At 32.0% G+C, this 72,089-nt stretch overlaps 3 protein-coding genes across 3 annotated transcripts; 2 read left to right on the top strand and 1 right to left on the bottom strand.

The window, feature by feature from the left end:
* The first annotated feature begins 23,870 nt into the window (after window positions 1-23,870).
* On the top strand, window positions 23,871-28,097 carry LOC112294313 (glucomannan 4-beta-mannosyltransferase 9). The gene is made up of 6 exons (XM_024544607.2): window positions 23,871-24,738; window positions 24,848-24,946; window positions 25,087-25,339; window positions 26,517-27,078; window positions 27,215-27,442; window positions 27,585-28,097. Exons 1-6 carry the CDS (start codon window positions 24,433-24,435, stop codon window positions 27,751-27,753), a joined length of 1,617 nt encoding a protein of 538 aa, XP_024400375.1. The 5' UTR covers window positions 23,871-24,432; the 3' UTR covers window positions 27,754-28,097.
* Window positions 28,098-37,301: 9,204 nt separating this feature from the next.
* Window positions 37,302-41,131, top strand: LOC112294312 (glucomannan 4-beta-mannosyltransferase 9). Its single transcript, XM_024544606.2, has 6 exons — window positions 37,302-38,169; window positions 38,279-38,377; window positions 38,518-38,770; window positions 39,699-40,260; window positions 40,397-40,624; window positions 40,767-41,131. Exons 1-6 carry the CDS (start codon window positions 37,864-37,866, stop codon window positions 40,933-40,935), a joined length of 1,617 nt encoding a protein of 538 aa, XP_024400374.1. The 5' UTR covers window positions 37,302-37,863; the 3' UTR covers window positions 40,936-41,131.
* Window positions 41,132-55,846: 14,715 nt separating this feature from the next.
* On the bottom strand, window positions 55,847-56,778 carry LOC112294208 (uncharacterized). Its single transcript, XM_024544458.3, has 2 exons — window positions 56,565-56,778; window positions 55,847-56,323 (listed from the first exon to the last, which is right to left on the bottom strand). Exons 1-2 carry the CDS (start codon window positions 56,689-56,691, stop codon window positions 56,133-56,135), a joined length of 318 nt encoding a protein of 105 aa, XP_024400226.1. The 5' UTR covers window positions 56,692-56,778; the 3' UTR covers window positions 55,847-56,132.
* Between the last annotated feature and the right edge of the window lie 15,311 nt (window positions 56,779-72,089).

Below are 72,089 nucleotides of genomic sequence, written 5' to 3'. Positions count from 1 at the left end.
GTAGGTTGAAAACTTGGCTAGCAAGGAGACCACATGTCAATAAGTTGACCACTTGTAGTACAATTTGGACATATGGCATACACCTAGGTAACTTGCCTTGCAAATTAGACATGTATCCTAGAAGTTGGATGCATATTAGAGGTCTTATAGCATGTTGCTATATATTTCTTAGTTAAGTAGTATATATAGAGGCAAGAGTGAGGCTTTTCTCATTCTTGTCAGCTTCTTTCTTGCTTTTGAGTCTAGTTTCAAGAGTCTTCTATTTTTTAGTCTTTGGCAATAGCCATTCTAGTTCTTCTGTAAATATACATTTTTTTCTATTTTATTATTTTTCTTTTGATACAAATTCGATGACTTTATGCATCTTCTTTCAGTTTGTGTCCTTGACAATATCTCATCTAACAAATTAGTAAATAAAGGCTTTTGAGTCGAATCCACTAATTATTGATTCTCTATTTTTTTAATGTCACAAATATATACAAATCACAAATAAAAATAAAAGGTAGAATACAATCTTCTCTGGACCTTGTTTCTTCTATAGCAAAGATTTACTATTCTTTATCTTAGTTTTGATTGATGTTGTTGATGAAAAGCCTCCATCGTCTTTGTTGCATTTGTAAGATTCTTTATTAGCTCCTATGTGCATTTATTAATATCATATCTATGCCAATAGATAAGATATTTTAATTTATTTTGGTATTGCTTTGACTTTAAAACTTCATCTACTTCAAACTCTTTATTATTGTCCACTTCAAAAGGAGGAGGTAGAGCTTATCTTCTTCTTGGTATATTCACGGTCTTGTATTATTCAATAAGAGATAAGTGAAAGATATGATGAATCTTTATTAACTCTAAAAGATGTAATCAATAAGCAACTGAATTGATTTATCTACAAATAGTAAAAAGTCTAAGCCTATGGTAATCCAACTTATCACAAGGACAAGTAGTCTTGATATTATAATAAATTAAGTATACTTTGTCACCTACATTGAATTGTGGTTGTTCTTTTCAATAAGTATCCATACTAATCTTTTGTTATTCTTGAGCTTTTTTTAATTACATCTTCATTATTACATATAGCTTTGACAAATAATTTTCTAATCCTTCTATCTTAAGATTATCAACTTTTAAAAAGTCAAAAGTATCAAGTTTTGGATGGTAACCATAATTGGCAAAGAAAGATTTTTGTTGCATAAAGAATGCATTACATTATAATAAGCCAACTCTGCCAATGGCAAGAGAGTTGTTCAATTGTCTTCTTGATAATTGATGGTATATCTTAAGTATTGCTCCAAAACTTGATTTATATACTTTATTTATCCATTAGTTTGAGAATGAAAGGCCAAAGAAAGCTTTATATCCATCTATAGAATTTTTAAAAAAAATCTCTCAATTTTTGATAGAAATTGAGTCCTCTTATCAAATATAATATCTTTCGATAATCCATGATATCGATAAATATAGTCAACAAAAAGCTTGATAGTTTTTTTTACTTATAATAGATTTTATACATAATATAAAATATGTGATTTTGGTAAAATGATCTACTATTACAAATATAGAATCACATGATCCTGAGATTAGAAGATCCATAATAAAATCTATAGAAATAGAAGACCATAATTGATTTGGAATAGGTAATGGCTGAAGAAGTCCATAAGGTGGATGCAGAGGAGTTTTTGACCTTGAATAAATGTCATATGGTTGAACAAAGTCTTTTACAACCTTCCACATTTATGGACACCAAATGTTTTTGGATATTATCTCTAAAGACTTATTGTATTCAAAATGTCCTATTGCTGAAAAGTCATGATGTGCTTGAAGAACATGTAAACATGCTTCTTTTTTTGGTATATATAGGCATCCTTTGAAATAAAATAGGTTGTTCTTAAACTTGAACTTAAAAGTATTACAACACTTAGAAGAATTATTCTTGATTGAATTTGTTTGAAAAAAGCTAAATCAATAGTCAATGTATCACGAATATACTCATAATTACATATACAAATAGGTAGAAGTAAGTAAAAGTAGTTAAAAGTAAATTAATTCTATAGTATTTGATATGAAAGCTTCCTAGAAGCTTCATAGATGCTGCTTTGACTTCATAGGTGTCTTTAATTGACTTTTTGGATTAGAAACGTGGTCAATAAGTTGGCCATGTGCCACACATGTTGTTAGCTTGAAGTTCAAGCTAACTATGTGGCCCACATGTAGAAAAACTTGCCTTGTAAGTCAAGACATGTATCCTACAAAGTCAACACATATTGGAGGTCCTATAGAACGTCGCCATGTAGCCCTTAGTTAGATAGTATATATAGAGACAAGAGTGAAGCCTTCTTCACTCTTGTCAACTCCTTTCTTGCTTCTAGTCTAGTTTTAAGGATCTGTAGTTTTCTTGTCTTTTGGCAATAGTCATTCTAGTTTTTCTTTCAATATACATACTTATTTATTTATATTTTATTATCTTTTTTTGAGTGAAGATTCACTTGTTTGAATTGCCTTTTCATTGAGTTCTTGTCCTTGATAAGTTCACAAGAATACACCTATAATATCAGAGCTTTGTCTAATCTTGATTAAGAGTGGATTATCCCTTTTTTTTGATAAGATATAAGCATATTAGAAGTTGCAGATTACCCTCTTCTAAACTGATATTGTCGTTAGTATTTTCTTTGTTCTCAAGTCCTCTCTTCTATTTGTCTGGAGTAATATTAGACATCTTCTCTTTTTTAAGTGTTATTATGGCAGAACTTGTTGAAATCAAGAGTGCAATGGTACAAATGCAAGAGCAATTGAAGGAATTAATGCTTGCGATGCATCAACTCAACTTACCACCATAAAGAGCAACAAGATTGGTAAGAAGTGAAGATATAAAAATGGTTGGAGCTGCTTCATCATCTACACCAAATCATGTCCTTTCTCTTATGGTCGAATGCCCTTCCAATGTAAGAGAACTAAGAATTATCTTATTCAAGAAGTTTGATGGCACCATATCCAAATTTTGAGGATTTATCAATCAAGTATAACTTGTGATTGAACTTCAACTCCAAAGCTATTCAACTCCACGATCACAAGTAAGATTCATTGGTACGCTTCTTTCAGGTTTAGCACTATCATGATTTTCATCTTTTCTTGAACGATAAGATCCAATATTAGATAATCTAGAGGCTTTTCTGGTGGAGTTTCGATCCACGTATCGAGAACATGATGCAATTCGTGTTGCAACCAATAAGATCCATATTTTATGACAAGGCAATCGATCAGTAACGTTGTATGCTTTACAATTTTGACAACTTGTAATTGATATCAAGTGGGATGATATTGCACTTATTAGCCAATTTTTCTACGGATTACAATATGAGGTAAAAAAATTAATGCTGAACTTACCTGATCCTCAAACATTGAGTCAAGCAATTGACTTTGCTGTGAAGTGCGACAATCACCTTTTTGAATTTCGATCTGAGAACCGTACAAGTGGACCTCAACGTTACAATAATTCAATGGCAACACCAACACCTCTTTAACACATACATTCAGAAGTAGAAGATATGCAAATTGATGCAGTACGTTTCAAACCTCTTATTGAGCAAGAAAAGACTTGTCATCGTCAAAAAGGATTATGTTTATATTGTAGAGAACCAAAACACACTGCTCAATATTGTCCAAAGAAATGACGCAACCACAAAATGAGGAGTATGGCTGTCAAAGAAGATAATATGTCGAAAAACGAGTTTGTCTAGCTACAATAGGGACCTTGCGGCTAGAACCTTGCACAACATCTAGTAAAGGTCCTATCCTCTCTTCAAAGTCCTCTCCTTGTTTTATATTAAATATTATTTTAGGACCTAAATATTACAAAGCCTCTACCTTGTTAGATTTAGGAGCCTCAGCATGTTTCTTTGATGAAGAATTTATTAAAAGACATAGCATATCTTCAGTAAAAAAACTAAACCTGTTCATGTAGAAATCATAGATGGTCGTCCATTGTCTTTTGGAGATATTACTCATAAAACCCTTCCTACAGAAGTAATAATCAATGGTCATAATAGCTTTGTAGTATTTAATATCATTAGATCTCCCTCTAATCCAGTCATTTTAGGTTTATCGTGGTTAGAAAAATACAACCCTCAAATAGATTGGATTTCTTGAACTTTCACTTTTTCTAAAAGTATAACTAATAGTGTAGTTAATCAAGTAGAGAGTCATAAGTCTAGTTCAATTAAACCTGTGTTTATAGGTGCAAAAGCTTTTTTACATGCTGCTATAAAGGATCACCATATATTATTTATGCCATTTTTGTTTCTACTGGTGCAAAGACTTCAAGTGGTATTCCAAGCCAATATGAAGAATTTCAAGATGTATTTGAAAAAAAGAATGTAGATACACTCCTGGAACATCGTCCCTATGATTGCTCAATTGACCTTCAAGAAGGAACACAACTGCCATTCGGACGAATCTACAGTTTATCACAAAATGAGTTGACTGAACTCAAAGAGTATATTGAAGAAAATCTAGCCAAGAATTTCATAGGCCATTTTAAATCTCCGACAGGAGCTCCAATTCTATTTGTGAAGAAAAAAGATGGATCATTGCGGATGTCGTTGATTATCGAGGATCCAACAAGATTACCATAAAGAACAGATATCCACTACCTTTAATATCTAGACTTCTTGATCAACCGAATCAAGCTAAGATCTATACAAAAATAGATCTCTATGGAGCATACAATCTAGTATGTATCAAAGATGGAGATGAATGAAAGATTACGTTTTGAACTAGGTATGGCTATTTTGAATACAACATCATGCCTTTTGGACTTACAAATACACCAGTAGCTTTTCAACATCTAATGAATGATATTTTTTGAGAGTTTTTGGACGATTTTGTGGTCTATTATCTCGACGACATCTTGATCTATTTTAAGAATTCAAAAGAACATGAACTTCATGTTCGTCATGTATTACAAAAATCAAGAGATGTAGGATTCTATGCCAAGATAGAAAAGTGTATATTCCACACTACTCAAGTCAATTTCTTAGGTTATATCATTTCAAATGATGGACTTATGATGGATCCTAAGAAAGTTCAAACTATTATTGTTTGGAAGTTTTCAAAAATGATAAAAAATATCTAATGCTTTTTAGGTTTTGCCAATTACTATTGGATCTTCATCAAAGACTTCTCTCGAGTTGCAACTCCACTTACACGTTTGACTTGTAAAGACAAACTCCAATGGAATCAAGAAGCGGAAGTTACTTTTGAATCTTTGAAGACAACATTTGTTTCTGTACCAATCTTGCATCATGTTGATTTTTCCAAAGTATTCTTTATGGAAATAGATGCATCGGATTTTGCTCTGGGTGCGGTTTTATCACAAATGGGAACAGATGACAAACTTCATCCAATAGTCTTTCATTCAAGAAAATTCTCAGCAACACAAATAAATTATGAGATCCATAACAAAGAACTTCTTGCAATTGTGGATTCTTTTTAAGAATGGCATCATTATCTAGAAGGCATTTCCAATCCAGTCACCGTGTATATGGATTACAAAAACCTCAAATTTTTCATGTTAGCATGAGTATTAAATTATCATCAAGCTCGTTAGAGCATATCTTTATCAAGATTCGAATTCATCATCACTTATTGGCTAAAAAATTAACAAGGTTTGTCCGATGCCTTGTCCAAAAGTTCTTATCTTGCACCAAAAAGAAAGAGATGTAGCTTTTGAGCAATAAAAAATGGTTCTCTTGAAGCCGAAGTAATTTCATCTTTGAGCAATAAAATCAACATTAACTGTTGATTTAACTTTTCTCAAGCAAGTCCAGTTAAGTATGTCTTTAGACCCTCTTGTTCATGATATCAAGAATAATTCTTCTAAATCTAATCATCCCTCTAAATTCGAGTTCAAGAACAACCTACTCTATTTTGAAGGACGTCTATATGTTCCAGAAGGAGAAGCACGTTTACGTGCTTTTCAAGCTCGTCATGACTTCCCTGCAGTAGGACATTTTGGATATAATAAGACTTTGGAGGTGATATCTAGGGATTTTTGGTAGCCTCAAATGTGAAAGGCAGTCAAAGATTTTGTACAATCATGTGATGTTTGTTCAAGATCAAAAACTCCTCGTCATCGACCTTTTGGACTTCTTCATCCATTACCCATTCCAGAACAACCATGGTCTTCTGTTTCTATAGACTTCATCACGGATCTTCTAATCTCAGGTTCTTATGACTCTATATTCGTGATAGTAGATCATTTTATCAAGATGGCACATTTTGTACTATGTACAAAATCTATTACAGGTGAAGAAACAGCTAAGCTCTTTCTTGACAATATCTATCGCTATCATGGAATATCCAAGGATATTATATCAGATAGGAGAACTCAATTTGTATCAAGATTTTGGCAAACTCTTTTCAAGATTCTAAAAGTCGATATAAAACTATCTTTGGTATTCCATCCTCAAACTGATGGACAAACGGAGCATGTTAATCAAGTTTTGGAGCATTATTTAAGATATACCATCAACTACCAACAAGATGATTGGACAACTTTTTTGCCATTGGCAGAGTTTGCTTATAATAATACAATACATTCTTCTAAAAAACAAACACCTTTCTTTGCTAATTATGGTTATCATCCATTACTTGATACTTTTGACTTTTCAAAAGTTGATAATCCTGTTGCGAAAGATTTGGCGATTCATTTGTCAAAGCTACATACAATGATGAAGGCGCAGTTAAAAGAGGCTCAAGAACAATAAAAGATCAATGCGGATGTCTATCAAAAGGAACAACCACCATTCCACTTGGATAATAAGGTATAGCTATTTCATTGCAATATCAAGACCACTCGTCCTTGTGACAAGTTGGACTATCGAACGCTTGGACCATTTTCTATTTTTACACAAATCAATCCAGTTGTATATCGTTTACATCTACCGAAGTCAATGAAAATCCATCTAGTATTCCACGTGTCTCTTTTTGAACCATATAAGACAGTGGACATATCAAGAAGATGACAAGCTCTACCTCCTCTTATAAAAGTGGACAATAATGAAAAATTTGAAATAAAAGAAGGCTTAGATTCAAGGCGACATCGAAATAAATTAGAATATCTTGTCCATTGGCATGGATATGATATTAGTGAACACACATGGGAGCCAGTAAAAAATCTTACAAATGCAGCAAAGGTGGTGGAGGCTTTTCATTGACGACATCCATCAAAATCAAGATGAAAACCTTCTTTATAAAAGAAATAACATCTAGGCAAGATAACATTCTACTTTCAATCTTTGTTTGTAGCTTCTTTGTAGTTGTGACGCTCAGGAGATGGAGAACCAACAACCAACGGATTTGACTCAAGAGCCTTTATTTGTTCACCTGCCAGACGAGATATTACGATTGTCACAATCTTCAAGACGACGTAATCGAGATGAAGATCTTTAAGAACAACATATTCTCCCTCAAATAGATAGTGAGATACAACACGTTTGGTATCACGACTTAGGAAGGGACTCCAGATGTTTGGTGATTTTGCTAGAGGTATGAACAACTCCTGATGGTGTTCCAAATATTCTATTCGAAGGAAGTTATGAAGGCCTCAACAATGATCAAATAACTGAGTGGTCTTCTCATCTTGATATAGGACACTACCGATGGTTGAGAGGCCTTATCAATCATCTTCAAAGAGAACAAAGATCAGAGTATGTGGCGAATACAATTTGTCGCATCATAGATTTTTTCAACATATGATGACCGCTCCTTGTGGAACTCGTGCTTAGAAGGAGGAGGGTAATGTCACAGACATACTCATAATTACATATATAAATAGGTAGAAGTAAGTAAAAGTAGGTAAAAATAAATTAATTCTATAGTATTTGATATAAAAACTTCCTAGAAGCTTCATAGATGTTTCTTTGACTTCATAGGTGTCTTTAATTGATTTTTTGGATTAGAAATGTGGTCAACAAGTTGGCCATGTACCACACATGTTGTTAGCTTGAAGACCAAGCTAATTATATAGCCTATACATAGAAAAACTTGCCTTGTAAGTCAAGGCATGTATCCTATAAAGTCAACACATATTGGAGGTCGTATAGAACGTTGCCACGTAGCCTTTAGTTAGATAGTATATATAGAGACAAGAATGAAGCCTTCTTCACTCTTGTCAACTCCTTTCTTGCTTCTAGTCTAGTTTCAAGGGTCTCTAATTTTCTTGTCTTTTGGCAATAGCCATTCCAGTTTTTCTTTCAATATACATACTTGTTTATTTATATTTTTTTACCTTTCTTTGAGTGAAGGCTCACTTGTCTGAATTACTTTTTCATCGAGTTCTTGTCCTTGACACTAGTCTAGTTTCAAGGGTCTCTTGTTTTCTTGTCTTTTGACAAGAGCCATTCCAATTTCTCTTTCAATATACATACTTGTTTATTTATATTTTGTTATCTTTCTTTGAGTGAAGGCTCACTTGTCTGAATTGCCTTTTCATCAAGTTCTTATCCTTGACACAATGTTGATTTCATTGTTCAAAGATGAAATTATTTTGACTTCAATAAAATTATCTTTTATTGATCAAAAGGTGCATCTCTTTCTTTAAGTACAAGATAAGAATATTTAAAAAAAGCATCAAACAAACTTTGTAGTTTTCCTAGCCGATAAGTAATATTAAACTCAAATCTTAATAAAGACATATTCTAACAAGCTTAGTGACGATTCAAAACATGAGCTGGTATAAAATACTTGAAGTTCTTATAATCTGTATATGCAATGATTGGACTAGAAGCGCCTTCTACACAATGATGCCATTCTTAAAAAGAATCCATAATTCCAAAAAGTTCTTTGTCATAGATCTCATAGTTAATCTTAGTTGCTGAAAATTTCTTGGAATGAAAAGCTATTGGGTGAAGTTTATCATTTATTTCTACTTGTAATAATATGGCTTCCAAAATAAAGTCTAATGCATCTATTTCAATAAAAAAAATACCTTAGAGAAGTCAACACAATACAAGATTAATGCAAAAACAAAGGTTGTCTTTAAAGATTCTACTTCTTGATTCCATTGAAATTTGTCTTTTCAAGTTAAACGTGTAAATAGAGCTACAATTGAAGAATAGTATTTTATGAAGATTCGATAGTAGTTGGAAAATTTCAAAAAATATTAGATATTTTGGACCATTTTTGGAATCTTCAAATTCATAATAATTTAAACTTTCTTAAAATCTATCAAAAGTCCATCATTTGAAATGATGTAACTTAAGAAATCAACTTGAGTAGTATAGAATACACACTTTTTATATTGGTATAGAATTCTACATCTCTTAATTTTTGTAACCCATGACGAACATGAAGTTCATGTTCTTTTGTATTCTCAGAATAGATTAATATGTTTTCTAGATAAGAGACAACAAAATCATCCAAAAACTCTCAAAAAATATCATTCATAAGATATTGAAAAGCTATTCGAACATTTGTAAGTCCAAAAGGCATGACATTATATTCAAAATGTCCACATTTGGTTCAAAAAGTAGACTTTCATTCATCTCCTTGTTTGATGCTTATCAGATTATATGTTCTTTATAGATCTATTTTTATATAGATCTTAGCTTGATTCAACTAATCAAAAAGTTTAGACATTAAAGATAGTAGATACCTTTTTTTGATGGTGATTTTATTGAGTCTCCAATAATCAACACACATCCGATGTCATAATACGTGAAGTCTTGCTTGAGAATGCTCCAAGCACCTGGCTGTGAAAGGTAAAATGGAAATTGCAACAACAAAATTCTAACTATAATAGAATATTAATTAAATTCTAATTAGACCATAATATTGCTAAGCAAGCTTTAATCAAATTCAAAAAAATCTCAAAGAAATTTCAAAGAAATAATAAGAAAGCTTAAAAAAATATTAAAATTATTATAAAATATATTTCAAATACATCTCAATTCAATCTTAGTTTAATCCTAGTTAAAATCCTATTGAAATTCATTCAAAATTTAGGCCAAAACTAATTAAATCTTAAACCTTAAATAAATCTTAATAAAATCCTAAATCCTAAATCAAAATTCCTAAATCCTAAATCAAATCTTCAATCCTAAACCTTAAATCCCTAAATCCTAACTAAATCCTAAATGAAACCTTAACCAAACTCTAAATCCTAAACCAAATCTTAAACAAATCCTAAACCAAAATCCAACCAAACCTTAAACCAAATCCTAAATCCTAAATGAAATTCTAAATCTTAATCCAAACCCTAAATCAAATCCTAAGCCTTAATCCAAAGCCTAAAACCTAAACCAAATCCTAATCAAATCCTAACCAAACTCTAAATCCTAAACTAAATTCTAACCAAATCCTAAATAAATCCTAAATCAAATCTTTAATCCTAAATCAAATCCTAAACCTTAAATAAAATCCTAAATTTAAAACCAAATCTTAAACAAACTCAAAAATCAAACCCTAATCAAACTCTAAACCCTAAACCAAACCCTAAATAAACCCTAAACAAATCCTAAACCAAAACCCAACCAAACTCTAAACCAAAACTCAACCAAACTCTAAACCAAAACCCAACCAAACTCTAAACCAAAATCCAACCAAATCTTAAATCAAATCTTAAACCCTAAATCAAATCCTAAATCCTAAATCAAATCCTAAACCCTAAACAAAATCCTAATCAAATCCTAAATGAAACCTTAACCAAACTCTAAACCCTAAACCAAACTCTAAATCTTAAACCAAACTCTAACCAAATCCTAAATAAATTCTAAACCAAATCTTTAATCCTAAATCGAATCCTAAACCTTAAATCAAATCCTAAATCCTAAACCAAATTATAACCAAGTTCAAAAATCAAACCCTAACCAAACTCTAAACCCTAAACCAAATCCTAATCAAACCCTAATAATTTCTATAACAAATTTAAACCTCAATAACTAATGAATGAACCGTTGATCTTAACTAAAATTTTTCATGCTTCTTCAAAACTAAGTTGAAAATAAGCACAAAAAATTTAAAAAGTATCAAAATTATCAAATAGACAATAACCTCAAAAATGTGCTTAGGTATTGGTCGGCCTCCTTCTCCAACCTTGATGCTAATCTCTCAGAGCCAATATTTCTCTTTTTTACCATTCGATTGATCTCAAAATTCTCATATCCATAGAAAAACAAGTCTTATATGCTTTCACACAAATTTTATTCCAATCTAGCTAGTAGATTGCAAGAAATCTTAAAAATCCTTACTAGAACTAAAGTTCTACTTTCTGAGATCTTAACCTACTTAAACCTCAATAACTCTCAATTCCACCATTAGATTGAGCTAAGATTTATAATACATATTAAGCACAGCTATAACCATTAACTTACAAAATTTTACTAGTAAATCTATTACAAAACTCTTGAAATCACTAAAAACATCAATCCTATTTTATTTCATAAATCTCAAGTCATCCAAAAACAATCTTGACTTTGTAAAGCTCTTACAAAGTTATAATAACTCCAAATCGCCCAAAAATAATGCTTATAGAAACCTTATCTAGTCTGCTATCAAACTCTATTCTCCGATTTATAAAAGAATCCCAAAGTCGTCGTCGAGACTCAGTTTTGTGCCTCAAGGTCTAATTTCAACCCTGGTTCATAACCGGGCCTCTCTGCTTATCAATATCTAGTTTTTTTAGGTAAATTTTGCTATAAATTACTCTTTACTTCTTTTTTAAGATGTTATATTATTTATTTTTCCAATCTATTTTTTTTTGCCTTATTTATGGCCGTACAAAGTAAGTAGAAGTCACTTTTCTAAAAATGTAGCATTACTACTAAAAGATTTACTACCTCCCTATCTTTTATCCATATTTTTCTACTTTATCTTTTAACTTAGTTCTTCTATAATAAAATCCATATTATCATCTTTCACCATATAGTTGTATTACAACATGATACCGCAATGATCCATCTTTTTTCTTCACGAATAGAATTGAGGCTCCTATTGGAGATTTAAAATGGCATATGAAGTTCTTTGTTAGATTTTCTTCAAAATACTTCTTAAGTTCAACTTATGCATTTTGTGATAAATTGTAGATTGTTCCAAATGGTAGTTGTGCTCTTTTTTGAAGGTCAATTGACTTGTCATAGGGACGATGTTCTAGAAGATTATCTACATTCTTTTTTTCAAATACATCTTGAAATTCTTGATATTGGTTTAAAATTCCACTTGAAGTCTTTATACCATTAGAAACAGGTGTGGCATAAATGACACAAGGTGACCTTTCTTTTGCAACATGCAAGAAAGCTCTTGCCCCTTCAAATATAGGTTTAATTGTATTAGACTTGTAATTTTTTACTTGATTAATTATACTCTTAGTTATATTTTTTAAAAATTAGAGAGTACAAGAAATCCAATCTACTTGAGGGTTGTATTTTTCTAACTACAATAAGCCTAAAATGATTGAATTAGAAGAAGATTTAATGATATTAAATACCACAAAGCTATTATGACTATTAGTTATTACTTCTATATGAAGGATTTTGTAAGTAACATGTCTAGAAGATAATAAACAATCATCTATGGCTTTTATATGACTAAATTTAGTTTTCTTTATTAGAAATATATTAAGTCTTTTAGCAAATTCTTCATCTAAAAAACATGTTGAGGGTCCTAAATCTAACAAGACAAAAGCTTTGTAATGTATAGGTCTTAAAATAATGTTTAATGTAAAACAAGGAGAAGATTTTGAGGAGAAAATAGGACATTTATTAGGTATTGTATAAGGTTCTAGCCACACAATCCCTATTGTAACTAAACAAACTCGTTTTTTTATATATAGTCTTCTTTGACATTAATACTCCTCATTTTATAACTGTGTTGTTTTTTTGGATAATGTTGAGCATTGTACTTAGATTCTCCATAATACAAGCAAAATCCTTCTTGATGACAATGAGTCTTTTCTTGCTCAATAAGACATTTAAAACATACTGCATCAATTTGCATATCCTCTATTTTTGAATGTATGTGTTGAGGAGGCGTTGATATTGCCATTGAATTATAGTAATATTAAGCCTACTTTTTCCACTCTCAAATTGAAATTCAAAAAGTTGATTGTCACACTTCACAGCAAAGTCAATTGCTTGATTCAATATTTGGAATCAAGTAAGTTGAAAATCAATTTCTTTACTTCATATTATAATCCATAAAAAAATTGGCTAATAAGTGCAAGATCATTCCACTTCATATCAATTGCAAGTTGTTGAAATTATGAAACATATAATGTTTTGAATTGATTACCTTATCGTAAAATATGGATTTTATTGGTTAAAATATAAATTGCATCATGTTCTCCATACATGGATCAAAACTCTGCTAAAAAAGTTTCTAAATTATCAAATATTAGATCTTGTTGTTTAAAAAAAGTTGAAAACTAAAAATAATACTGAACTTGAAAAAAGTATACTAATGAATCTAAATTGTGATTTTAGAGTTGAATAGCTTTGGAATCGAAGTTCAATTACAAATTATACTTCATTGATAAATCCTCAAAACTTAGATCTTGTGCCTTCAAACTTCTCATGCATAGCAACTCATAATTTTTTAGTATCGGAAGGATGTTCTGCTATAGGAAAAGGGACACAATTAGGTGCACATGTTGAAGTAGCTCCAATCATATCTATATCTTGACTTCCTACCGTTCTCATTGCTTCTTGTGGTGGTAAATTGATTTGATGCATTGCATGCATTAATTCTTTCAATTGCTTTTATATTTGTGTTATTATACTCTTCATTTCAACAAGCTCTATTATAAAAATACTTAGAAAATAAATGTCTAATATTTTTCAAGATAAATAGAAGAGAGGACTTGAGAACAAAGAAGATTATAAGAATAATATTAATTTAAAAGAGGATAGTTTGTAATTTCTACTACGCTTATGTTTTATCAAGAAAAAAGGATAATCTACTCTAAATGAAGAGAAGCCAAAGCTCTAATATTGTAAGTATATTCTTGTCAATCTATTAAGAATATGAATTAGAAGAAGATGCATAAACATAAAAAGTCTCTATTAAAATAAAAGTAATAAAATAGCAATAAAGTAATATGTATATTAAAAAAAAATTAGAATGGCTATTGCCAAAAGATAAGAAAATTAGAGACTCTTAAATCTAGATTAGAAGTAAGAAAAGAATTGACAAGAGTGAAGAAGGCTTCATTGTTGCCTCTATATATACTATCTAATTAGGAGTTATATGAGGATATTCTATATAATCTCTAATATAAATTGACTTTAAAAGACACATGCCTTACCTTACAAGGCAAGTTTTCTACGTGTAGGCCACATACTTAACTTGTTCTTCAAGCTAGTACATGTGTAGCATATGGCCAACTTGTTGACTATGTTTCAAATCTAAAAAATCAATTATAGACATCTATAAAGTCAAAGCAGCATCTATGAAGCTTCTAAAAAGCTTCTATAGAAGATATTATAGAACTAACTTACTTTTACCTACTTTTATTTAATCATATAGGTAATTATTGGTTTACATGTGTATGTATGTGACAATAATAAAGAGATAGTCAAAGAGAGCTCAAAGATAACAAAAGATCAATATAGATGCCTATCACAAGAAACAACCATAATTCAATGTAGGTGATAAGATATGGTTATTTCATCACAATATTAAGATTACTTGTTCTTATGATAAGTTAGACTATTGTAAGTTTGGACCTTTTTTTATTTGTGATTAGATTTTAGAATTCACTTATTTGCAAATAAAAAACAAAATAAATTTGTTTACAAATAAGTATAAGAATTTAAATTATCTTTCTATAGAAATGGATAATAAGTAAGAGTTTGAGGTAGAAGAAATTTTAGATTGAAGGCAATGTTGAAATAACTTAGAATATCTTATTCATTAGTACAGATATGATATTAGCGAATACATATGGAAGCAAACCAAGAATATTATAAATACAACAAAGAAAGCTGAATCTTTTTATCAATAATATCTATTAAAATAATAATAAATAAAAATAATATATATGATAGATGATGACTGCTATCATATTATGTATATTCTTCTTTAAAAATGTACTAGGCAATTAGTTGTGGAATATAAATAAAAATGAAATAATAATTCTATCAAGTCTAATAGAGCATTAAGTAAACTTCAAGTAAGTAATCTGTAATAAATCTAATCAAACTTTAACCTATCAAAATAAATTTAAAAGAAGTCACAAAAGAAATACAAAGAATTTTAAAATAATATTAAGAATAAAAATCTTAATATAATCTTCATTGAAATCCTAATTGAATCTTAATCAAATCTTATGTCAAATTATAATAAAATCCTAATGAATTCCTAAATCTTAGACAAATCCTAAAAAAGTTCTAAATCAAATTTTAAGCAAATCCTAATTGTAACCAAATCCTAGACCAAATCCTAAATCAAATGCTAATCAAATCCTAGATCTTAAACAAACTCTTAATAAATCCTATAACAAAATAGAATCTCAATAACTAATATTCAAATCATTAATAGCAATTCAAAATTTATATATTTCTTAATGTCTTAGTAAGAAATAAGTACAAAAAAGATAAAACCAATTATACTTACCAATTGAAAGAAGTATAAGAAAATCCAATCAAGTATTAAGTGGCTTCCTACTCCAATCAAAATGCTCAACTTTTAGTACCAATATCTCCTTCTTGAACCATTGAATTGCTTTCAAATTTCATCTAAAATATTAGAAATCAAATCTAGTATGTATATATATATATAAAAAATTACTTCAATCTAATCAACAAATTACTGAAGATCTTAGAAATACTCACTAATCCTCAAACTTCAATTTTTGAAACCTCAGCTCATAAAAACCTTCATATACTTCAATCTAAACACTCAATTAACTTCAAAATTTTCATACTCATTTACAACTAGTACATCAAAATAGTACCCAAAATTCACTAATACTCACACCACAAAATTCAAGAAATTCTCAAATTTGTAAACATATTTTTATTTCTAAAATCCTATTCCTACCAAAAACATCGTTAATTTTGAAAATCCTTCAAAATCTCAATATTAATTCAAATGATATAAAACCAATGCTTAAAAATGTTTTCTTAAGTCTACTCTCAAACTTGACTTTGTGATCTACAAAAGAACCTTAAAGTCACCATAGGTATGCAATTTTGTATCTCAAGGTCTGATTTTAACTTAGGTTGATAATTGGTCCTCTTTGGGTATCAATTCTTGGATTCTTGAGATAAAATTTGATAATAAATACTCTCAATTTATTCCTATATATTTTTATATTATTTAATTTTTCAATATACTTTGTTTTGCCTTATTATTGGCCCTACAAAGTAAGTAGAAGCCTATTTTGTAAAAAGGCATAATTAGCACTCTTTAATTTTACTATATTTTTTATTATTATTGATATTTTTAGGATAATTTTCTATAATATTTTAAAATGAGATCTTCTTTAATGTTTTTTTATTTTCTCTTTTATTCATTAACCATGTTATATTATAATATCGCTCGTTATAAAATTCATCTCTAGAAAGATAGTAATATCATTGATATATGTATTTATTCAAATAATTATCTATATGATTAAGTATAAGTAAATAAAAGTAGATTAATTTCATATTATCTTCTAAAGAAGCTTTTTAGAAGCTCTATAGATATAATTTTGACTTTACACATATTTGAAGTTGATTAATAGGTTAGAAACTTGGTCAATAAGTTAACCATGTGTTATATATGTTGATAGCTTGTGGAATAAGCTAATTATGTGGCACACATGTAAATAACTTACCTTGAAAATTAAGATATATATCTTGAAAAGATAATATGTATTGGAGATTATATAGAATATTGATATATAGCTCCTAATTACATAGTATATATGGAGGCAAGAGTAAAGTCTTTTTCACTCTTGTTAATGCATTTTTAGTCCTTAGTCTTATTTTAAGAATTTTTAGTCTTCTTTTCTTTGATAATAGCCATTCTAATTCAATATATTATCATCTTTGAGTGATTTTCTAGTCTTTTCAAGTAACAGAAGAGTATATTGAGATTTTTTTTTTAAAAAAAATTATGATCTTAATATCCTCTATTTTGATGATTTAATCATCTTAACCAATATCTTAAAGATGATAGATGAATTGAAGGTAAAGTCAAAAAATGAATATGAGATGATTGATTTGAGAGAGCTTCACTATTAATTAAGCATGGAGTTTATAAAAAATTGTGCTAAGAAGATAATTATAATGAGTCAAGATTAGTACATTATAAAGATACTAAAATGATTCAATATAAAAAATATAAGCCTATTAGAACACTTTTGGAAGCCAATTTGAGGATGATGAAGCTCATTAATAAGTAGTTTATTAAAGTTGAATGTGAAATATAAGGAATTCTATATAATACAATAGTGGACTCATTTAAATATGTAATGGTTGGCATAAAGGTGGATCTTACATTTGTAATAAGTGTTGTGAGCTAATACATATCAAAGGTTGGATTAATCTATTGAACAACCATCAAAAGAATTATGAGATACTTAAAAGGTACTTTGTACTTTAAGTTGTATTTTGGAGGTAATAATATTACTTTAAATAGTTATTATGATGTGGATTAGACTATAGATGCAAATGATAGAAGATTAATAATAAAGTATGTATTTTTTGTTGGAGTAGGAGCTATTATATGGAATTTCAAGAAACAACCAATAATTACAAGGTTTATAATTAAGACAGAATACATTACAGCAAGTCATGGTGCAATAGAAGCAATATGGTTAAGACAAGTTTTGAAGGACATTAGACTAGTACAATTGGAAGTAACTCCAATGAAATGTGATAATTAAGGATGTCTTGTATTTCTAAAGAATCTAAAGCATGATTTAAGGACTAAGCACATTGACATTCAACATCTCTTTATAAGAGAAAAGATTGAAATTGAAGTAACTAATATGAAATATTATACATTAAAAGACATGCTTGCTCATTTATTCATAAAAGCATTAGTGAAAAATAGACATTATATATTAATAAAAATATCAGAATGAAAAGTCTTTGACCAATAGTAAAGTGAAAGTATTAAAATAAATAAATAAATAAATAAAAATTAAATTATTTTATTTAAGATATTATCTTAAATAAGTTACTAATGGTCAAAGATTTGATTCTTCATTTGAAGAAAGATATCATACGAAGGAAGGACAAAGTCAAGGATAATATATTAAGGATAGGAAGATAAAGAATAAACTAAAAAATATCCAAAGATTAGATAAGAGTATAAAATATATATTATAGGATATCTTTTAGGTAGATGAAATAATAAAGAATCTTAAGAGCATAAAAAATATGCTAATAATATATTCTTATAGTTAATAAGATGCCAAATAATATACTAATATATCCATGGATGGATATAAAAGTCAATAGATGGAAATTGTCATTAAAGGCAACAACCACTACCTATAAGTAATGGATGTTGGAAGTGAGAGTTATCTTATTTTATACTCTCTTTGTAAGAAATCTTACTGATGCTATGAATTGTGAACCTCAAAGTTATCTTTTTTCAATACGAATAATATATATACACATAAAAAATTTAATTACCATAATTAAAATTTTAAATTCCATCTATTTTATATATATATATATATATGTAAAGAAAATCTAGCTTTTAAGTAGTACAGAGACACTTCTAAGGCACAACTACTTGCATAGATAAATTAAAAAAACCACAAAAATCAAAAAGATAAATAAAAGATCAATTTTATCAATAAGATTAGTTCATCCATGAATAGAGGTAATAGTATCCATAAGTGGAATGACAATGGAACCTCATATATATATATATATATATATAGATTAGAGATATTTAGAGCTAAAATTCAACCTTACTTCCATTCATCAGATCTAGCACTTTACTAAGTTTTTTTCCCATTTAAATAGACTTTGTCTTGATCTAATAAGATATTCATGCTTTTCAATCTTTGTAATTGCAAAAAATTAAGTAGTAGATGCAGTAGAAGAAGGAGGATGTTAAAGGCCAAAGATAAAACCACAAAAAAAAAATGCCTAATTTTGTAATTTGAAAGAAAAGTTATTGTGTTTTTAAAAAGAATACAAGTTTTTTGTGTACCTAATTCAAGGAAGGCCATTAATTACATGACTATTATGTTTCTTCTTTGTCTTCAAAAACAAGGCTTTATTTTCTTCCACTCATGTAATCTATTTTGCTTGAACACTTTATTGTGCAACAATTTAGACTTAATAGAAAAGTTAGACCAACACAAGCTTCATGGCAAAGCCTAACTCCAAGCTCTTTTATTTAACCACCCATGAATTAAGCCAGCTTAAGTTTTCCATACATCAAGTAATTTAAATAATAATAATAGAGAGAGAAAGTGGGTTGCTCTGGAAACTGTTTCAAGTCCCAATATAAAATGTGCATAAAATGAATAATTTTTTAGCTGAATACACGTGGAATATGCATGATTTAATGAAATACAAGGGCTCTTCAAATGGGAAAAGAGAATGGAAAAGAGAGGCTGGGTTCACAAAATGGTTTGAACAAGGATAAAAAGACAGAAATGGAAAGTGTCCATCAAATAAAACCCAGCAATATTGTAAACAATAGTACTATTTAGCCAAGAAATTATGTAGAAAACTGTGGGCTGAGTGAGTTCCCTTAACATTAAAGCCCCTGGACTATCCTTTTAGGAAATGAAATGAGAGGGGAGAAAAATGATTGACATTTCAAAAAAGTATTCCATTCCATGTTTTTGTAGGTATTGCAAAGATTAGGTCATATTTTGTAACAGAAAATAGAATTGACATTTTATTAAAAAGATATCAAGTAATCAAAATATTAATAATAGAGTGTGATCAATATTAAGTTTGTCTTCTTTTAGGGAATACCTGCCATGTAAACAAAACTCGCACAAAAATGAAGAAAAAAAAAAAAAAAAAAAAAAAAAAAAACTTTGTATTGAAATTCAGCAACTCTTTCAAAATTGAATTTAAAAGAATTGAAATTATGAAGTTAACCTTCCCTTCCAAACAAGTAGGAGTCTAGAGAAATTCACAAGCTATTTGTGAACCAGAGACAAAAAATATTGTAGTATCTCGAGCTATTATACTTTGCCATCTATGCTTATTTCGAAGAGGGAGAGAATCACTTTCCACTCTATTTTATGAAATACACTATTGCTTGGCCACAAGCACAAACAATCATCAATCTCTATCTCTCCATCCATGGACCAGATTCCACATGTCCCAGTGATAAACACAGAGCAAGAGTGTGCAGGTCAATAAGGCCAGCCTTGGTTGGATCAACAGTCCATTTGTTACTAATATGTCTCAACTTATACATGTTTCTATTGAAAATACCATTGGCATTCATAGGTGAATTAAGATTTAATACTATTCTAGATCATCCTCCAATAATACTTCCAGCCAAACGCAACCTCTACACATGGTGAAGAAAAATGAATGCAGCCATGAAGACCCTCAAACCCAAGCCTTAGACTTGGGTTTTGACTGCCCAGCCTCCTCTTACTATATGGAGTCTCCACACAGCATTGCCCTCACTTAGTAAACAAGAAAAATAGACCTTAAGTTGCAAGCACTTGACCATGATCTTAGTATTGTTTTTGAAGCAAGTGTTAGACTTTTTCTCATCTAGAAATTCTAGAAGGAAGTTGTTTGCTTCTAAGTATTCCAAATTGTAATCTATATTGCATATATTAAATCTCTTACAACATTAAACATGCAATGTGTTCCACATATTTAAGTGTCAAGCACTCATTGTATTTCATATATTTGTGTTTTTAAGATATGATTGTTGTCTAAATAAAAATTGTCATATACAATAGATTAAGTACCAAAAATCATCATGAAATATGTAATAATGAAATATGTAATAAGGACCAAATAAGAATGCACAAGCAACACTTTTTCAAGAAAAGATAAAAAAATAATCTGAAGTCAACTTAGTCAAGCTATCTCTCACACCACAAAGGAAGAATCCAAGAGTACAAGTGCATAGCCTAAACTTTACTCAATTGCTAAATTACCATAGCGAAGCAAAATTTTATACCCATGAGCTCTATCTTCCAAAAACACTCACAAGAGTAGATTTTAAAATGTTGTGTTGATGGATACTTTGTGCCATAGCTCATAATACTTGCCATGGATAAATCACTCATGCCATAGGTTGGAATCCAACTAAATTGTAACACATTATTTGTGTTACAAGAGGTTATGGCCTTAGCTCCTATTTTTAGGTGGCTCTTAAGTATATAGATTATCATTTTGAAATGACATTTGAAAAACTAAAAATTACATATGTACATATTTACTTTGAAGTCTCAAAGTCTTTATTGTCCTTTTATTTTTTTAGTGTGTGTGTGTTTTTTTTTTTTTTTTTTTTTTTTTTGTAAAATCATTGCTTATTATTAGGCCTTTATAATTTTTTGAGATTATAGGTGATATTTTACTTATTCACCTTAGATGCTATTCTAACTTATGACTTTTGTTTTGAGACTAAAAGTTATCTTTTCTTAAATAAATTTCTATCTTTTTAAAACATCTAAATAACTAATAATAGAGAAAAATAATTAAAATTATTAATCATTTCTTTAAAATATTATAGGTCTTATTTTTAACTTTGATTTTTTTGATTTTTTCTTACCAACATCCACCTTTTGGTTGTCTAACCTTCTATTTTGTTTTCAACATTCAGATGCTGTAGACCCTCTTCACTCATTATAAAAACTCTAGTTGTTATTTTTTTAATATTATTTTATCTTTTTTACTTATTTAATCAAATAATAATTGATAAATAAATAAATTCGTTTTATTAACAACCACCTTTTAAAGTGCTAAGTGGCATTCATTATAACTCTAGTTCTTTTTTTTTGCATTACATGCTAAAACATTATGTAAAATAATAAGTCTTTTTTATTTAATATATTTTAAAGTATTTTATAGAGAGAAATTTACTAATCAAAGAAAACTATTGTGATAAAATTTATCATATTTTTATCTTTGTTTGAATAAATCATGTTTTCATGTTAAACCTATTAACCATAACAATAATTATATTTTATTTCTTATTTTTATAAATTGACAATCTAATTATAAAACATTAGAATTTATACTCACGTATTACTTTTAATATAAGAAAAGTTATAAAAATCTTAAGTTAGATTAATTGGTATGTATTTTTACTTGTAATTTTTTTTAAAAAAAAACCTTCAGTATTCCTTAAGAAGACTTAGATGCCATCATAACAAATCACCACATACTCATAAATCTTTGGTAAAATGCTTTGTTAATAAAAATAGTAGAGATAGCTAGCACATTAAAGAAAAAAAAAAAAAAAAAAAAAAAAAAAAAATCCATCATTAAAAACTTTTAAAACATGTCATGTTTTTAACACCTCCTACTGCTATTTTTTTTTTTTTTTTTTTTTTTTTTGGTAATATATAGAATTAAGAAATTTGGGTAAAATATTTTCTTCTACTCTATTGATCCAAGAAGTCACCTATTCTAACTATTATATAATTGATCTTGATGGCAATTTTGTTCAATTCTCAATATTTGATTTAAATTTTAACTTTTATATTTTTTTAATTAACAATTAGTATGTAGGCTTTGAAGAAATATTTCCTTGGTTCTACACATCTTTTATATGGTAATTTATATTTTATTTATTTTTATTTTCCTTTTGCAACTCTACTAACTCTTTTTGATTTAAGTAATGGGGGATGTTGATTGAAGCTTTATGCTAAATATTATAATGCCTTAGATTTATTATACCTTTTCAATGAAGTCTTTGATATGGTAGAATTTCTTTTAGAAATTTTATTTTGTTAAATTATTATCAAAAACTTCTATGTATTCTAATGCATATTTTTAAAAAATAGTATAATTTATGCATAATGCCTTGATTTTGTACACTTATTCTGTTTATACAAAAAAAATAATATCTATATCACAAATGCAAAGAAAAAACTAATTTCTTTTCATTTTTGACTTTTGTCTAACTAATTGAATTTTAGACTTGATTAATGTAATTAAGTAGGGAATTGCAATGCCTTAGATTTATTATACCTTTCCACCACTAAAGCTTCTACTTTATTTAATGCTATAGTATCTTTGAAAAATATTAACACCAAAACTCGTGCACCATGCTCAAAATCCACTCGCAGGGTCGTGTGCTGTTCCAATGGTCCTGAAGCAGACCGAGTCTCACCCGCTTGGTTGTCAAAGCCCACTTCACAGTTTGACGGAACCAGGGCAGTGCTCGTCCAACGGGACTGGCTGCACCCAACACCGACCCCGCGTCTTGACACAGAGGCACACCACGGAACTGGAATTGGAACTGGAACTGGAACTGGAACCAACAGCCCGTGAGACTCGCAGCAGCAGCAGCACCTCCGCAGAATATCAAAGTGGAGACACGAAGGAAGGCCCAGCGTGGACGTGGCGGGCCCCACCACCATGGGAGGCAGCATCGTTTCCAGTTGCTTCAACCAAAGCCCTCCCTCGCCTCAGCACCCACAGACACGACCTGTCCATGCTCCAATCCCGGGCAGACCGCGACGGCCGGTGTGCAGCGCCCCGGTGGACGGGCAGAACGGGGGGCAGGCATGAATGATTGGAACAAGAGGGAGGGAGGCCGAGAGAGGTCGTAAACCTGGGCAGTTAGCAGCGCTGAAGCGCGTTTGACCGCGGCGCCCACGCAATCCCCCCCCTTGTCCCATCGTCGCTCGCTTTGGCTTTGGCTTTGGTTCCCTGGGAAGTCGGAAGCGCCTCCAAATAATGCAGCACCACCACAGCAGCAGCAGCAGCAGGCCAGGCCGAGCCAGGCATGCCGCATTATGAGTGGGTCCGGGTCGTGCCCGTCGCCGCTCCGTCCATCGATCGTCCCCACCCTCGCTGCTGCTTTGCAAGGCTTGCATGAATGATACAAGCGTATAATTATATGAGGCCCGGCCCCACCACGCATTGACCCCTGGGCGCTGCTTATTACCTCGTCTATCAGTGCCGTGGAGCATCGCTCATTGTGGTCGACGAGCGTGTCGAGGGCGAGGGACGGGCAGCTGCGAGGTGTGCGCTGCACGGTGCGAAGTGCTGAGAGGTCTCGAGTGCGCGAGTGTGCGAGGTGGCGGTGGAGGTTGAGGTGGGGTGGGCAGTCCGGGGTGAGAAGAGAAGGTAGAGGGATTCGCAGGACATGCGGATTGGTCACATGAAGCGGAGGAGATGACGAGTGGGCTGAGCTAGGCTGAGGGTCATCGGCAGGCGTGCATTGGCATCGCGGATGGTGATGAGTCGCAGCTAGGCCGAGGCGGTGAGATTGGGGACGGTGCGGGTGGGGGTGTGGGTGCGGCGAGAGCGAGCGGTGTGAGTCGCGATGGCGGAGAGCGGGAGCACGGGGGGATTGCCGATGTTGGTGGATCAGCTGGTGAAGATATGGCTGGAGGTTCGGGGGCCGGTGGTGGCTCCGGTGCTGCAATTCGCGATCAACGTGTGCCTGGTGATGGTGACGATGCTGTTCGTCGAGCGGATATTCATGTGCGGGGTGATGGTATTCGTGAAGCTGTTGAGGCGGACTCCGGAGACGCAGTTCAAGTTCGAGGCGATCCAGGATGATTTGGAGTTCGGGAATTCGTCGTACCCGATGGTTCTGGTGCAGATCCCGATGTTCAACGAGCGAGAGGTAGGGAATGCGGGATGCAGGATGCTGTGTGGGATGTGACTTTTGGGGAGGGTGGTGGTGGTGATGGTGGAGGAGGAGCTGACAATGGTGAGATGGTGGTGCGTGACAGGTGTACCAACTGTCGATACAGGCGGCGTGCGGGCTGTCGTGGCCGCAGGACCGGATGATCATTCAAGTGCTGGACGACTCGACGGATCAGACTACCAGGGTAGAGGAACTTGTGCTAGAGCTGAGTGTATTTGGTGGGGTGGTAGGAGGGTGGGTGAAGGTGAAAGTGGGGAGGGATTGTTTGCAGTGCGTGAAGGCACGGGAGGGTTTTCTGAGTGTATGTGTGTGTGTGTGGTCCAGGAGCTGGTGCAAGTAGAAGTGCAGCGGTGGGCGAGCAAGGGGATCAACATAAAGTACGAGACACGACCGAACCGGAAGGGATATAAGGCGGGGGCATTACGTCAGGGGATGAGGCATCCGTATGTGCAGACTTGCGACTACGTGGCGATCTTCGACGCGGACTTCCAGCCGGAGCCGGAGTTTTTGCAGCGCACAGTGCCGTTTCTGGTGCACAATTCGAATCTGGCACTTGTACAAGCTCGATGGAAATTTGGTAACCTGCCGAACTTGTTATGTCTTTGATTGTTGTATTATTCGTGTAGCAACTTCCCTTGTTATTTTAGTCATATTGTTTTTGTGAGCTCTGGTTTTATTTTGCTTTTGTGGTTTGTGGGAATGAATTTCGCTTGGTCTTGTTGGAAATGTTACAGCGCGTTAAAGTTAATCTGGTTTATAGATGTCCGTATTCTGATTTGTATATGTAGACCTGGCTAAATTCACTATAACATTAGTGGGGCGTGGGTATCGTGACCTAAGTCTCACTATGCAACCGACATGTTTGTAGTAATAGCCAATTCTGTCACGTCAAATGATTCGCAGTCCAGGGATTAGTTCGTTATTTTGTTGAACGTAGGTGTTGTACTGTTTGACGTTGGCATTTGACTTTCTATCTGAGCTTTCGTAGGAATATCGCAGTTCATTCATTTATGAGGGACTTCTATTGGTGGTAATTTGGTTTCTTCTGGATTTGCCATTCGCAGCTTTTGAAAAGTTTGTGTCTTAAGTCTTGGGTTTATCACCTCTTGCTGAGGCGCAGCCGTTCAGTGTACAAATCTAGTATCATTCGCCACTGGATGGGTATTTGTTAGATTACAGTTGCCATCCCGATTCCGCCAACATATTCGATAGTGAGGGTTATCATTGTTCTACAAGCATACCCTGAATTCGAATTATATTTCGCTCACGAAGGAATTGGAGGGATAATCGAATGGGTGACATACGGTTCCTGAAGTTTTCACAAATTCGGTCTGGCGGGTGCGTGGAGGGTCCGTCCAAAAAATTGCTTCATTTTTTATTTGCGCACATTCGTTACAATGTCAACATTCGGTCTATGATTGTAATTGCGCAGTGTTTATTCCTTTTCATCCAGATTCGCAAGTGCAACAGGGGGTTTCTGTAAACTGCAAAGGCGAAAAGTCGGTGCAATTCCAGCTGTTGAGTGGTCGATGAGTCCGACCGTGATCATTTCGAATTCTTTGCTCTTCTTCTCGCTGCAACTCTTGGGTGCCCGTCTTTGTTGCTGGACTCGACCCATGTGTATCGAGCCACTTCGAAATGGCCGATTCGCAGTCTGTGACGGTTGATAGGTAGCGAATGTGCGGGGTGACGGGTGCGCTGAGTTGATGGTGTGGCGGTGATTTTGATGGTGGTGTGATGGTGGTTGTGCGCAGTGAACGCGAATGAGTGCTTGATGACGAAGATGCAAGAGGTGTCTCTGAACTACCACTTCTCGGTGGAGCAGAGGGTGGGGTCCGCGACGTACGGTTTCTTCGGGTTCAACGGCACCGCGGGTGTGTGGAGAATCCGCGCCATGGAGGAAGCAGGAGGGTGGAACGATCGCACAACGGTGGAGGACATGGACCTGGCGGTGCGCGCCAGTCTGTGCGGGTGGAAGTTTGTGTACATTCACGACCTGGAGGTGAAGAACGAGCTGCCGAGCACGTTCAAGGCGTTCCGGTTCCAGCAGCACAGGTGGTCGTGCGGGCCGGCGAACCTGTTCCGGAAGGTGCTGTTCACGATCCTGAAGAACCAGAACCTGCGGCTGTGGAAGAGGCTGCACATGATCTACGCGTTCTTCTTCGTGCGGAAGATCGTGGCCCACATTGTGACGTTTACATTCTACTGCGTAGTGATTCCGGCGTCGGTGTTGGTTCCGGAGGTGGACCTGCCGTTCTGGGGAGCGGTGTACGTTCCGTCGATCATCACGCTGCTGAACGCGATCACCACTCCCAAGTATGTGGGACGACGCCGTGGACTGGTGACGGGGGTTGATGGATGGTAGCAGCAGCAGGGGGTCAGTGAGGGGGTTGATAGTGGTGGTGGTGATGCGGCGAGTGGCTGACGAGGTGGTTGTGTGGGTGTGGTGCAGGTCTCTGCACTTGTTGGTGTTCTGGATATTGTTCGAGAACGTGATGTCCCTGCACCGGACGAAGGCGACGATAATCGGGCTGTTCGACATCGGGAACGTGAACGAGTGGGTGGTGACGGAGAAGCTGGGCAACCTGATGAAGTACAGGTCCGCCAAGTACGGGAAGAAGTACACGCTGCAGAGGATGGCGAGCAACATGCTGGCCAGGGGATGGAAGATGTCGGAGAGGTGAGGCGAAACGATTGTGGGTGCATGGGTGCGGGTCGGGGGGATGAGGAGAGTGGAGTGTGAGCTGGTATTGGGAGATGGAGCAGAGGGGTTGCTGATGTGTGTGCGGAGGTGCTGATGGTGTTGGATGTTGGTGTGGCAGGTTGCACATACTGGAGTTGTGGACGGGAGGGTTCCTGATGTTCTGCGCTGTGTACGACTTCTATTTCCAGGGGAAGAACCACTTTTACGTGTACTTGTTTTTGCAGTCGTGCGCGTTCCTGATAATGGGGTTCGGGTACGTAGGCACATTCGTTCCGCACTACTCTTAGACGATTCCAAAGCGAGAGCGTCGAGAGGCTAATCCAATTTTCCAAGATTCGGGTGTGAGGTGTATTGCATCTGGCACGCGACTGGTGAAGTAGATAAGAACTCAGTTATGATAACCTTGTAACATATCCTTTAATAAAGCCACTGTGAGAAGTGTATATGGATGGAATCCTCTGTGCTCTATCTTTAGGATCGCACTGCATGTAGTGCACTGCCACTATTAAAGGGGAGGTAGCTGTATTTATCAAAATATCATTGAAGTTTTTAATCTAGGCGTAAACTTGAATTCTTTTGATGACTTCTCTATCTTCAATAAATTTTTGGTTATTGGATCTGATTTAAAGAATACCATTTTGATTCTTGGGTTGTTTTTTTCCTCTGTGAATCGCTTCTGTTTACGGAGCAGAAGTCCTTCATTTCCATCTATCGCTTTTGAGTGTAGGAGTCTTTTTCGGATATTATTTTGTAGGATCATGCACTTTTTCAGTGGTGAGTATCATTTCTGTTTGAGCCATATCAGCGTCTGGACTCCTTCAGTTTATTGCATTAACTAGTTCGTCACATAATCTTTTTAATGAATTTTCACTTTCTGTTTATTCATTTATAAGTTAGTTCTAGTATTATCTGGCCAAGTGGAACGTGAAGCTTCAAGTGTCATTGTATGTTGTATTTTAGTATTGACAAATGAGAAATCAATCAGGATAATATTTGTTAGGGAGTTGGTAAAGAAACACTCCCATTATGTTAACTGCACACCTTGGATTCTCATGATCAATTAAGTCTATTCTCCATCCCCTCTCCTTGTTTTCATCTGTTGTTTCCAGCCCTATCCCCCATTCCTGTCCAGATGCCTCCTTCCCTATTGTCCATGCTTCTACCATGTGTCCTTTGTTCTTCATCATAGTGAATGGAAAGGGGGGGGGGGGTAAGGATTGGAAGTAGGGGACAAGAGATAAGAGAACTCAAGGAGGTCTTGCTCTAACATAGGGATGTTGCTTTAGCAACTCCCTGTTTGTTACATGAATTTCTTTGATGATTTTACATTATGAAATCATAGATTTTTTATTACATAATCATAGTTTTTTTATATAATAATTATGTTATAAAATAAATATAATTACTATTTATACTAATGAGAAGAAGTTTTTTTTTACTTACAAAGCAAAGGAGATAATTTTATTAAATTAAAGATTTGTAATATAAAACATATTTATTTTAATACAATTTGATCCTTTAAAGATAATGCATTTTCTATTTGTACATAATCAAAAGTAATGCAATTCTTATCAAAATAAGTTATAATAAAAAATAAAAAATTTGTTTAGACTAGTAATTATGTAATAGATTTATGTGCAATTAATTTCATCTTATTTTGTGATTAGAAGAATACTATAACATTATACATTATTATTACAAGACTTTTGAGTATAAATTTCAAATCTTTTGTAACTATTTGAAAGTGCCAAATCAACCATTACATTGGATAAAAAAAAACAATTGTTAGAGGAGAAAGAATATAGGCTTTGCATTGTAAAGTATCATTATCATATAACACAACCTTAAATTTGCATATTTTTAAGAAAAAAACATGAAAGTAACTTTTAGAAATTTTTCTTTCTTCTCATAGAAATAATATTATTTTAAAAATGCACATTTGAAGATTTTAACTTAATTAAAAACTACACTTATTTTGTGATCACTTACAAATCTTGGAGTTTATTTTTAGATAGACTCATATGGCATTAAGGTAGCCAATCCATTATTGACCACCTCCTCCATTTCCAACATATAGGCCTACTTGATTCCAAAAGTTTGACCACTAGATCTAACATTTTATGGATCAAAAATAGGTCACAGGGTGGTTAAAATAATGTTAAGCTATGAGCAATAAATAAAATTCATTGTACTTAGAATAGATACATATTAACTATTAATAGATGGTAGTTGTTAATTGGTTGGGATAAACTAATAGTATAATTAGATGCCACACTTCTCATGATATCATTACTAAGTGCCACACATCATTGTTTTATTAAAATTGGATTCTTGGTTTTGTAACCTACCACTCATCAAAATTAGGTAGGCATACATGTTCCCAATGGGTTGATGAGAATCTAAAGCCCTAATATTCATATCAATATTTTTTTTGAACCATATTGTGTGAAAACACTTGGAATCCTTTTGATTTCTATTTTCCCACATGAGGGTAATTTTTTTCTATTTCTACATCTATTAGATATATGCTAAAATGCTTAAGTTCTGAGAAATGGTTTGTTACCTTACTCCACATTCCATCCATAATTTCTCCCCAAGGTCCTCTAAGAAAACATAAGGCACCAGAACTTGAAAATTTCTGGATATATTGTCCATAGCTCCTGCCTTTCTTATCACACATGCTCAGTGGCATTTCAAGTTTGAGATAATTGAAAGAATTAATGAATAGCCACACTGTCCACTAAATGAAGTGAAATAGACTAGGACTTTATGCAGGTCAAGACCAAGAAATTTTCATGCTTTAGGGTGGGAGAAAACTGCCATTGACACAGTCCCAAGAATGACTTGCAAACTAAATAGAATGAAAAAAAAAATTAATTTTTTTTTCCCAAGTTTTACAATCATGCTAAACCTTGTCTTTATTGGGAACATGTCTATGTGTGCATATATATATATATATATATATACACACACACATATGAGGCATCAAAAAACAATTTCTGAAATTTGGTTCACTTTAACATGAGGATATTGAAACTAAGCCCAAAAAGCTTCACAAATGAAGACTGCAGAAGAAGACTTTTGCACAGTCGGAAGAGTCTACAGAATAAGATGTGTTGAATGAGCAAATTGAAAGATTAATGGGGATTTAAAAAAGCAAACATCTTTGAAAAAGGATTAATCAAAATGAAACTGGAAAAATTGTAAGAGAATAGTTTGAAAGACACATTTGAGCCCACTTTGTGTCTACACTTGGTGAATAAGTCCAAAATTTTATTAAATTTTTGGTTAATATATAAATAAGAAATAATGTTAATTTGATTTTTGTTGTTCAAACTGGAATCATGATTTATTCTCATTAATCAACTTTTAGAATTTTCCATTGACAGATTTGGTATCTCCTGTCTAACATTTGATTCACTCTCATCTATAAATCAGAATTAAATATGGTTTCCTGATTATGTCTGTACTTAATGAGTGTGACTAAAGATCCAACAGTTGCAAAGAACTTTTTGGAGGAATCATTTTCTTTAAGATGCTCTCACTATCCTTGAAAAGGGCAATCAATAATCCCTTTGTTCATTATTATGTTGTGATATTAGCACAGTCTTTCAGTACAAGTACAATTAAATAATCTCCACAAGCTTCCATTTGATCGTTGTGTTTCATTTCATCTTCTGTAACATCTGAATAAACTATTGACTGTAACAGAAAGTGAAAACCCTTTCCTCTAAACCCTTACTAAACTTTCCAAACATGACTTACAAAAAACATGTTATATACTTTTACTGAATACCAGATTTCATCTAATGAATTCAAAGTCTTTGGAGCAAGAATGTGATAGAATTACATGTTTTTATTTATTTACATTTATTTACTCTAGAGCAAGAGGAGGTGCTCAAAGTTCACACCTAAGAAACTACCCTAAAATTCATTCCTTTTAAGTATGAAAAACATTTGCAATACACGTGCATCAAAATCAATAATTTGGGAAAATCCAATCTGTTTATCATGGTAAACAACAGCAAAGAAAAGGGTGCTTCATTTCCACTAGCGCCACAATTCAAAACTAGGACCTCACTTTAGTGAGAGTCTAGTTACCACACACACAATGGTGTCCAGCACTTGCAGTCTCCACTGCAATATTTGAAATAAAAATATACAATGAAAGGATACACGCAAATATCACCCAGTGAATTAGGACCCCAGGATGGTATTTATCCCACAAGTTTGAGGGACGAGTGTGGGAGATGGTTCACACGGACGCCAAGCATTGTTACTGACAGGAATCTAGAGGAGCGAGCGCCGCAGGTCGCGCCACGGAGTGCCGTAGTGTTGGATTCCGCTGGTGACTCCCTACAATCCCGAATCAGACAACATAGGCCAAACTATTAATAATTTGTCCGTGTTCTGTAATAAAATCATTGATCCGGATACAGTACTTGTCATCCAAACGTAGAGAGGCGCAAACTGTGGGGAATGAGGCTATTTACAGTGCAGCTTGGGCGCTACACTTTTTCGAGATCGTTGCCTGGCACTCCGCATTATTGTGTGCTCTTTCACTCGGAGCTTGGGTGGGTTGGTGGGTTGGTGGGTGGTGGATCGCTGTGGGTTTTTGTTCCGGAGTCTGCACAAGAAGCAACGAACGTGGAGTCAAGGCGCTCGCGCAGTGTCGGTGATAAATTGGATGCAGTCTGTGCGACGTTGTTTTTAAGTGGAGTCCGCTGCTTCCATCCACCATAGTTTGCCGTTGGGTTTGAATTGGACTGCTCAATAATGCCTCTGAATCGGGAATGCCGTGGATTAGAGGCTGCACTGTATTTAGCAGAGGGGGTGGTGTGAGCATTGGGTCGTGCACTAATGTAATTTGGGCATCGAATCTTCTCCGACAAACCTTCCACCGGCCTTAATATCGCCCCAACATTTGCCGTTGTTGAAGTCGTTGCAATGGCGTCGACGCTTCTATACTTTCCAAGGCAAGTCGTGAACTGAACTACAAAATTAAGCTGGCAGCAAAGCAGATCTGTCTTTAAACGGAAGATTCTTGGCCCATTTTCTCACATTCAACCTTAGAGGCCTCAACCGTTCCGCGGTGCACCCTCGGGCGATGTGGCTCGGCCGCTTTTGGGCTGTTCGAAAATGACTTTCAAAAATAATAAAAAGTTCTTCAAAGACGTTCAGACTGAATAATAGATGATATTTTTATTATTATTTTACTCATCAAAGAACCAAGCTCATCGAACGCTTCGTCATTGTTAGAAAGGAAGTGGATTCCATCACATTTGAATTCTCATCGTGTAACGTTTACCCAGCAATTTCAGTGTGCAGCAGCACACAACCTTCACGTTGTCAAACATGGACTTGGCAAGCCGAGAAACGTTCGGAAGTTGAGTTATTATTTAAATTTAATTTAAACACGCGCTGGTGATATTTAATTAGCCGTCCTTAACTCGGTTAAATCCCAGAAACAATCATCTGGTGTCAATCAAAAGCTAGATTACATAATCCAGGATAGATATACTATGCTCATGGGTTTTTGTGCGGTATATAAATAGTGTGAATTCTGTGGCACAATATTAGTGCAGATTCCTGGGTTCCATCGTTCAAAATCATAATTTTTAAAATTTCCCTCGAATCAGAGCCGAAGAGATGGACTCAAGGAAACATTTATTAATCAGTACCGGTGGCGCCCACGTACTGATTTTCGGCTTTAACCATTTTTTCTTTTTTACTTTTGTTTTAAAATTAGTTTATGTTTTTGATATAGTGGTTTCTCAATTGGTTATTAATTAATTAATTAATATAGATCAACAGAAGACATAATTTGTTCAAAATTATTAGTCTTTTCGGAGGTATTTAATGGCTATTATAAACAAAGGTTGTCAAAGGAGGGCCAAGTTAGAAAAAGGTATCTAGCTAGTACTATGGTGATTTTTCTTCTTCATTCATGGATGAATTTTGGGCAATTTTTTCAGATGTTTTATGTGCATGCCTTTGCTTGCACACCCTATTGCTAATATCAAAACTCAGTGTCAAAGCGATCAGAAGCCAAAGGAGCCTTGGCAAGAGTTAGTGGAGGGTTAAGGCAAAGGATTAGAGAGAAGCAATTAGACACTGTAGAAAAGGACCAAAATGACATTAACATAAATATTCTCTAGTGCATGTGACCATTATTGATCCTAACACCATCTTAATGCCACTACAATCCATGAAATTATAAAATCCATGTACAAGGATGATGTAAAATATTTGAAATATGAATTGAATATCTTTTTTGTCAAACATGTTAAAGAAAGAGGCATCTTAATTATAATTTTTTGTATTGAATAAAATTTCATATTAGAATTCAATTTAATAGGAGATAATTTACTTTTGAAAAAAAAATTGATAAAAAAAAAAAAAATAGTAGGATTTTGGTTTAAACTAAGATAAATCATTTCTTTCTATATAACAAGATATGTATCAATTGTGATTTTTTGCATCTTAATTTTTTTAAATTAATACATAATTCTACATATTAAAAGTACAATTTTAAAGCATAATTAGCAACATCATTGGCAATCACTAACAATATATAGAAATAGATCTTTAAAACCTAATTGCAAAGCTTACTTGTACTATCTAGTATCTCCAAATTCATAAAGTCTTACCCAATTGAGTACTACAATACCAAATATGGAGAAATAAACCTTCTCTAATCTTTACTTTTTAAAAAAAATCAAGACTATATAGAAATATTATAATTGGATAATTTATTTTTTATTATCTTAAATTTAAGACTTCTTTTAATAGAAACTCTTGGTTGTTAACTATACCAATAAGAAATAGTGGTATTTTTTTGGCATTTGAATTAAATCTTGAAGTGATCTTTTGTAATTTCTAATCAATATCAAGAATATATTGTATAAATCAAAGGAGGCCAAATACCATTATATTTGAAAAATATTAAATGCAGCTAAAAATAAAGTTGAATATACAAACTTCTAACAACAATTTTAATGGATTAGATTCTTTTTTAACATCTCCAAATTCAAGTGATTGTCTATTAATAACCTCAACTAGAGCTGATCATATCTTTGTTGGGAGTATCAATTTTTATCATGATTCAAAGTCTTTATCTATAAGACATGTAAAGACACCAATGTCTAAGAGCACTTGAGCTAAAAAATTACAATTTGAAGTTTTAATAAGTACATGAAGTTTAAAATAAGATAGAATATGAAATTTGTATTTAATGATTAAAGTTTAGAATTATTTTATTACATAGTCTCTACTATAATTAGATATTTGTCTTCCAATTTTTTTTATATCTAATTAATTTGATACAATAGCCTTGTATATTTATATTTACAAAGGCTCTACAATGCAAACAAAAGTTTTTACAACAAAATTTTTCTTTTTTTTTCTTTAATATTAATCAATAGAATTGAGATGTATTAATTTATTTAGATAGTGGTTTTTCAATTACATTTATAAATACTAGTGATAAATTATTTCAATATATGTATATTTTTGGTATTATTAATAATAGATCCTTGGTAATATCTTTTAAGCCATATCAAAATTAATTAATAAGAGCCTTATTAATTACAAAGGTTTTGTTAATTTTAAGACTTACAATCTATGCATTAAGTTGTACATTGCTTCTTATAAAAATTCTTAAAAAGAAGCAATGTAGAACATCTATAAACATCTAAATATCTAATTTTTATTTAAAATTTTTTATCTAAACTTCTTAAGAAAGATGTTATATTTCCAATATGTTTCTACATACTTCTAGTTACTTTTATTTACTTAACATAGATACACATTACAATATTAGATGATATGAAATTTGTTAAAAATTGATACACTAAGTTACATCAAGTGTATCAAAGTTGTCAAACTTTGACCATTATGTTGGATTAATGGACAATGGCTTCTACTTGAGCAACACCACATGCTAGAGTTAGGCTCAATTATACGGTCCCATTGAGATGCACCAAGCCATAAATAACATTATTTGCACCACTGCATTGAGATATTTAATTTCATCCTCCCCAATCTAAGGAACTGAAAATTGAAATTCACACATGAAACAAATGCCATGTGTTCCAGTGGCAAAAACACAAAGACAATGGCTAGTAAGACAAGCTTTGTTGGACCACCTCATTTGTTACCAATTAATCTCAACATACTACATGTGCCCTCTGGAATGCAATCACCATTCACTTATTCATTTTTTAAAAATTTAGTACCATTCTTGCTCCTCTGAAAAAACACTCCTTGCCATATGCTGCCCATGCACTAGGTGAAGAAAATGAAACAAGCAATGGGGACCATCAAGCACTAGAGCTCAGTCTTGCCATATGACAGGTGAGTCAGTGTGGCAGCACATAGCCCAGCAGTGTGCAGCAGTATCACTGTCAAATCCTAGGAACAAATCAGAACTTGGACTTCTTGTTAATTAAAATTGACATACCTTGTGGCGTTGCAAAGTAGGTACAGGTTTTGAAATGCAGCAGCCAACCCCTCATTGTTCAGTCTCACAACCCTGTAAATCCACAATGATTTACACATCCAGGTCTGAAACACTACCAAATAAGTAAAAGTGATTCTGGGTCTCTGTTGGTGGCCTAATCCCAAGACGTAATCCATACTCTACAGAGTCTGAGTGCTATGTCCAGAAAAGTTGATTGGGTTCCTAGGAAAAGCTTTCACGACAAGTCCGGTAAGACAAGAAATAAGAATCATCTTGAAAGAAATGCAAGTCTATCATTGGTGGCAAGTTAAAAAGTTGCTTTGTGACTGAAAAGCCACAATGTGAGAACACAAAAGGAAAAAGATTATGTGACCTGGATACTTGTATGGCACAACATTTGGCAACAAGATGTGGGATTGATGATGAATTATGATGTGCTTCGGGGGGAGGGGCAAGCAAGACCCTTGTGAGTGTAACAAATCACCCTGGATCAATAAATCCAAAAAACAAACACATTAACCAGGTTATAATCATTGGAGGTGTCCTTCACTCAACAAAATTGTATGTTCAATCCTGAAGGGACTAGATTTCTAATTTGTCTGGTCCACTGTGTGGGACAAAATCTCAAAACATCCCAGACATACAGCAGTCCAGCCCATAGATACTCTTGAAAAGCACCACAAGTGTGCAATCCCCAGGACTCGTGCACCATGCTCAAAATCCACTCGCAGGGTCGTGTGCTGTTCCAATGGTCCTGAAGCAGACCGAGTCTCACCCGCTTGGTTGTCAAAGCCCACTTCACAGTTTGACGGAACCAGGGCAGTGCTCGTCCAACGGGACTGGCTGCACCCAACACCGACCCCGCGTCTTGACACAGAGGCACACCACGGAACTGGAATTGGAACTGGAACTGGAACTGGAACCAACAGCCCGTGAGACTCGCAGCAGCAGCAGCACCTCCGCAGAATATCAAAGTGGAGACACGAAGGAAGGCCCAGCGTGGACGTGGCGGGCCCCACCACCATGGGAGGCAGCATCGTTTCCAGTTGCTTCAACCAAAGCCCTCCCTCGCCTCAGCACCCACAGACACGACCTGTCCATGCTCCAATCCCGGGCAGACCGCGACGGCCGGTGTGCAGCGCCCCGGTGGACGGGCAGAACGGGGGGCAGGCATGAATGATTGGAACAAGAGGGAGGGAGGCCGAGAGAGGTCGTAAACCTGGGCAGTTAGCAGCGCTGAAGCGCGTTTGACCGCGGCGCCCACGCAATCCCCCCCCTTGTCCCATCGTCGCTCGCTTTGGCTTTGGCTTTGGTTCCCTGGGAAGTCGGAAGCGCCTCCAAATAATGCAGCACCACCACAGCAGCAGCAGCAGCAGGCCAGGCCGAGCCAGGCATGCCGCATTATGAGTGGGTCCGGGTCGTGCCCGTCGCCGCTCCGTCCATCGATCGTCCCCACCCTCGCTGCTGCTTTGCAAGGCTTGCATGAATGATACAAGCGTATAATTATATGAGGCCCGGCCCCACCACGCATTGACCCCTGGGCGCTGCTTATTACCTCGTCTATCAGTGCCGTGGAGCATCGCTCATTGTGGTCGACGAGCGTGTCGAGGGCGAGGGACGGGCAGCTGCGAGGTGTGCGCTGCACGGTGCGAAGTGCTGAGAGGTCTCGAGTGCGCGAGTGTGCGAGGTGGCGGTGGAGGTTGAGGTGGGGTGGGCAGTCCGGGGTGAGAAGAGAAGGTAGAGGGATTCGCAGGACATGCGGATTGGTCACATGAAGCGGAGGAGATGACGAGTGGGCTGAGCTAGGCTGAGGGTCATCGGCAGGCGTGCATTGGCATCGCGGATGGTGATGAGTCGCAGCTAGGCCGAGGCGGTGAGATTGGGGACGGTGCGGGTGGGGGTGTGGGTGCGGCGAGAGCGAGCGGTGTGAGTCGCGATGGCGGAGAGCGGGAGCACGGGGGGATTGCCGATGTTGGTGGATCAGCTGGTGAAGATATGGCTGGAGGTTCGGGGGCCGGTGGTGGCTCCGGTGCTGCAATTCGCGATCAACGTGTGCCTGGTGATGGTGACGATGCTGTTCGTCGAGCGGATATTCATGTGCGGGGTGATGGTATTCGTGAAGCTGTTGAGGCGGACTCCGGAGACGCAGTTCAAGTTCGAGGCGATCCAGGATGATTTGGAGTTCGGGAATTCGTCGTACCCGATGGTTCTGGTGCAGATCCCGATGTTCAACGAGCGAGAGGTAGGGAATGCGGGATGCAGGATGCTGTGTGGGATGTGACTTTTGGGGAGGGTGGTGGTGGTGATGGTGGAGGAGGAGCTGACAATGGTGAGATGGTGGTGCGTGACAGGTGTACCAACTGTCGATACAGGCGGCGTGCGGGCTGTCGTGGCCGCAGGACCGGATGATCATTCAAGTGCTGGACGACTCGACGGATCAGACTACCAGGGTAGAGGAACTTGTGCTAGAGCTGAGTGTATTTGGTGGGGTGGTAGGAGGGTGGGTGAAGGTGAAAGTGGGGAGGGATTGTTTGCAGTGCGTGAAGGCACGGGAGGGTTTTCTGAGTGTATGTGTGTGTGTGTGGTCCAGGAGCTGGTGCAAGTAGAAGTGCAGCGGTGGGCGAGCAAGGGGATCAACATAAAGTACGAGACACGACCGAACCGGAAGGGATATAAGGCGGGGGCATTACGTCAGGGGATGAGGCATCCGTATGTGCAGACTTGCGACTACGTGGCGATCTTCGACGCGGACTTCCAGCCGGAGCCGGAGTTTTTGCAGCGCACAGTGCCGTTTCTGGTGCACAATTCGAATCTGGCACTTGTACAAGCTCGATGGAAATTTGGTAAGTTTGCCTACATGCAGGCATTCTTGCTTCGATGTTATGATTTGTTTGGATAGCATCCCGAAGTCTTTGATTTTGCTCGGTGTTATCTGGATGTTTTCATTTCTTCTCCTTGGGTAGTAATTTGGCCTGGCATTGGTGTTCAGAAACATCATTGGTGTGTGTTATGAAGGTAGTCTGAATGGAATTTTTGACCTCTTCTGACATTGCGGAAGTCTGTAGTGCTCGGTACTGTTAACGTATCCTTCACAGTTGTGCTGCCTTGTCTGAAATCTTTCTAGATAGTTGAAGGATGTTTCTTCCTGGATCTCTTTTGCAACTGTTACCTATTTGAAAGCGTATTTCGCTCTGTGCCTTAATCTTTCATGATATACGTACAGTCAGACATATCCTTTCGTTTGGTTGTTGGTGCAATTTCACTTCTAGAATCCCGAATGCTGTTTCACACTGTAGGGAAAACCTTAACCATCTTCCATGGTGGGCCCTAAGTTCCAAAGCAATTGAGACCTAGGAACCCAATTGGCACGTACTTGTGAATATACTGGCCTTGTGTCAGAATCGGGGTCCTTGTCTCTGGCGTTTAAGGTAGCAGTAATCAATAGTGATGGTTTTTTGTTTTACCTTTTTCCTGGTACATTATGGTTAATCACAAAGCATGCACAATTAATTAGAATTTCGCGCAATTCCAGCTGTTGAGTGGTCGATGAGTCCGACCGTGATCATTTCGAATTCTTTGCTCTTCTTCTCGCTGCAACTCTTGGGTGCCCGTCTTTGTTGCTGGACTCGACCCATGTGTATCGAGCCACTTCGAAATGGCCGATTCGCAGTCTGTGACGGTTGATAGGTAGCGAATGTGCGGGGTGACGGGTGCGCTGAGTTGATGGTGTGGCGGTGATTTTGATGGTGGTGTGATGGTGGTTGTGCGCAGTGAACGCGAATGAGTGCTTGATGACGAAGATGCAAGAGGTGTCTCTGAACTACCACTTCTCGGTGGAGCAGAGGGTGGGGTCCGCGACGTACGGTTTCTTCGGGTTCAACGGCACCGCGGGTGTGTGGAGAATCCGCGCCATGGAGGAAGCAGGAGGGTGGAACGATCGCACGACGGTGGAGGACATGGACCTGGCGGTGCGCGCCAGTCTGTGCGGGTGGAAGTTTGTGTACATTCACGACCTGGAGGTGAAGAACGAGCTGCCGAGCACGTTCAAGGCGTTCCGGTTCCAGCAGCACAGGTGGTCGTGCGGGCCGGCGAACCTGTTCCGGAAGGTGCTGTTCACGATCCTGAAGAACCAGAACCTGCGGCTGTGGAAGAGGCTGCACATGATCTACGCGTTCTTCTTCGTGCGGAAGATCGTGGCCCACATTGTGACGTTTACATTCTACTGCGTAGTGATTCCGGCGTCGGTGTTGGTTCCGGAGGTGGACCTGCCGTTCTGGGGAGCGGTGTACGTTCCGTCGATCATCACGCTGCTGAACGCGATCACCACTCCCAAGTATGTGGGACGACGCCGTGGACTGGTGACGGGGGTTGATGGATGGTAGCAGCAGCAGGGGGTCAGTGAGGGGGTTGATAGTGGTGGTGGTGATGCGGCGAGTGGCTGACGAGGTGGTTGTGTGGGTGTGGTGCAGGTCTCTGCACTTGTTGGTGTTCTGGATATTGTTCGAGAACGTGATGTCCCTGCACCGGACGAAGGCGACGATAATCGGGCTGTTCGACATCGGGAACGTGAACGAGTGGGTGGTGACGGAGAAGCTGGGCAACCTGATGAAGTACAGGTCCGCCAAGTACGGGAAGAAGTACACGCTGCAGAGGATGGCGAGCAACATGCTGGCCAGGGGATGGAAGATGTCGGAGAGGTGAGGCGAAACGATTGTGGGTGCATGGGTGCGGGTCGGGGGGATGAGGAGAGTGGAGTGTGAGCTGGTATTGGGAGATGGAGCAGAGGGGTTGCTGATGTGTGTGCGGAGGTGCTGATGGTGTTGGATGTTGGTGTGGCAGGTTGCACATACTGGAGTTGTGGACGGGAGGGTTCCTGATGTTCTGCGCTGTGTACGACTTCTATTTCCAGGGGAAGAACCACTTTTACGTGTACTTGTTTTTGCAGTCGTGCGCGTTCCTGATAATGGGGTTCGGGTACGTAGGCACATTCGTTCCGCACTACTCTTAGACGATTCCAAAGCGAGAGCGTCGAGAGGCTAATCCAATTTTCCAAGATTCGGGTGTGAGGTGTATTGCATCTGGCACGCGACTGGTGAAGTAGATAAGAACTCAGTTATGATAACCTTGTAACATATCCTTTAATAAAGCCACTGTGAGAAGTGTATATGGATGGAATCCTTTGTACCTCACGTTTGTTATCGCCATTCAGCATTTTTCGTGTGTTCTCTTATTGAAATTTATGATGTGTGTTGTTTTGAGGTAGATGATTGAAGTCTGCATGCAGTATATGCCATTTTTGGTTGAAGAGGACTGTGTTAGCCTTTTGGATGTTTTTGATTTGAACTGTGTGCCTGGTGTGAATGGTGGTGGCATTTGTGTTTTAATGGCGAGTTTTGCTTTTAGATCATTCTTGAGTCTTTGTTGGAGAGATGTGTGGGACTAAATTGCTTTCTCTCCAAATAAGCACATTGATGTATGAAAATGAGTCTAGCGAAAAAATAGCATTCAATTTGCAAGTCCAAGTAAATATTTGGATTGTTGACTGTTGTTTCAAAAACGTTGTTCATTGTCATAAGAACATAGGCAATATCTCAAGCATCTTGGCATCAACAAACATTATAACAATGAGCTTGTTATTTGTGTCTGAGTAGTAGATACAAGCATCAACTATATTTTGCTTGAGCGTATGGGTTGCTAAAAACTGGTTTATGCATGACTTGCTTGCTGCAAACCATATAATACCTTTTTTAGACAATAAATCTTGTGAGAAAATAGAAGACCTTGAAAGCCAAGAACTTGCTTTGTATATGTTTCTTATTTGAGTTAACCATGCAAAAAGGCTGTCTTGATATCATACTGGCAAATGTGCATATCTTCTTGTGTAGCAATTGCTAGACCAAGTTGGATTGAATCATACTTGACTGTAGGAGAGTAAGTCTCAATAAAATTGACACCATATTTTAAAGAACAACCCTTAGCCACCAATCTTACTTTAAAATGATTAACAGTGCCATCAATTTTAATTTTAAGAGAGTAGATCCACTTACAATTAACAGCTTTACATCTAATGGCCAATTCTGTAAGCTCCCAGGTTTCATTTTCAAGTAATGATTTGTATTTGGCTTGCATAACTTTCTTCTACTTTAAAGAATAAAGAAAATGAAGTGTTTCTAAGTAGGATTAAGGAACTTTAGGTGTGGATGCAGAAGAAGAGAGTGGATATGATAAAGCTGAAGCAGATGGCAAGGTCATCACAGAATTGGTAGAACTGTATTGCTAGTCATCATTTGAATAACCAAATGATTAATAAGTCTTTGTTTTTGCTATGCAATAGGAATATAAGAAGGTGATTGTTCTGTAATGAATTCAGTAATAGTCATGTCTTGTAGAGATTGAATATGAACTTGATCAAATTGATTCTTAGTGAAATCAACTATAAGATCAACATTGCCATTACCAAAGATTAATTGGCCCCCACTATTTTTTTCTGATAGAAGTATTCAAACTATTAACCATATTATTTGGCATGAAAAGAGATGTATTAATGGAATTTGAAGAGACAAGGAAATGAAAACTAGAGGTAGGACATTTATGATTTATTTCCGCTAAAAGAGTGTTGAAAAAGAAACTTTGATAAATGTAGCGCTAAGGAACTTAATAGGAGATGGTATCTCTTAAGGATAATTATGTTTATCAAATAATACATCTCTACTCATAATACCTTATTGATGTTTAAATTCTGAGATATAATAGTCCTTAGATTCATTAGAGTAGTTAAGAAATAATCTAATATGGTTCTTGGAATCAAGTTTCTTATATAACTTGTTAGCAATATGAGTATAAACCTTGCAACCAAATGGTTGCATATGAGTAAGAGATGGTTCTTTGCTAGTATAAGCTTTGAAAGAAATAACATTTATAAGACAACAAGAATATGTTCAATTCAAGGTATAAATAGTATTGTTGATAATTTCTATGTAAAATATAGGATTTATGTAAGCATAATTAATCATACTTTTGATAGCTTCTATAATAGTTTGATTATCTTTTTTGGAAACAACATTTTGTTTTGAAATATATGGGATAGTTAATTTGAATTTGATTCCTTTGTCTTGTAGAAAATCAAGGAAATATTTGTTACAAAATTCACCTCCATTGTTTGTTCTTAATATAAGAACTTTATAGCATGTATCTTGAAAGATAGTTTTAAAAACTTACTAAAAATAAATAAATATATTTGATTTATGAAAAATATAAAAAAAATTAATAATATTTACAATCATCTGAAAATAAAATATAATATTATAATCCACTATGAAAAGGCACACATATGGGACAACAAATATTATTAAGAATAAGCATCTATGGTAGTATAGCTTAAATTCTAGTGATATTCTTAAGAAATGTTTTGCAATAAGTTTTTTCAAAAATGCATCTTAATTATAGTCTTAGCAATTCAATAGTCTTAAGTTGTATTCCAATGAATGAACCATTGGCAGCCATCCTTTTAATCATATTATAGTACAAATGGCCAAGGTAAAGACGCCAAGTTTTAATATCTTGTAACTCTTCTAAAGAAGGAATGTTTCCATAAGATAATGCATAAGAGACAATTGCTAGAGGAAACAAGACGATGAAATTTAAAATGTAAGATCCTTGAAGCATGTGGCTAGTTATGATAATAATATTGTCTAGAAGAAGTTTGCAAATTAGATCTTTATGTAGAGTAAAGATCTTATATTATCTTGTAATTTAAGTAAAACTAAAAAGATTTGTGCTGAATTTAAGAATATACAATACTTATTAAAGTAGATGAACTTTGATACAATTAAAAAGCTAAACCAAAATTTTGATGTCACTTGTACATGTTATATAACACTTATGACCAACATGGGTTTTAATAAGCCAAATAACATTTAGTAGTAAGTGTTTGTAATCAATAAACCTCTAAAACTTATTTCTCATGTGTTTGATAGTTCTACTATCAATGATCTAGCCACTTGTAATATCTCTTGACACAAATACAATATAAGCACAAGTAATATGAAAAAAGAATTTTGACTTATTTTGATCTTATTCATAAGAAGTGAACAAATTTGGTTATATATCATGATTATTGAAAGAAGTAAATAAAGAATTGTACTCCATATCTTGATATAAATGCTTTAAAGATAAAAAAGAATTATTAGAATCTAACAACTCAATAAATGATGCTTGAGTGTAAGGTCCAAAACATGAAAAGAGTGGCTAATAGACATGTTTTTGAAATATATGCAGGCATTCTTACCACCAATAACTAAAAAAGCCGCAATTATTACATCTCATTTTGTACTTCATTTTTGCAATCTCATCATTCCTATGAGGTTACAAACAAGCTATTGGAAATAAAATTTATTCTAATGATGGCAATATACTTTTGAAAAAAAGTCTAAAAAAACAAGAAACAAAAAAACATTAAAGATAATGTGGATAGGAGGACAATATCAAGGATTTATATAACCATATGAAAATGTACCAATAGAAAAGCCACATGCATGAAGACTTCTATTGGTAGATTGACTTTTGTGGCTTGTACTAATGGAAAGACGTTCACAATTTGTATAAAGAGCTTCAGTATCTAAAGCAATTTCTTTTTGTTTGTGCCATAAAATCTTCTTCTCCTCTTTACATAGGCATGGCTTAAGATTAGCTAAGGTGCAATCTTCATTGAAGGTGCTCTTCCAAGCAATGGTAAAACCATCAAAACCAGCAAGTAAGTTATTTGTAAGCTTAGATATCATGAAAGCATCCAAAAAAGATATATCACCAAGTTCTCATAGTTTGCTCATAGTGAATTCAAGTTATGTAATGAAGTTGGACATAGATTGACTATTTTCTAACTTAATATTGAAAAATTGGCACTGTGACTCATGAATATTTTCACTGTTTTTGTGCTCATGTTTTTCTAAAAGCCAATTCCAAACCTCTTGTGCAATAATGCAACTAGTTCATGGAGCCAAAAAAATTCTCTCAATTGAAGAAGTAAGTAACATATATGCATTGTAGTCATGCTCTTTCTATTCATCATTATTTGAATTGTATTTAGTAGTGCCATCAATATGTTGAATGTATCTTTTGGTGCCAAATAGATTTTTAATCTGCCATTTTCAAAGATGAAACTTTGTACTGTTGAAACGTTAAATTCCTATTAAATCTTTTTTAATAAACATAGTAATCAAAATAAAAAAAAAAATCAAGTTAGCAAAAGTAACAAAAGAATAAGAAGAAAAAGAATGCCTAAAAAATCAAGAAAATTAAGAAAATGATGATGAAGGCTGAAATTGACAATAAACTTGTCTAGCAAATTCTAAATGCTTTCTAATTGCTCCATCAATGCAAGGTAGGCTATACAACCAACAAAACTTCCACTCATGTCCAATTTCAAAGCTTTGGGCTTGTAACCTTTTGTCTTACAACACTCTACACTATTACATTGGGTATAAATCATACCATTTTATTACAAAAAAAACAGTAATATACAAGGGAGAAGTTATTCTTTCTTACTGATAACACACTAGTTACTAAAGATTATCTCTTCATGTTAATCTGTTTGCATTCTGACATGGAATCCTAATGTTGTTTGATGTGGTCTTGATTAAAATGATGTGGTCTTGATTAAAATAATGTGGTCTTTCTTGTGGACTTTGATTGTGAAACATTTTTTTGAGCATAGTAGCCATATCATGTTATGTTGGATTGGCAGTTTATGCTAAGATTATTCTCACCTCACTTACTAAGCATTTGACAATCTGTAATTACTAATTTTGAAGTCAAATCAAACTTATAATTATTACATGACCATGTTACATTACATTATCACATATAAAATTATTACTTAATGTCTTTTTATCCTTTTTTTTTTTTTTTTTTTTTTTTTTCCTCAATTGAACTGATATGGACAAATATATAACACAAAGCAATTCTTTTCCATATTTTTTTTAAAAAAAGTTGACATTTGAGAGGCTCAACATCTTGTACCATTGACAATGATCAACATTGTTCAAAAAAGCCTTAAATTTGAAACTAGGTTGAAATAATATGTAATACTAGTTAAATATTTCTATCTTGGTAAAATTTGAGTCATTAAGTTTTTGGAATGAAAGACCAATATAATTTTTTTTACATGAAAAATTAAGCCTATATTACTAAAGTATATAGAAATAAATAAATGTAAATAGAAGTAGATAGAAACATATTAAAAAGAAAATATCTTTTTTAACAAAACTTTAAAGATTTTTTATGGATTTAAATTAGATATTTAGAATTTTATAGCTCAATTTTTTATTTTTAAGAAGTAGAATTGGACAAAAAATCCTTGTAATTTTAGGAAGCTTTTATAAGACCTTTTTTTATAACTAGAATACATAGAAATAAGATTGAAGCCATCCTTAAACTTGTTAACAATTTTCTTGTATTTAAGTCTTAGTTCAAGATTCTCTAGTTTATTTATATTTAAAAATAGCTATTTTAATATTTTTTATATTATAAATATGCCTATTTTTCTTTTTGTACTACTATATTGATACATGAATAAAATATTTTTAATTTTTTTTGCTGTGATTCATGTTTTTAATGATTTAATAAGACTTATAAATGGTTATATTTTTTTATGTTTAGGAAGTAAAAGAAATATCTCATTCCTTGAGAAATATTTTAAAATTTATAATGGTTGCATAGTAATCACTTTTAAACTGAAATTCTTATTTTTTAATACTATTTTTTTTTTAGAAAGAATGAACTACTCTTTTTTTAAAAAAAATTATTTGATATCAAAGATTTAAAAAAAAATCTTCTAATTTGACTTGTAAATTTGGTAACAATGTCTATTACTTATTTAAAAGAAAAAAAAAAAAAAACTATAAATGCTATACTTGATGACAATAAAATAGATTTGTAACTATTTTAGATCTTTACAAGCTTCTTTATACTCTTCAAGCAAAAATGCTATGTAATAGCAATTGCAAGTTTTTAGATCAAAATCTTAAATAATTCTATAAGTCAAATTCTTTTTAAGATTACATCATTTCCAATACCTTAATGGTATTTTATTTTAATTAAACTATCTGTGAAAAGAATAAATAAAGATTAATATATATAGAACTAGATTGAAAGATAAGTAGATATTTTCTTAGAAATCATGGATAATATATAAGAGTTAGTAGAAATTTTAAGGTTATGTGCTGAATTTTAAATGTATATATATAAAAACTTCTAATTACTTTATAGGTCTATGAATGGGATTCGACATAATTGAATAGATACAAAATTATTTCAATTTTTTTTAGATAAAAGCCAAGAAGTTTTTAAGGTAAAAATTATCAAAAAAAAATTGAAATTAATACCTAGAAACAAATAAACATAAAAAAAATTAAAATCAAACCTCAATGCACAAGAATAAACACATTTAGTAAAAGATGGATTTTTTTGTTAATAAAAAAGTAGAATTAGAAAAGAGACTTTAGAAACATTTTATAAGTATTTGATTTGCATAAACTAGATTTGCAATGACTTTGTAATAGCTAATCAAACTTAAGATTTGTTTTTGATAATATTATTCTAGAGCAATAAGTTAGGTTCTACATTTTGTGCAATATTATAAATTTTTGTAGATCCATAATTAAACTTCTATAAATTTTATCATATATTTATTTTTATTTTTTATCTTAAAATTTGACTCATTTAATTAGTTTGATTTAAGATTATTAAAATTCAAGTGTATCAAGATATCAATTATCGGTAGTTTGAGGTTTAATAAGAATATCAACAATTTGCAAAGATGTTCCTATTGAATTAAGCTAAAAAATTATAGCTCATCATTTGAGATAAATTTTAAGATCTACACCTACTTTAAGTGCAACTTAATAATTATTGTGGAACATCTTGTTGCTAGAAGTTTGATAACAATTTTAGAGAAGAATGACATCTAATTTTTTAGCAATTTATGTTTTTTTTTTTTTTTCAATTTAAAAATTTTTTTTTTTTCAAATATCTTAAGCTTATTACTAATTTAAAACTTTTAAACTAGATATTTTTTAATAAAAAATTAAAATTAATTAAAAAAATTAAAAAGTTTAACAATTATTGTTTCTACTGAAGATCTTATTAAATTTTGATAGGATTTGATTATGATTTTCTTAGATAATTTTAGAATTTTATATATTTTTTAAACATATTTTTTAAGATTTCTTTATAACTTGTTAGAATTTATTTAGAAATTTTTATAGATATGATAGCATTAATTTAGAGTTTTTCTTTAAGATTTGATAGAATTTTCTTAGCTTTATTTAATATATTATTGAGATTAGATATTTTTATATAATATTTTTTTAGAGCTAATTTAGGATTTGATTATAATTTACTTAAAACTATATAAGAGATTTATAGATTTTTTTAGAATTGACTTAATACTTTTTAGAATCGAGATTGTTAAAATATGTATTTTTAAACACCTCATTTATTTTTAGATTATAAGAGGAACTTTAGGACTTAAATAAATCCCTTCTACAGCATTATAACTAATGTATTTTCAAGCTAGATTTTACATAATATGGAAAAAGAATCATTCAAATAAATTTTATAACCGTATTCCATCTAGAAGCACTGTTTATTAATTTGTACCTTGAATAGAAAAGGATTCACAATTTTTATATGATCTAAAGTTTTTTCTTGAAGCAATTGAAGTCACATTTTGAAAAATAAATTGAAAAAGAATAGAAAAAAAAAAAAAAAAAAAAAAAAAAAAAACTCTAGTCTATACCATAAAGATTATGTTTAGTTGCTATATATATATTGCCAAATTCCAATAACTTTGCTTGTCATATGGATTGAAAAATAAGGTTTTTATCATTTAATTTTGATATGGCTAAAAGAATAATATTAAAGATCTACAATTAATAATGCTAAAAGTAGATTTATTTGAATAAGTTATGACAAGCAATTACATGCAATAATTGAATCTTTGAAAGGTATTAAGAACAAAATTAGGTTTGAGAGGAATAAATCAAATAATGACAATAACTTCAAAATCTTCAAAATTCTATTCATTAAGGCCAATATCTATGTAGATTAATTCAATGCATTTCAAGTAATTAATACCAAAAAAAATTAATATTTTCATAAAAATTTATATTTAAATTGTGATAAAGTAGGTAAATTTTGCAGTAAAGTAGGAAAAGAAGACAATTTTTTTATTCATGCAACATCAATTCTTCATTCAAATAAAGGTTGTAATGGAATTATTAAGTAATATAAGAAATATATAAAATTACTTGAGAAGAAAAATGTTATTATATTGCCAAAATATTGACTTTATGATTGTAAAATTCATCTTTGAAAAAACATTACCTCATGGACCAATTTATAACTTCTTACAAAATTAACTTGTTGCTTTAAATAAATAGATTTATAAAAATCTTGTAAAGAATTTTATCTTATATTCAAAATCTCTTGCAAGTGCACTAATCTTCTTTATAAAGAAAAAAATGGATTCTTATAAATGTGTAGATTATTAAAGATTCAAAAAATAAATCATCAAGAAGGATTATCTTTTGGATTTAATATTAAGACTCTTTAATCAACCAAGCAAAGCTTAGATCTATATTAAGATAGATCTAAGAAAAGTTTATAATTTGATATATACTAAAAAAAGTAATTAATGGAATTTTATATTTTAAATTAAATATGATTATTTTGAATATAATGTTATGTCTTTTTAGACTTAAAAGTATTCTAATTTATTTATGAAATTTAATAAATAATATATTTTTTAAAAATTTACAAAATCTTATATATAATTTGAATAAAATTCTTATTTTTTTTAAGAATTTAGATGAACATAAATAATATGTTTTTTTTGTATTAATTTTTTTTAGAAATGCATATATTCTATATAATTAAAGTAGAATTTTTGGAATATTTTATTTTAAATAAAAATTTCAAAATAGGTTTTAAGAAAATATAAACTATTGTAGATTTAAAATCCTTAATAATAATATATAATATCTAATGCTTTTTAAAATTTTAAAATTGATATTAGATATTTATCAAAAACTTTACTCAAGTTGGTTTATTGTTTACATAAATAACTTTTAAAGAAAAATTAGAATTCATTAAAGTTTAGAAGTAGCATTTGAAGGTTTAAATACAACTTTCATATAAGCACCTATTTTGTGTTACCTAGAGTTTTTGAAGCCATATTTTATAAAAATTGATGCATCAAACTTTGCATTAAGTACAATTCTAGTATAAATAGATATAAATAATAGACTTCATTCTATTATTATTTATTTAAGAGAATTCTTAAAAATTGACATTTATTATAAGATTCAAAATTAAAAACTAATTATTATAGATTTATACTAAGAATTACATCACCCTTAGAAGATATTCTTTAATATATTAGAAATTAATGTAAAATTATCTTTATTATTTTATCTTCAAATTGATAAATAAATAAATTGTGTAAATCAAGTATTAAAGTGATATTTTAAATGTACTATTAACTATCATCAAGTCAATTAGAAAACTTTCTTGCCATTAGTAGAAATTTTATATAATACAATAATATATTTTTTTATTTTAAGAAATTTATTTTTTTACCAATAATAGTTATTATCTATAATTTAATATTTTTGAAATTTAAAAATTTTAAATTAATCTACAAAGGATTCAATAAAAAAAATAGTAGAGCTTTATGCAATAATAAAGATACAGTTAAAAAAATTAAAAATAAACTAATATTGATATATATTTTTAATAAAAATATTTATTTAAAGTTGGTCAAATGATTATGGTTATTCCATTATAATATTAAGACTACAATGATAGTGTCCAAGAACGACATGTCTTTTTTTAAAAGAGATGGCAGAATGCAATATATTTAATATTATAATATACTAATAATAGTCAAATAATAGTATGATCTTTGACCAATAATAATTTTTTATTTATAGATTAGAGCTTTCATTTTTTATAGAAAAAATCTAAAAAATGAATAATAATTAAATTTTTAATAAAATTATATGTTACTAAAATTTTATGATTATTTATTGGAAATCAAGTTTTTTGGCTACAATAGAGTGTGATTAGATGGATTTTTTTAAAAAATATGATTGTAACAAGTAAAAAATAAATTTAAATTCAGATATTTTTTATAGATTTTATTTTACTTTATTTATTTATTTATTTATTTATTTATTTATTATATTTTGTATTTAATTAAGTTTTAAGTATTAATAAATGCATTTATGGATTAAATTTTGAGGATTTTTTGTTCAGTTAAAAAAATTGCTCTAAAGACGTCTTATATATCTAAATATTATAAATACGTAATTTCTTATATATAAAATTTGAGAAATTTAATTTAAATAATAATTTATTTTATTCCTTTGTACAAGTAAGAAAACATCGATGTTGTTATTAGTAGTTTTTACACTGTTTAAATTAAATATTCTTTCCGTTAAGGAACCAAAGTCAATATGTTAGCCCAAAACATCAAATAAAAAATTCAAAATAAAAAAATCAACAAAAAGGATAAATTAAGCATATGTAGTGGTTTTTAAATTAGTATTTTCCATGGATTTTGTTTATTCCTAAATATTTTTGTATACATGACCTGTGAACATGATGAAGCTACTCACTGTTTAAAATTTTACCAAAATACAATTACTTTGGCTAAACGCAATTAAGCCAATTGTTAATTGTTAATAATAACATAAGATTTTGTGACTTAATTTTTAATAATTACAAAAGTTTTAAAAATTCACTCAAAAATAAATCATGTGGACTAAGAAAGTTACTTCGTTAGTTAAAATGTGATGCATATGGTAGAATATCCATGAATCATTTGACATCAAATTCAATTGCATGTTTATATAAATATATATATTTTTTATACTCATTTTTTTGTTGAATGTGCCAGTTATATATATATATATATATATATATACATACATATCCACCCACACACGGACCCTTGATCTCTGCAGTCAGTCAGTCAGTTAATTTCAGAGGACCGATTTGGGACGAGGACCGCACTTTCCTCAGCGAATTTCTACCAATTCACAAGCCAAAATGGCTACATAATTAGATTCACAACAAAATCAAAGACCTTTACAACCGGCAGTGAATTTCAGGAGGATCTGATCAGAGTTCCAGTCAAGCAAGCAAGATTTGTGCTCAGTCCAAGCTCCATTATATCCAGCTGCATGACGTGATCCAGAAGTTGGCATCAGCGCCACCACACCGCAACGCCCAGTAAAGTTTTAAATCACCGTTCATGTTTCAGAAGGTGAGCCATTCCAGTGTTAGACCGTTCTCTGGACTCTATTGATTTGCAGAAGAATTTTCAGGACTCAACGGGACTCTGAAGCTGATGTACTACAACTAAGTCTATCACAAGCTCCCAGAAGTCATCATCTTACAAATCACACACGCGCAAATGTACATGTCTTGTAAATTCCTTATGAAGAGAAGAATCCAAGTTTGATGACTTGGGGCAACAACATTGATGCTGTCGTCGTTCTTGGTATGCTTCACAAGCACATCGATCTACTGTACATGTCACAGCTATGGTCATGCTTCACGGTGATTAATCAATGTGGGTCCCTACACCATCTCTGAGGACGTTCATAGGGTGCACAGAGCAAAACCAGCCGATAAGCTTTGTTTGCTTAATCTCTAGCCGGATCGCTCTGTAAGAAATGAACTGAACATGAATTGTGAGAACAGTGACCAGAACACAATTGATTGACAAGATTGATAAGAAGTAGAATACATAGAAATGGTTGCGGGCAGCATGTAGTGAGAGTTATGAAAAGAGTGATAGACCTTCGAGGCCTGAATTCCTGTCAAGTGATTTCCCGTGCATTACCCACTGAAACCCTGACGCGAAGATGACAGATTCTCGGTTTCAAACTTGGGCACAAAAGAGGCGAGGAGATCCGAATCTTCACTGATCTGGAGGACGTGCGACTAAAGTCACACCCATTGAATGTTCAGTTTAATCGAGATTGACAATGAAGACTAACTTATTTCCACGCACTTGGGTCTGCGAAGAGAGGGGATTGTATCAATTCTATCAACCAACTAACTATTCCTACTCCATGTTGGCCAACCTCGGGTGTCAGTACTACAGCGGTACAGTCTGAAAAGATAGGAAATTCCATGGATGTCTAATTTCAGAAAAAACAACGAGAGAGTGAAGTAGATGAAGATCTTCCACCTGAAGTTTCAGCATTCGTGAGAAAGCGACACAACAACGTGGACAGCTATGCAGACTCGGTACAGTGTGCACATTGTGACCTTTCCCCGAGGGTTAAAAAGCAGTGCGAAAGGCGATCAGATCTACCTAGCTTTTGTTTCGCACCAGGTCTATTTACACAATATGCTTGACTTAGTTTTTACTTCATATCCAGTACGTTGCTGATGTCATATCGTTTCTCTGTGCATGAGTCATTGGCTTGAGAAAAAGTAACAATCGTCCATGACAGATAATGAAGGAAAGAAAAACAAAACACCCCAACTGGCATGCAAACTTCAGTCGACAAACTGACTACACACATGCTCACAGCAGCAGCATCTTTACTTGATAAAGGACAGAGACCAGGAAGTTGCTGATCCCACAGTTTTCTCAGCTGCCCACTCAAGCCAAGTGAGAAGCCATGCACGCAACCTCCCAGCGTTGTCGTTTATCTAGCATGACACACGCCGTATGTTACTGATAAGTGATAGACAGCACACGAATAGCGTATCCTTGAAGGGCTCATTCAAATCCTGAAATCGCCACAACATAGCAAAACTCCACCAACGTGCAGTAAGTTGAATGAAGCACACAGTACACCACCCACATCACCTTATCAATGACAACTTGAGAATATTCCTGTTACTGTTTTCATCAATTCGAAGACTGGTTCTATGTATCATATGCATACACATCTGACCTATTTATCCTGTTTCCTAGCAGTTGAATCTGATGATGCAAGCCAATTGAAGCTGGTCCTGTACGAAGTGGTGATCCTTTTCCTGCATTGTTTCTCGAGTTAGTTAACCAGAAATTGAAGTCGGTTGCAAATATGCATACAAGTTGATTCGGTTTCGAAATACACGCTATTGTATCCTAATGAGTGAGCTTGTACCTGCTTCAGGGTAAAACTTTCTTCAGGGGATTATACTGAGTTTTTGGTAGCAGAATTGGAAAGGTATCATAGATTTTTAGTTCATGGAAACAATAGATATGCTGTTCTTTGACCGAAAAGAAGAGTAGATAAACAAAGATCAAAGTATTATGGGTAATAATGCTGTATATTTTATATTGTAAGCACATGTAAATGTTAAAATAAAAGTCGTTTTTGCTTAAGTTTCCCTTTTTTAGTTTGCCAAAAAACTTTATCAATTAGTAAAGCTTTGTTGATATGGTTTTTTATGCATAGGTGAGAAAAACATGAAGTCTTGAATTAGATGATATGATAAAATTAAATAACAATATATTTGCAAAAACAGTTAGTGCATGCATATTAGCATGCATATTTAAAGAAAAAAAAATGTGATCTTAAGAAAGAAAAAAAAAAAGGATGATAACATATATAAGTAGCTTAAAGATATAATAATATTAATAACAACTACATAATTATAAGGAATTAATTTTTTTTCATTTTAATTGGAATAGATTTTTTTATTAATTAGAATTTTTATTTAAATAATGGCATATTAATATTTTGTTTTAAATTTAATTTTAAAATTAAAAAATATTATATATTAATTGCACAATATAATAGAAAATTATATGAGCAAATTAACATGTAGGAGGAAATAGTAAAATAATGTAACAATTACTCATGTACAGATAGAGATACATAAATTGTTATCACAATTGCAATAGGTACTAGCAAGTTAAGAAAGGTGCTTAAGAAAATGTATATACATATACACAAGAAATATAGTAATCTTCTCTTGTTTCACATAAAATTTCTAAAAATATAAAAAACAACTTATTTAATCAAAATCAATATCAAAAAGTATATGTTTGGAAATAATTGTTAAAACGTAAATCAATATTGTGTTAGAACTAAAAGTCATAATAAAAATATAAAAGACATCATTGTATAAAAAGAATGAATATGAAATGATTATATATATAATCATTATATATATATTCTATAAGTCTTTCTATGAGGCAGATTCAAACAAAAAAAAAAAAAAAAAAAAAGTTACATAAAAAAAGTTTGTAAACATATCATCTTTCTAATAAAATGTTTTAATAATCATGAATAATATGGTTTTCTATTTTTTTACAAAATTTGGCAGTACTATTCTTAATGTTCTTAATTATATAATTATAAATGAAAAAAGAGTATTTGCATTAAGTTAGTGCACTTCTATTGGAACAAGATTTGAAAATAAGTTACAAAAAATTAAAAAATAATAATAAAAAAAATCTCTAATCTAAAATATCTAAGAAATTATATTTAAGAATTCCTTGGATAAAAAAATATGAATTATAGAGTATAAACCTTTCTAGACGTATATGAGTTCTTTCCGCACGTAGCCACGTCTATACATTGCAGTGTAACAGCTTATCACAACCATATCATTGACCAATTACGAAAAGTAATTGGTACACACAATTGAGCGCCGCTTTGTTAAGAACAGTAGACTACGGTGCAAGCGATGGCGAGATCATCCACCAAGTTCGGCCACAGACGCTGGGTACAGTCTGGCGGCGCTTAGCCTCATCTCCTCCATGTTGTGCATGAGACTCCAGTAGACCCCAAACTGCATGGATATTTCATTTGATTCATCTCAAACCAGATAATTTGCATTATCGAATAATCAGCGCAACATTCATTCACAAAACACAACACAAGCATCAACACAACACCCAATCACAACAAAAGTATCGAGGCGATACATGAGTTTACTGTACAAGATTTGCGATGCATAGTGCCCATCAACGAACCCTTCGCTTCACGCAAAGATTAGAGAGCAGTTGGCGGCTTTTGACATCCGGAAAATTCGAAGTCTCCCCTCTCATGGAATCAACAGCGTGGCTACACTTGCCACTCAAGGTTCACATGTTCGTAGAGATGTCTAACGCCTGGCTGCTCAGTGTCAAACCCGGAACCCCAATCAGAACGGAGTTGAGGCATACAATTGCAAAATATGAGGCGATCATCGCGGTCTGCAGGGTCTCTGCGATCTGGGGCAGTTGTTCGGATTGGACTTCGCTGGGTTTGAGCCATAGTCGTTCAGTTCACGGCGTGCGAAGGATTCCAAGCTTTCCCTAGTCTGCATGGCCTCGGCCTCCCTAGCTACTTTCTCGGTCGCGGGGGTGCCTCGAAGGTAAAACGCCTGTGCATCACCTGCACACACACATCCGGAAGACGACATGCTCAAAACTAGTCCACAGATACAACTTTAGCCGACCTTCCCAGACAATAATGAGAAATAACTAAACTGTCTCGAATGAATCCCTCACGTCGTCATACATGGAGTATGGCAGTTATTATGCCCAGCTCAAGCATCGTGTAGTTTCATACATGAGACTACCACACAGATTCAACCTCGCGAAATGTCATCTATAGTGGCACACCATCAACTTACCTGTAATGTCCGGCCTCGACTGCCCCGGCTGGTGGTCGGGCACAGCGGCGACGTCCGCGAGGAGAAGGGTCACCACGACACAGCAAACCAGAAGCGGCACGAAGACAGTGCGACTGGATATCACCATGCTTCAGTCCACACCGACACAATCTCCTCGAAAAACCCTAGAGCACCTGATTAGCGCAAACGAAGAAGCACCTCGAACCCCACAACCGCGGCGCACAGATAACCTCACTACGTTTGACTTCTATTAAGTACCCCCTGCCAGCTAGACACACACCCACCTCCTAACTTCTGCGCCACTTTACCGTTCTTAGCCTCCAACGCGGAAGATCTAACCATGGGACAACGAGCTGGGATCCAGAGGCCCCAAAATAAAGCACACGCTCCGTCAAGTAGTTGTAATTGGACGTCGAAAGCAACGTGTGTGGGGCAGGGAATCCGCGCCTCCTGACACACGAGGGTTGTTGAGAATCTCATTGAGGGTCGATGGAGGGACCGACGCCTTGAAAGCTCCAACGAGAGTAGGTTGGCTAGATTTTTTTCCCTTGGGTTGTGTGAAAGTGGGTATTGTGTGAAAGTCAATTTGTAAGAAATTTATTGGAGTGGTGCGCAACTCTCTCTCGCCCTTGCCCTAACAATACGCAATCGCCGTGACCGTGCCCTCGGAGACCCCCTCACCATCGCCGCAGCAAAACATCTCTCTCGCTCGCTCTCGCTCGCTGCATTCCGCTGCATTCTGGAACTCTTCCGTTCTCTTTTCGTCGACTAAGTTCGTTCGTCACCCCACGAGTTTGCCAACGAAGTTCGTTCGCCGTCCCATGCGTTCGTCGACGAAGTCGATTCGTTGTCTTGAACGCGTCGTATTCATATGCTGTTTGCATGTTCCGTCGTGCTGCCCGTGTCGGATGAATTATGGTGGTGTGATGAGAACTTTCTTGGCTTTCATCCGCTTGAGGATCCTCCGTTTCTGGGTGTTCGTTGCTACATCGTTTAATTTTAAAAATCTCATAATCAAATGTTACTTAGATTTAGACAATCACAACAAAATCATGTGGTTTATTTTATTTTATTTTATTTTTTTATGAAATTTTGTAACATATTTATTGCAACATATTCATATGTAAGGGATCAAGTTCCTCGCATTACATAGCATACCATCTAAGCAAAGCAATGCAAATTTGACAACAAGTTCTTCAAATTATGATAAGCTTAAGAGAGAATATTGCAATTTTGAACATTGAATGTTCCTCATAACATTATTTCAACTAACTTCCCAAAGTTCAGTGGACATAAAATGACACACAATATGCTCATTGATGCTACTTTATTAAAGGCCATCATGATGAATATCCAGTTACGTATATAAACTTTACCATATTTTTTTTTTTATAAATGTAATTTTTATGCTGATTCTATTGCATTTCAATTTACTTGTATAAAAAACTAAAATAAAACGATATCTTAAAAAATAACTCCTAACGTGAATCTTCTACTGTTTATGACTTTCTAATTTCTAATCCATGATAGATCACAAAGACTATCCATTGTAGAACTTTCGTCTTTTTTTTTTTTTTTTTTTTTTTTGTATTTAAAATTTTAAAGTAATAAAAGTGTATATTATTTTCATGTAAAATATTATATTTTCATGATTATTTATTGTTTACAGTCTGATCTTTGTCAGAATCTATATTGACAAAAACAACTACAAAAAACCTATACACATGTTAGTATATAAAGTTGACACAAAATCATGAATAGCTTGTAACATGTTACTCTGTATATTCAAACAGTATATATACAGGGTCATTCTTAAAGTATTTTAGTTTCAAAATTAAAATGTTAATTTAAAACATATTATATATATATATATCAGTAACAAACTCAATAATAAAGTATTAATGTAATTTGGGGTCCGTGATTACGCAATTTAAGATGGAGAAAGCCATCAGTGCCTCGTCTTTTGATCTTTAAGCTTGAAATGCCAGTTCATAGAGTGGACTTGACTACTGCTAATGGAGCGTTGGCTAATTTGATTATACAGTTGGATTCTGATGGTGGAGGTTTTCAGAGAATTTTTCTTTTTAGGTTCTCAGATCTCACAAGTGGAAATAATAAATTATCAAGTGTAATCTTAGTGAGATCCTTGTATGAAACATTAATCAAGTAATTTGGAAACGCTTAAAATATTGCACAGGTAATGAGAATTACTTGTATCGGATAGTTTATGAAGGTTTGTACCATAGATCAAACATTCAATGTTTTATTTATGCTTAGAAATTGATGACATTACTGTTGCACCATAATTACATTTTACAACAAAGTATTTTTCCCAAGTTCACTACAACTTTGAAATGTGACTGACTGGTTTTATTTTCTCTTAGAAAACCGCAATCATATACTGCAGGTCTGCGAGGTGCTTCGATCCTGCATGGCTTGAAGTCAGAACCTCCAGTAGTTTGTCCTTGCGCACTTGCTTGATTGCTCAGGCTCACCAACCCCCCCCCCCCCCTGCTTGGGAATGCAACAGGTGACACGCGCTGAGAGGACGGCGGATGCACCCGTAGTATGTGGCCGAGGAGAAGTGAAGTGAACCAACTGAGGAAGTGCGTGATATTTGTTTCTGTCAAAGCCAGTGAGAGACGGTCTTTTGGATTCATTGAATGTTACTGAACTATACACTCCAACTTGCACCTCTCCGTGCTAAACACGCTCAAGCAATTGCTCGTTGCAGACATTTGCGAGTCCTTTGAATCGGGCGTTTGGGTACTTCAAAGAACAGCCATAGTGGTGAAAAATTGGGTCATGCCAAGTTTCTATTTCCTCTACCTACATGTTGATAGAAAAATGTTTCAATGTTTCAATCTTTCAACCTCAAAGTATCACTCTGTTGTGGCGTTGATAATACCTCCACTTAGAACATCATCATTACCAGAGAAGAAAAATCTAATATATTCAAAGTTTGAAATAATTTATTTGTTGCCCTCTCAACCTTCCTACATTTGTTGCAGGTATGGATTTGGCTTTGCACATTAACAATGTTCAACTTGGAAACTAATGCAATCACTAGAATAATGACCTTTAGTACCACAATTCCAGCAAGTGATAACTTTTGGAAGTTTCAATTTGGTTCTTCTTCTAGACTTCAATGTGCCATTGTACAATCTATATCCTTGTTGATGGCTCCTTCCTCTGTCTTAGGTATTCAAAACAAAATCTAAAGATTCTACTGACTTTCTCTCTTGCAAACATCTTTGCAGAGAATTAAATCCTTAATTTTGTTAAATTTCAACTTTTTGCTTCTTGAAGAATTGTTCATTGGGTCATTATTACAGCCCAACTTTGAGGTAAATAAACAATAGAATCAAAGCCTTGATTTCATTGTTGATGGTTAGTTCCACAAAACTCAATTGATTTGTAATCACATTAAATTTGTTAATATGATTAACAACAAATATATCTTGTCTTATCTTTAAATCAAATATACTTTGTTATGAGCAAAAGTTTATTTTATATATATTTCATACCGCCTTCATTAAATTTATTGTAGTTTTTTTTATGAATGATATTAAATACAATGTTTTTTTTTGCCAATGCTAAAAAAATTCACATCCAAAACTTAACAATTTAACAAATCCTAGTCTTCTTTCTTCATTGCAAATAACTTTGTATCAACTAAAAGTTTGCAAAGCTTTTTCTAATATAAGAAGTTCTTAATATGCATCTTTTAGAAACTAAAATCATTCCTATTCAATTTTTTTATTTTGGTTTTTTATTTATCTAATGTCGTCACTCCTACTCAAACACTTGAATCAATATATTTGGAATCATAATCTTAGTAGATCAAAATAATTGGATACAAATAGCATCGCCTATCATATTCTTAGATCATAAAAACAAAGAACCAAGATTTGATACTAGTTGTTAGCAGTTCACCTCAATAATAGAATAAAAAAGATATTGAAGAGGAAGTTAACATAATAAGATCTAAAAAGTAGACTTTCAAATCTATAAGAATAAGATTTCATTTTTAATATTTTATTATTAAAAAAAATCTAATATATTTAAAGTCTAAAATAAAAAATTTATGCTATCGCCCTAAATCCTCTTCTATCCTCTCCCATTTATTAGAAATATGGATTTGGTTTTCTACAATAATATATATATATATATATATATATATGATCAAATTATAATTGTTAGTACTTTGTAAGAAAGAAGAATTTCTTTTGAAGCCTAGTCTCTTTTTGAATTTCTAAAGATTCAAATTTCTATTTAACTTTGAGCCAAAGAACCAACTTGTTGATCTTGAATTATTTGACAATAAGGAAAATTTTCTTGGACACCATCGAAGTAATAATCATGATTGTCAATTCATCTTCTTGTACATCTTTTGGACTTTGATGATGGTAACTATGGTACTTGCAATAACAAATATAGTTGTAGTATTAAGAGACTATGTTCGAAGAGAAACTAGATCCAATAAGCTTGAATATGTTGAGCTTATTATTGTAGTCTACATGCAAATGTCTTAGATGTCATTAGTATATGACATCTATTTAACTATGAAAGATTAGATAGGATAGTTTTTTTTGTTTCAACTAACTTATTGTCTTTATGCAAATTGGACTTTATAAGGTCTAAAGTGGAATGTTATGTCTTGAAATTGTAAGACTAATTTTGATACTATGAAGAATAAAATAGATTCTTTGATTAAAAAAGTGATTATATTAATTGAGGCTCATGAGCTTCATAATTTTAATAAGCATATAAAATTAGTATAATTAATCTATAACAAATTATTCTTAACTAATTTATACCAAAAATCTATAGTTTGTTTTTTGATGAAGATTGGTCATTGTGTCAACAATAAGATATATTGTTGTTTATAATGAAAAACATGTATCTTAAATTCCAAAAATTAAAATTAAAAATAAAAATAAAGATAATTATTTTGTACTTGGAAATAATTCTTATATTAAATATTTTCAATCTTAAATGGCCATGAATTTAAATTTAGACCAAAAAATTATAATTACTCTAAAATAAATAAATAAAATTACATCTTTTATTATAAAAAATAATATTTAAATACCAATTGGCCTACTAAGTAAATGATCTATTTACAACATACTTACCAATCAAAAAACTATAGATATCAAATGCCAACAATAAGATTACAAGAGTCAAGCCAATATTGTAGTTTGAATCTAAAGAAGAAAAAACTTAATAAGATGAAACAAGGTTTGAAAGATTCTATCTATTCAAAAAGATCAAAATAATAGAAAAAAAATCATTTAAAGATAATAGATTTATTAGAAGAAAAAATATCTTTATTGCTTACATATTCTCTTTCATTAAATTTTCTTCCATAATCTAAAATAATCACCATTTCAATTGATTTTATATCAATTTATTTATAATTGTCCATGCAACTCTTACTGATGTCTATGTCACTATCTCAAATTAAGAAAAGTATGAAACTAAATGATAATATCTACCTACTCTTGAAAAAAATGGAAGGCAATACTCTTACTAATACAAAGCCTAATAAATATTTATACTATCAGAGAAGAATCAGTTTCATAATGTCTCTTAATTCCATCATGTCCTATTATTGTGACTTACTACCATGCAATTACAAAGAAATTAAGCAATTGTCATCTCATATTTTAAAAATAATCTCCTACGAGCTTTTATGTTTTATTTTTTAGATATGTATTTTTTTGGAAAGAATTAAGCAGATTTTTTAATAATTATATTGATAAATACATTTTAAATATATATATATATATATATATATATATTATGATTGAGAATAATTAAAATATTGTAAGTTTTTTTGAATTATAGATATGATAGATTTTTTGAAGCTCAATTAGATAGTATGATGCAAAGACATAGCAAGTTAACATCAAAGATAAGTAGATGCACTTAATAAATATCTTCTTACTAGAATATAATGGATTTTGAATTTTTATTTTTTAACATTTTATACAAGATAATGTAATAAAAAAAGACCGTAAAGATAATACATAATAATTTTATAAACAAATATATGGATGCATTCATGAAATTTTTAAAATAAGAAAGATCAAAAATAAAAATTAATTAAATATATATATATATATATATATATATATATGTGATTTAATCTACTAGTGGTAGAAGTGTGTTGGAAAATTAGACATAATAATTTTGGTACAGACATTTTATTTATTATAAAAAATTACAAGAATTTTAATATATTTAAGATTAATCATAGCAATGAAATTTGAGCAAATATTTTGAAGGTTGTATCTAAAAATATTTTACTTTGAAAGAATTTATAAATAATTATAAAAAATCATTATTTTATTTATAAAATTATATATGTTATATAATTTATAATAAGCTTTTAATCATAATATTTGGATAAAAAGTATATAATAGATTTATTAGTGTAAAAAAGTAGGTATCATAGACATATGTATTTATTCCAATAATTACCTATATGATCAAGTCAAAGTAAGTAAATATAGATTAATTTCATAATATCTTATAAAAAAGCTTTTTAAAAGCTTTATAGATGTGGTTTTGACTTTACAAATGTTTATAGTCAATTGGTAGGTTAAAAACTTGGTCTACAAATTAATTATATGCCACATATGATGGTAGCTTGTGGAATAAGTTAACTATGTGGCATACATATAGAAAAATTTCCTTGCAAGTTAAGACATGTGTTTAGCAAAGTCAACATATGTTGGAAGTCCTATAGAACATTGCTATATAGCTCCAAATTAGGTAGTACATATGGAGGCAAGAGTGAGATTTTTTTCACTCTTGTCAACCTCTTTCTAGTTCTTAATCTTATTTCAAGACTTTCTAGTCTTTTTTTATCTTTGGCAATAGTTATTCTAGTTTAATATTATATCATCTTTAAGTGATTATCTAGTCTTTTTAAGTGATACAAGAGTATCTTGATCTTTTAGTTCTTTAAGATTCATGTCCTTGATAGTAGCCTATTAGAGGTTGAAACTCAAAATCATAAATATAAATAGATGTGATATATATTTGTGCTTGTATTAGAGATTCATGATTGATAAATAATGAAGATTAGTAGTGAGGTTAATAATTTATTATACAAAAATTATATATTTTTTAAATTTATAAAATATAGATAAATAAAACAAATTGTTATAATAGTACATGATGATGATTATATATATATATATATATATATATGTACTATATTTGAAGAATGAATATTTTCTTATGGCTAATGATCTAGCATGTGAAAAAAATTCCTTAGAATAAAAAATAATTAAAAATATTAAATTATTAACTACAAGAAACTTATATAGTATGTCTTTATGCCATTCACATAAGTTAGTAAAATTATGTTATAAGAAAATATGAAGATGTTTTGAAAGATGACAATATGTAATAAAATAATTTATTTATCAATGATAATTAATAGCTAAAATTGAAATGAATTCAAGGCTTAGTAATGTGCAAAGAGCATTGTAAAATCTTATACCTCTTATAACCAATGTCTATATTATTTAGATAATTAGGAGTAAGTAGAAGTAAAAATCTTTTAAGTATATAATATCTTACTTAAGAAGCTTTGAAGAAGTTTTTTAGATGTAGATTAGATATTTAGACTTTTATAGATATGCCACATGTCTATAAAAACTTGTCTTAAAGTTTCTTACTTTTATATAATTGTATTTAAAATAATCTATAACTTGACATTTGAACCACAAGCCTTAGAGTCTATTGATGTAGTTATTTATGCTTTGTTTTATGGTAGCTATCAATAAACCCTTTACTTTACTCACTAATAAAAGATCGATAAATGATTGTACTAATGGATTAATAAAAAAAACAATATGCCTATGACTTAAGAATATGATATTGAAGAATATAAATTAAGCATATGTGTGTTTTTTTAAATATTCTATTGGCTTCCTAAAGGTGTTTTAAGATTTGATACCATCATTTGTATTTCTTCTTCCAAATTAAAAACAAATAATTTTTTTTCTATTGATTTTTTGGAAAAAATCTTCAATCAATTTAATGTAATTTTTATTAATTGCTAATATGTTCTAAAAATAAGTTCTTAACTATTGCTCTTTAATTATCTTTCTTTCATATACATTTATATTTCTTATACTATCATTTCATACATTTCTTCAAGCTAGGTTACTATTCAAATAATCTTACTCATTAATAACTTTAGTAAATATTGCAATTGATATTAAAGAATGGTATTTAATTCTAACTTGACATATTTAAGAATTATGATTCAATTTATAATCCGTCCTTATTTGGCCATTTCACAATATTTATGTATTATTTATTTTAGGTTAACATAATCAATAAAATTCCAACATCACATTTTCTAGCCATCTAGCTTTAGCTTGTTTTTAAATTTTATAGCAAATTTGCTTTAATAAAAGGCAAGCAAATTTTATTTGAAATCAAAATAAAATAGATATATTTTATCTTTGTCTTACCTTACTTTATGATTTTGGATTTCAGTTTTTTCTATTGAAATTGGAATGTAGCTATTATATTCTTTTAATTTATTTTTATCTTAGTTATAACTTTTTATTCTTATTTTAAATTTTTAATCCTTTCTATTTTATGAATCACATAGACATTATTCTATTCACTATTTTTCCTACTTTGTCATATCTTAATAAAGCTAACATTTGATTGTAGATAATATGAAAGCTCCAGATTTCTTATTCTTTATAAAAATATCAAATTAATTTAAAAAAAAATTTATCATAGAATTTCAACTATTTAGTTGATAATTTATTTCTAATTCATACATAAAATTTATCATATTTTTCATAATTTTTTTTAAATATTATTGATGCAGAACAGTCTATATTAGAATTTTATAGTTATTAAAAAATTAATATCATTTTACAAATTTTCGCAATAAAAAATAAATAATATTCTAAATAAATTTCTAAAAATATAAATAATTTTAATTTATAAATTATTAGAATAATGAGAATTTAAATTTGTACAAAATAAATTTAAATTTTTTTTAATAGCAACGCCTTAAGTATTTAATATAAATATAACATATTAAATAGATATTATTATATTTTCTTGAAAAATATTTAGAAAATAAATATCTTAAATATTATAAAATAATATTATTTATTATTATTTAATATTATTTTACTCTGAAAGATTTACTTATTAGATTTTTCATTAATTGTGTTAGAGTTTTTTTTTATAAAAAAATAAAATTTTAATATAAAGTAATTTAAAAAAAATCAATCACTATATTTTTTAATTCACTCACAAATAATTTACTCGATTCTTTATTCTTTTATTTAAATAATTTCTTATATATATTCTTAACATATATATATATTTAAAAGAATTATTTATTTATTTATATTTTCAATAATAGTAGAAAAAATGTGATATAAGACTAATTAAATATATAGGATTGGATTGAGAAATTATTATGACTAATATATTAATATTGATTTATGCTTTTCTTATACAAATTTTGTACTTGTCTTTTTTGATGTAAAATAAAAAATTACAACAATTTTTTGTTTCATTTTAGGTATATTTGTGATTTAAAATAATGATTTTAAGTAGTAATGGATTTTTTATTTGTAATATTTATATTTTCCAATGCTATGAATAGAATTTTTCTTATCAAAATTTTAAATAAAATATATTTAATAAGAATTTTATTATACTTATGATTAATATTGCATAAATTATAAATATATTTTACAAATATATTAGCATGACATTTCTTGTAATGATTAATTTTTTTATTAGATCAAGTTAATTTGAAATCAAAAAAATATAAAGATTTAATATAATTTTTCTTAAATTCAATCACGTATAAGAATTATTTACCAAAATTTGATTTTATCCAAATGTGCTCACTCATAATAATGCTAAATAAATAAATTTATTTTTTAATAATTAGAAATAAATTCTATATTTATTGTATTTTTTTCTTGTAATTACGAGTAAAACATATTTATTATTAGGTACTAAAATTGGTTTTTTATCTAGTAATATTTTTTTATAAGTTCCTTTAAAAGTTCTTTTCAATACTTACAATAAAATAAGTAAGATTATAAGTTAGTTCAAAAGTATTTATTCATGAAACAATTTCATGTCTTTGCAAAGGTACATTTTTAGATCTTTGTGCAAATGAAGTCTAACTCTCAAACAAGGCAGTTGAGAATGCATCATGCTTAGTTGTTTAAGAGTCACAATGGCTTGTGATCTGATCTTATTATTGTCAATTTAAAAAATATATTTTTAATTTCTTTATTCTTTAATGAAATAAATAAATAAATATATATATATATATATATATATATATAGGATTTTCTATGTATCTACCGTGAATTTTTATCTTGGATGAAAATTGCAAAATCTTTCAAAAATATCAATTTTATTTAATCGACTAAAATATATTAATTTATTGATTACAATTAAATAAAATAAATACATTTATTATTTAATTTTTTTTAACATTTATATGCTATTAGTTTAAATATTAATACAATAATAATTATTGCACAATATAAAATATCACATAAATGAATCATAATTGAATTAAAGACTTTGGGTTTTTTTAATTTAAATTATAATTTTCTTTTGTATAATTTGATAATAAAAATACTTCTTAATTTGTATATATATATATATATATATATATGTGTGTGTGTGTGTGTGTATGTGTGTGTGTATGTATATATGTATGTATGTATGTATGATTTTCTAATTACATATACATTACTCAAAAGTTTACCAATAAATTAAAAACAGATTTAAATATATTATACTGGTACTAAATTGCTTACATTTTTGTTCTTTCTTTGATTCTTTCTAAAAAAAAAAAGAGCAATGAAATGATATATTTATCTAAATCAATGTTTTTACTTGTTACAAAAAATTCTAAAGTTCTAAACCTAATCTCAGTTAAAGCTATTTAAGTCATCTTTATAACTTAATTTCATATTCATCACCTTAATTGTATGTCCTAACCTCCTTTATTCAATTATTTCATGAAAAACTATGTGTAAGGGGTTTTTATGACAATGTAGTATAGCATAAAATCCTTGATTTTAATAAGAGAACATATCCTGTAGCTTAAGGTGATTCAAAATTCCCATGATATCTTCTTTTAATACTCCATCAGTTGATTTTTACAGACTTTGTAAGCAATTCATTAAAAAATAATCTTCTGAGTCAAACTTCCTTTGTATGTGCACAACATGTAACTAATCAAGTTATGCATCACAACTCTATTCTTTGCTGTGAGTATCCTATCGTCACTCACTCACTAATAACCTTCTCAAATTTGGATAATTGACACTTACATGTATTATTGTTGTTTACTTTAGTTTAATTAATATTTTTTCTTTTTTTTCTTTTTTATTATAATTTACAAATTTTTAATCCTCTTTAATACTCATGTGTAATAAAATTCAAGTACTAAAGTAGTTTGTTTCAAAATTTTCAAAAAGACTTGGTTCTTGACCTACTGATTGCAAGCCACATCACATGAGTATCCCATTAAATATTCTTGATGTGTTGATGACCCAATCACCAACCTTAGATGCAAGACCAATAAATGAAGCATCAATCTAGATGATATGTTTTTCTTCATTATTATCATTATTAGTTTTCTATGCCCATCTATTTTAACTACCCTATCAATGCTACATAAGATCCTGCAAAAGTGCCATGTTATCTAAAGGTCATGTCACTCCACCGACCTCCAATTGCCGATTACAGGTTACCTGTCCCTATGACTGTCCCCCGCCCACTCTGTGCACAAAATGGACACCTGAGATATGGAATCATGTCCTTTTTTCCAGGGGATGTCATCTCCTCTATACTTGATATTTCAAATTGGGCCTGATCCCAACTTGGGACCTGGCCCCAAGTCGCATTTACTATGATCTTGTCATTTTCCTTCCTGCCCATAAAAAAAGCCACGTGATTTTACTACTACTTCACAATAGCATTCTGTTTCAAGCTGGACACATTGTGTGCACTTTTGGTACTGTACTTCTTCTTGTGTGCCAAAAACAATTTCATGTCTTTCACATTGAGAGCCAAAAACATGACTAAGCTAATTAGGCAGCATATATATATATATATATATATAAACACATATACGTGTATCTTGTCCTTTTGTTTCATATACTTCAGGGTTCATGTAATCCTGAGAGAATTGCAGTATACCTGAGTGCAAGTCAGGAGGTCATGCAGTAACTAAAGAGCTGCCTTGAGGTGACAATCAAACCTATAGTGCAGGAACACATGTTAAAAATGTGATTATGTCTTATCTTTTATCATCATTCATCCATAGATAAAATTGTCCACGTCATACTACCAGGCTTAAATCCTATACTTTCGGATCTCAACCTGTGTACTTATATTCTGCAAGTTTGTAGTGGTACATTAAGTATGTTATTTTTGTGTACTCCTCAAATCCTTCTCTTCATTCTCTTACTTATTTCATTTATATTTTTTATCTTATTGTATTTTTTATGGTCAATATGCACAATTTGTTCATTGTCATTTTCTTTGTTATAAAAGATCCTTTCTATTCATTTCATTTTAACACTAAACTATTGTGTGCATTACAACATAGTCACTACATAATTTTTGATCCTATTTCTTTTTTTTTTCTTCTTTTTCTATCAAAATTTTATATTATGTATTAACAATATCACAAATCTCTATATAATTTTGTATTCTCTTCACTTCTTTAATAAACATCTATATATTTTGCTTTTCTTCATATTTTTTTTTCTTCCATACTATTAACTCTTTTTCTTCACATTATATACTTTATATCTTCATATCTACAAAAAAATACCAATTAGTACTCACAAAATATTTGTTAAAAAGAAACCATATTAATAGGTCCCAAGAACTACAAATATTGAGCAATGACAATACAAAGAATATTAAAAAAAAAATCTTTGGCATCTAATTGGACCTCAAGATACTTTCTCTAAAAAAAAATGACCCAAAGGAAAAAAGAATAGGCATTAGAGTCATCATTACTAGCTCAACAGGCTTTGAAATTAAGTGTAAAGACAAAAAAATATACCAAGGCTTTTTGTCAATTTTTTTTTATCTACATTACACTATCTTTGACATTTAAAATCCCAAGAAAACGTGGAATAACTTCAAATAAATGATCCTCACTAATATTATATCTGACTATCAAAGATATACATATTTATTCTAATAATTACCTATATGATTAAATAGAAGTAGATAAAAGTAGATTAATTTCATAATATCTTCTAAAAATGCTTCCTCGAAGCTCTATAGACATGACTTTTACTTTACATATATTTATAGTTGATAAATAGATTAGAAACTTGATAAAAAAATTAACCATGTATTACATATGTTGATAGCTTATGGATGAAGCTTACTATATAGCATACAAATAGAAAACTTGCCTTGTAAGTTAAGACATGTATCTTGCAAAGTCAATACATATTAAAGATCCTATAGAACCTCACTATATAGCTCTTAGTTAGATAGTATATATAGAGGCAAGAATGAAGCCTTTTTCATGCTTTTTAATGCCTTTCTTGTTTTTAGTTTAGTTTTAAGAGCCTATATTCTTCTTGTCTTTGGCAAAAGCCATTCTAATTTAATATTATACCATCTTTGAGTGATTTTCTAGTCTTTTCAAGTAACACAAAAATATATTGATTTTTTAATTTTTTGAGATTTATATCCTTGACAATTTTATAAGATTTTTAATTTATTGTTCTTATCTTTTTTAAAAAATAAGTAGATTATTTCACTTCTATTATTATATTTTTAAGATTACAAATTAGTCACCTTTAAAAAAATAATTTAAACTTTTAATACTGATTTTAAAAAAAAATTTGATCATCTCTCTTTATGGAAATTTTTAATTAATATTATAAGTTGTAGATTACCTTCTTCTAATTTGACTTGTGGATTTACTAAGTTATTTAAAATGGAAGGAAAAATCATGGATACTATACTTGATAGAAGTGAGAATAAGTTTGTAACTATTATAGATCTTGATGAGCTTGTCAATACTCTTAGGGTAGAAATTTCATGCATCACTAATTCCAACTATGGAAGGACTATTTCCACACCTATGGAAGAAGTCCAAAGTCTATGCCAAGAAATTGTGGAATTGAAGAAAGTAAGTAGATTAATTTCACAATGAAATTTAAGAAGTCTTACTTTTATAAGTACAAAGGAGACAAGAATTAATATGCTTAAGAATTTTGATGGAACAAGATCAAATTTTTGAAGATTTTTTTAATAAGTTAAGATCTATTTAACATTGCATCCTTTCTAATACTCTGATAGATTTACTTAAGTTGGATTCATATATATACTTCTATCTAGAAGTGCTCTCTCTTGATTTGTATATTTGATGATAAAAGATTCATGACTATTTTATGATTTGAATTCATTCTTAGAAGTATATATGGCTACATTTGAAGAAAGTGATCAAGAAAGGTTAGCAGAGGCCAAGCTCATATTGCTACAACAAAGATCATGTTTAGCCACTACATATATTGCTAAATTTTAAAATCTTGGTTATCACATAAATTGGAATGATAAAGTCCTTATCAAATAATTTCAATATGGATTGAAAGATAATATCAAAGATTTATTGTTGACAATGTTGAAAGTAAATTTATTAGAATAATTTATTGCTTAAGCCATTATATGCAACAATCAATTCTTTTAAAGATGTCAAGAATAAAGATTTGATTGGAGAAGTATAAGTCAAGCTATAGCACCAACTTTTAAGTTTTTGGAAGCTTACTTGTCTAAGCTAAAGTCTATATAAATTAACTTAATATATTTTAAACCTCTTATTAAGCAAAAAAAGATTTATCATTATTAAAAAGATTTATATCTATATTATAGAAAATCCAAGCACAATGCTCTACATTGTTCAAAAAAGCAATGCATTCACAAAATAAAAAAAATGGTTGCAAAAGATGATAATGTATTAAATTTCTTTTTAGCTATAATAGAAACTATGTAGTTAAAATCTTATATAACATCTAGTAAAGGTTCTATTCTTGCTTTTGATTTTTTACTTTATTTTATAATAGAAGTTTATTTAGGACTAAAAAATCACAAAAATTTAGCCTTATTAAATTCAAAAGCCTCAACCTCTTTTATAAAAAAAATCTTTGTTAAAAAACTAAATATATCTTTGGTTAAAAAAATCAAACATATACATGTAGAAGTAATAGATGGTTGTTTGTTGTCTTTTAGAAATGTAATATATGAAACTATTCTTTTAGATGTAGAAATTAATAGTCATAATAATTTAATAATATTCAATGGTATTATATTACTTTTTAATTCATTTATGTTAGGATTATCATGGCTAGGAAAGTATAATCTTTAAATAAATTGGATTTTTCATAACCTTGATTTTTTTCGTAATTTAGTCCAAAATTTTGCTAAGTAAATAAAAATCCATAAGACTAATAC

This window comes from Physcomitrium patens, chromosome 17 (assembly GCF_059467195.1).
Source record: "Physcomitrium patens ecotype Gransden chromosome 17, ASM5946719v1, whole genome shotgun sequence".
Classification (NCBI taxonomy): Eukaryota; Viridiplantae; Streptophyta; class Bryopsida; order Funariales; family Funariaceae; genus Physcomitrium; species Physcomitrium patens.
Note: the sequence above shows the minus strand (reverse complement) of the source record. Positions and strands in the feature narration are given on the sequence as shown.

What these genes read in the sequence shown, in the direction of transcription:
- LOC112294208 (XM_024544458.3), bottom strand. Translation starts at nt 56,691, where the DNA reads ATGGTGATATCCAGTCGCACTGTCTTCGTGCCGCTTCTGGTTTGCTGT. An exon ending in GTCGAGGCCGGACATTACAG is followed by an intron (nt 56,324 to 56,564) that starts GTAAGTTGATGG and finishes GTGTGTGTGCAG; the next exon opens with GTGATGCACAGGCGTTTTAC.
- LOC112294313 (XM_024544607.2), top strand. Translation starts at nt 24,433, where the DNA reads ATGGCGGAGAGCGGGAGCACGGGGGGATTGCCGATGTTGGTGGATCAG. An exon ending in AACGCGATCACCACTCCCAA is followed by an intron (nt 27,079 to 27,214) that starts GTATGTGGGACG and finishes GGTGTGGTGCAG; the next exon opens with GTCTCTGCACTTGTTGGTGT. An exon ending in GGATGGAAGATGTCGGAGAG is followed by an intron (nt 27,443 to 27,584) that starts GTGAGGCGAAAC and finishes TTGGTGTGGCAG; the next exon opens with GTTGCACATACTGGAGTTGT.
- LOC112294312 (XM_024544606.2), top strand. Translation starts at nt 37,864, where the DNA reads ATGGCGGAGAGCGGGAGCACGGGGGGATTGCCGATGTTGGTGGATCAG. An exon ending in ACAAGCTCGATGGAAATTTG is followed by an intron (nt 38,771 to 39,698) that starts GTAAGTTTGCCT and finishes GGTTGTGCGCAG; the next exon opens with TGAACGCGAATGAGTGCTTG. An exon ending in AACGCGATCACCACTCCCAA is followed by an intron (nt 40,261 to 40,396) that starts GTATGTGGGACG and finishes GGTGTGGTGCAG; the next exon opens with GTCTCTGCACTTGTTGGTGT.